Consider the following 70,705-nt stretch of genomic DNA (forward strand, 5'->3'; position numbering starts at 1 on the left):
AACATTTCAAGAGGTGGTGGTGTACTTGAGAGTGGAAAATGTTTTAAAGAATTTTCTTGCTCTCCATCTATTATGGTCCATCTGTGATGGAATTTTAAAGCCAGATCCATCTTAAGATGGCATATTATAGCAGGATCAAATAATTGATTCTTCTAAACTCAATAGAGTTTTTACCTTGTCTCTATCCAAGTAATGATATTTTTTTCTGCTGTCCATGTGATCTTGTTTCAACACTTGAGTTGTTCTCAGGTTCTGCTGACCGTACCGTAAACTTTTGGGATTTGGAAACATTTGAATTGATTGGATCGACCCGACGTGAGGTATCTATGCCATCTTCTTTCAACTTTTTACTCTTTTAAAAAAATGTACACCATGTGCAAGCAAAGAGCTTGTGAGGCGTTCTTAGTTTGGCAGTTAGTTGTTAGGATTATATCCAGATATTTGTATACATTGGTGTAATAACTCTGACTGCTCATACTTAAAGTTCCCCCTTGAAGTTGCCGCCTTTTCTGTTATGTGCTTATACCGAAAGTGCTTGTAACTAAATAAGATATTCTTTTAATTTGCTGTTTAAAAATGTCTTAGAAGTTACAATTTAGTAAGTTGGCTATACTACATGAAATGATTGAAGCGAAGCATTTATTTTGTCAACATAACTATGAGGTTCTTTCTTTGATAAGCAATATAAGATCGAAATGGTTATCTCATGTGAGTTTCTTTTCCTATCTTTCAGAGGATGATAGGAAGAGATTCCGTAGGAGACATATGACTTGGGATCTGTTAAGAATATTTGGTGCCGTCTTTCTGCCCCTTATGTGTCAGTTTACTCTTGGATGCTTTAGAAGGATATGTGAGATAAAACCATTAGGCTAGCTCCTCAAGATATTTTCTGCCGTCTTTGTGCCCCTTGTGTCTAAGTTTACTCTTGGATGCATTAGAAGGATATGTGAGATAAAACCATTAGACTTGCTCCTCAAGATATTTTCTGCCGTCTTTGTGCCCCTTACGTCTCAGTTTACTCTTGGATGCATTAGAAGGATAGGTGGGCTAGAAGCATAGAACCATTAGACTTGCTTTTCACTCCAAACACTTTGCTGGTCCAATGAATGTGGTGTTCTTTTCAGGGATAGAACTAAGAATAACTGGCAATGTGAATAAATTTATCTTGCTTGTATAATTTTCTTTTCTGGGCAATATTGATACTGGTGCTTATTTTTCTGTGATTTGAAAACAGGATATGATACTTCCAGTATATTTGTTTTGATTAGATTTTTATGTTAAAATTTAATCTACTCGGATACAATTATGTTTGGAAAGTTTTGACGTGTTTTTCTAGGCTGCAGGAGTACGATCAATCACCTTTCACCCCGAGGGAAGGACTCTGTTTTGTGGACTGGATGATAGCTTGAAGGTTAAGCTCTTGGCATACTGCATTTTTGTAATTTTATTGTTGAAATAAGCAATTCTCATGTTTGTTGACCACCTTTGACCTGAAGGTTTATTCATGGGAGCCTCTAAAGTGTCACGACTCTGTTGAAATGGGATGGTCGACTTTAAGTGATCTCTGCATACATGATGGGAAGCTTGTAGGTGGTGCTTATTACCAAAACTATGTTGGAGTATGGGTTGCAGATGTTTCGGTACTTAGCTTGATCACTGAAGCTTAAGTCAAACTTGTGCATGGTTTTAGTTTTTATCTTTACATTTGACCCATTTGTTTAAAAATCAATTTTTCGATTTGTTTTATTTGTGGTTTTTTCTGCCAGCTTATTGATCCCCATGGAGCTGGTTTAACTCCAGATAGACAAAGTAACTTGGAGCAGAAACAGGACCACGTGGAGAGTCGTTTAGAAAGAATAGGAAGCAACAGAAGTTCTAATTCGAATCTTCGCTGCTCATCACCTGATATTGATTCCAAGGAAATAAAGAATATATATGTGGACAGTAAGTTGTTTTTGCATCCTACTCTAAAAATCTGACCATGGAAACCAAAAAAAAATTAGCAACTTGGCATTAAGAAACTCTAATATTGACATCTTGTTCAATTATAGCCATACACTTGGGGTGGAATATAATGGCCTGGTGTAATTCTTTACCTGATACGGTGATAACTGGTCATCTGGGTAAACCAACTTGTTCCGTATTTTTAGGTTTAGTAGTTCCGACATGCCAATGTTGGGTAATTAGAAGATTTCACCTTGCCACCGACATATCCTTCATGAAAGGATTTGATGAATTTCATCATAGTTATTCAATACTAGGTCATCAAAAAAAAAATCATAGTTAAGGAGGAGGAGTAGGAGCTATCTTTAGGGGCGGAATCGAATGATTACGAGATAAACAATGAGACAAAGGAGAGCACTTAGACGAGTCAGCCAAAAAGAAAAACCACCAAGATAGGCATAGCAATTCGATCTCTTGATCACCTATTTTTGGAATACCATTTTTGGGGGTATTCATTACTAGTTGAAATGCAACTTTTTATTGAATAATCTTTCTACTTCATTTAGTATCACAATTTTCAGTTTACACATCCACATCTAATTGCAGTTCTAATTCCCATGCACTTAAAAATTTCTTTTTGCAGGTGAAAATCCTGTCACCATGAAGAAAGTTACTTCTCCTTCTCCAAAAGTAGTTCCTCCTTTAGATTCTAAGGAAAACAAGAAACAGTTGAGTCAGAAGCTTAATTCTGTCGTTGGTTTACCTGCAAAAACTAATGGATTGCCAGTAGGTAAATCATTTGTTGTCCCCAGTGTGATACCTCGTGATATTCCAGAGGAGAAGAACTTGGATACTTGTAGAAGGGAATCTATTTCTGCAACCAGAGTAAGTAGTGGTATATCACAAAAGCCGTCTCACATAAAGTGCCCATCCAGCAATAACTATGATATGGAGAAGATTTCTGTGGCTCTTCAGTCTGAATTTGCAGACAACTTGCTGCGTACAGTAGATTGTAAGAAGGAATCAGATATTGATAGCAGGCTTATGGCAGATAATAATTCCAGAGAACGTTCCGAGGCAAAAGATTCAGCTGTCAAGCATGGTGGAGAAAAGCTAGAGAAAACTTCATTGCAACCACTGCTGAATAGTCGGGAGAACCGTTAGTTCTAAAATACTCTTTATTTGAATTGACTTTTGAGCTCTCTATGGTTCGTTCCCGTGTTGTACAGTTTTCTGCATTCTTCCTCAGTTATTCTTTTCCAGGTTTACTGCTAATTTTGGGTTGGTGATCTCTATTTTAGTCACAGGTTTTCTTCATCTTGAGGGATCTGCTCATTAAAACTTGCCTTAAAATAAAAAATTAAACTACAAGATATTTCTAGTTTGTATTTGACTAGTGTTCATAATTTTATGGCACAGTATCGTAAGAATGTTCAACTTTTTTTTTTTCTACCTGATCAGTGCTATGATGTGCAATGTTTTTGAAAAGTCAAAATTAGCTTGCGAAATCATGCTGGCCGAAATAATCATTTTCTGCTTTTGCTTGATACTGTGTAAGATGCTGGTATGCACTTCCTGGTTTGTTGACATTTTAGTTCTTCAGTTAGGTTTATAGTTTTGTACTTGGCCTTTTCTTTGCATATATAGATGCACAAGTTAGAAGCATGAAAACAAATATTAATTTAATCTTCATTATGTTTCAGGTAATGTGGCTTCAGAAGGCAGGAAAGAGTTGCATCCAGTTAGATTTGTAAATGGAGGTTAGCGTCTGATAAAACTATGCTGTAACAAAAGGAAAAGAATATTTCAAACAATTCTTTTTTTTGTATGAGTAAAAAATCAAATACATTCTAATTAGTGTTTTGTTGAAAATGGCAGTGGCGGTAGTGCGAGGAAGGACGCGCAGTTTGGTTGAGAGGTTTGAGAAAAGAGAAGGGTTGAACATGGATGATGTCCATAAGCTGGATGCAGTGTCTCATTCTAAAACTGAGGAAAGAGATGTATCCCCTTTGCCACCTTCTTGTTGTAAAGACGAGGAAGAAGAAACCTTTTCCAAATATTTTGATGAGGAACCAGAAACATCACCTTTGACAGCTTCTCGTTTTAAAACAGAGGAAGCAATGCGCCCCTTGCCTTCAGCTCATTCGAAAGTTGAGGAAGCAAATTCATATTCTTTGCCAGCTTCTCAATATGAAGTTGAGGAATTAGAAGCATCCCATAAGCCAGCTTCTAAGTTAAAATCTGAGGAAGTAAGAAAAGCCCATTTACCAGCTTCTCATTCTGAAGCTGAGAAATTAGAGGCATCCCCTATGCCAGCTTCTCAGTTTAAATCTGAGCAAGTTAGAGAATCCCATTTACCAGCTTCTTGTTCTAAAGCTGAGGAATTTGAAACATCCCCTATGCCAGCTTCTCAGTTTAAATCTGAGGAAGTTAGAGAATCCCATTTACCAACTTCTTGTTCTAAAGCTGAGGAATTTGAAATATCCCCTATGCTAGCTTCACAGGTTAAATCTGAGGATGTAAGGAAGTCTCGTTTGCCAACTTCTCGTTCTAAAGCTGGGGAATTAGAAGCATCCTCTATACCAGCTTCACAGCTTAAACCTGAGAATGTAAGAAGATCCCGTTTATCAGCTTCTCGTTCTAAAGCTGAGGAACTGGAAGCATCCCCTGTGCTTGTTTCTAAGTTTAGAAGTGGAGCAAGAACATCCCGTTTGTCAGCTTTTCGTTCAAAAGCTGAGGAAGCTAAAACATCACGATTATTAGCTTCTCGTTCTAAAGCTGAGGAGGCACAAACATTGCGCCTGTTGTCTTCTGGTTCTTATGCTGAGCAACCACAAATTGCCCCTTTGCCGGTATTGATCTTGTGCCACCTATAATTGATTGTTTCTTCTTTGGTTGTGTTCAGTTGATATGTTGAGATTGCCTGGTCATATCTGATATACCTTTACATTCTGTCTAAGCAATGCCGCGAATGCTGAAATGCATGTCCTCCACTGTGCTATGTAAATTATGTGAGCCTAAAAAAATCTCTAATAGCTAGTGCACTTGTTAGGAATCAGTTGTTCCGTATCTAATTTATCTACTAGGAGTGTGGTTTAACCTTTTAAAACAGGTGATGAGAGAATTTTGTGCTCTCTGGTTTTGTGAACAGAAGAAATTCTCCTAGAAATACATGTTCCAGGCTTTATTTTTTTCTTCCGTCTTGTAAGTTGACATAGGGAAATGGCTGTGGAGTTGGGGTTGCAACTGTTTTCACTTGTAACATTGATTTTATTGCAGCCTTCTCTTACAATATTTCAATCTTATTTGGTAAATACTTTCTCAACTTTGGCATAACTCTCCACATGTTACTGCCTACATGCAGAATACTGATCAGCAGACTATTGCACGGTGTGAGCCAGTGCAGAATGATGATATAATTATTGAAGATCTTATGCAATGCCATGATGTACTGCTAAGTACGTTTAGATCTCGTTTGACAAAGCTGCAGGTAACCTTTAGCTTATGATTTTATGTAGTTTGAGCTTATGTTTACACGTGTCACACAGATACTGGTTTCTGCATTCCTAGTTTTATCTTAATAGGATTTAACTCTTTAGAAATGCCAGTCTAATGTTGACAGCGTGGCAGGGAATTCTTGTAGGAATTTGGAAGATCTTTTTGATTGATACTTATTATATACGAAAAACTGTGTGGTCCTGTAATGCTTGAAGCCTCTTACAAGTATAGTCTTTTAAACTTACAGGTAGTTCGTCACTACTGGGAACGGAATGACATCAGGGGTGCTTTTGAGGGTTTGAGGAAGTTGTCAGATCATTCTGTGAGAATTTATTGAAACTTCTGTCATAGTGGTCTCTTCCCAAATATTATATTTGATAAATTCTCTAATGTATTTCTTAAATTTATTTCCTCTTGCAGGTGCAAGCTGATGTTGTGAGTGTCCTCGTAGATAAAATGGAGATTATCACTTTGGATTTGTTTTCCTTCTTGTTGCCTGTACTGTTGGCCTTGCTTGATACTAAGATAGAAAGGTAAGTAGTGATACAACTCACTGCTTGTTGCCTTTACTGTTTCCAGTTTGACATCCTTCAAATATGATCTAATAATACTGCTTTAATGATTACTGCGGTATACGTGGTGATTATTTATTCTTTGATTATATATCATTACCAATCAAAGCTAGGGTGACTCTGGTTTCGAATTTCTGGAAAAATAACTATATTGGTTTTCCTTCTCCATCCTGTCAAACTAGAAGTTTTTGCAAACATGGTAATATATATAATCGAAAGGTTAGAACAGAAAAGAAGGAACAATACATATCTTGGCAAACCATGACATTTTATTTAATCAGTTTTTAACATGGTGGTGAATTTTACTTGGTTCAATTGAAGCATAAGAGATAAAAGGGACTACCTCAGATGGTTTATTAGCTTTAAACAATTTATGGTTTTGTCTGTGTGGATGTGAGGGTTGCATTGCACACATTGATTTCATTGAATTCTGCTGTTAATTTTTATTTTATATTCTGATTGCACTGTTAAATTTTATAGTTATATTTTTTAAATTTCTTCTTCACATGTTGATTGCTTCTGTCTTTTTTTCTCTTCTACAGGCATGCAAATGTTTCCCTGGAGCTGTTGTTGAAACTTGTTGCAGTCTTTGGACCAGTAGTTCGCTCAGCCGTTTCAGCACATCCATCTGTAGGGGTTGATCTTCATGCAGAAGCGAGGTAATGATGCTTATGTGGCTAAGCAGTTCACCTTTCGTTTATATGCTTGGATGCTGGTAAATACAAAACACTTACCTGTCTTTGATTTTGTACACTGTAAAACAGAATTAAGTGCTGCAGGCAGTGCTTTGCCTACCTCCAAGATATACAGAAAACACTTCCTGCACTTATAAGGTAACTAAGAATCTACTTTTTACTTATCATAATTATGATTGTTGTCATGATTTTATTTTATGGGTGGTCCAACTCATCCTCTCTTTATCTGGGATAGAGTTACTAGATTCCCAATAGAGCTTCAAAGTCAGAAAAATGGCAAGTATAGTGCCTCATTATGTTTGAGCCATCGATTAAGGTGTTGTAAGCATGCTTCACAGTCAGTGATGCACAACAAACTTCAAACCTATTAAGAAAATGAGAATCTTTTGGTTTTTACTTTCATTGGACAATTGTTATGATCAAAGAATGGTGGATTTGCTATGATTGTGATCTATCGTAAGTTTTGTATATTGAAATACGTTTAATCCTATCATGGTAGCTTAGTAACTGGTGAATCAAATTGTTCTGATACTTCATGATTAATGCTATCTGAATATGTTTGGTTTGTGGGTAGGACGTTCAAGGCTTGATATCTAATCAATAGGTCCATATTGAACTTTCGAAATTTTTAAAGTAGATGGATGCAACTTGTTGTCGAGTAGGACTTCCCTTTGATATCTGTACCATTCTTTTGTTACATATCTAATGCAAGCTAAAAAGTCAAAACTCCTTGTGTCTTGATTTTGCTTGCTATCTAAATTTCGCTTACGTTCTGTTGTAGGAGAGGGGGTCTGCCGGCAAAAGGTGCAGTACAATTAAATCTCCTACTTCAAGAATCATAGTCCAGTTTATCAGATATGCTTTTCCTAATGGCTAAAGCAAGACAACGGAATGGGAAGTTAGCTAATATACCATGTTCTCAAACTTATGTCTCTTTATGGACACCCACAATTTTGCTCCTCGGGTTTCCATCCTTGCTACCATTTTCACCAACCTTGTAACAGCGGAAAACTAGCAAGATGGAAATGCAGTGTCTGTCCTCCGCCACTGCAACTGGTTTGAGAGGCAAAGGTAAAAACTCTCGATATAATATGACCTTTTGTTGGAGAGTAGCATGGCTATCTTCATTCAGATATGCGGCTTGAACATATTCAAAGTTCCTGGCTGTATGTATCCATCCATATGTAAGTTGTGTACATGTATCTGCAATAGTAAAAAAATGGATGAGATGTGTACATCATTTGATCAATGAAACAGATATTCATACATACCCCCCTTCTATTGCTATCAAAACTCAAAATATTGAATTTTCTTCTCAAGTCACTATAGGCCTACAATGATAAGCTTAATATTTAATCGTGACTTAGATGAATGCCATTATACAATAAGACACCTTTTATGGAGTACATAGATCGTTTTCAAATGCATACGACACAAGATAAGTTGCTTATTGATATTCAAAATGGCAAAAAGACTTGCATTTATAGTAAGAAAAATGAAACTTACCACCATTTTTCCAACATAATAAGAATGTACTATATAAAGCTATAACTAAAGTAGAAATGATGTTCACAAACTCTAATTACAAATGACGCCATGGGAAACATTTTTCCTTTCATTTTCTTGCGCTTGATACGTAAGCAAAAATTATGGAATACCACATGTGAACATATTTTTTTTACTTTTACTAGAGAAGTCATTTTCATCATTTCTAAAGAATTTGTTTTTCTGGAGATATTTTTGAAAACAAAATTCCTCTCAACCGAACACACCCTAATGTAGAAATTACGTTCACGTTGTATGTTTCCTTCATCTGCTTTGTTCAATTCATTGGTTACACAAATGCTTGTCTTATGAGATTAAATCACGCAATTCCCTTCCTTTTTCATCTTTTTTTCTGGAATTACTTGAAGTTAGAAGGTAGAAAGGAATAAAAATTGATCAGTTTAAGCTATTAAAGTAAGTATTTAATTAAAATTAGAGAAAGGCACAATCATATGTCTGAATCAGTTAAAAAGTCAAAAATAGAAGGCACTTTATGTGAAAGGTATTTTAATCTTTTATATTGACCCTAAAACGACCTAGTCCAACTATATCACTCTCACAGATTCTACTATGTTGGTTATTTTTTATTCTTCATGGAAGTTTGTTTATCATTGTTTATCGACTGATATCGTTGCTAGTAGCTATGACATGATTTAATTGAGCACATGAGACACTTTCGGCTCAAATATAATTGTAATAATTTTTTTGCGCATGTTCTCAAGTGCTCATTATATAAATAAGTTAATCACTTAAAATATGTTGCTTCTCTTATTTATACGCATTATTCTTAATAATAAGTCGAAAAATCTCAGGCCTATTCCATTTGAGGCTAACGTGTATAACAAAAGTAGGCTATATATTTTATGTGGTTAAACTAGTAAAATTACCCGCGCTTCGCACGGGAATTTAATATCACGAAATGTATAAAATAATACTTAAAACCTATCAGACATTAAAACTAAAACACTATATTATCTTGCATACAAGATTACATAGAAACATACATTAATAATGTAAAGGAAAATGAAAATTATTACATCTTATCATTTAACTTTAATAACATAAGCATAAATTATAAATTAATTATTGTAAAAATACATACCAGGACATAAACAATAGTGTCAGTGAGCCACTTAAAATGAGCAAAGTATACAAATATTTAATTGTGAAGAAGAAGAAGAAGAGGAGGAGGAGGAGGAGGAGGTTCATAATTTCCGTTATGTTAAAATGAGAGGAAATCCTTCTATTTATAGACAACAAATGATACTGTGAACAAATATTTATTGTGCCTTATCAGAAATGTTACAACTATTTGAGAAAGTTGCAATCCTTTGGAAATGTCACAACCTTTCATAAAAGTCATAACTCTTCATAAAAGTCGCAACTCTTCATTAAAATCGCAACTCTTCATTAAAGTCGCAACTTTTCATAAAAGTCACAACTTTTCATAAAAGTCAGAACTTTTCATAAAAGTAACAACTCTTCATTAAAGTCGCAACTTTTTTTTAAAGTCGCAACTTTTCATTAAAGTTACAACTTTTCAGAAAAGGAAAGGGCTAATTTTATAAATAAATAAATTAAAAGGAAACTCTTGTTTGTGATGGCGCCACATAGACGTGTCTAAGGTTTTCTTTTATATATTTGATATATGATATATGATGATTATCAACATGATTAGCCATTAAGAATACATACAAAAGTTTTTTCCAAAATCTAAATAAAAAAAATATATAATAAAAATATTTTATCATATATTAAAATATTTAACTTGAACAAGTCATAATTCAAGTCATCGACCATTAATTTATTATAGTCAATCTTATTAATTGATGGTCATTCCAAGTCAGTCAACGTGTAAGACGACTACGGTCCATTCTGCATGTCAATTTCTTAAAATTAAGGGTCATTTTATATAATTAAAAATAACATTTTTAACCCCCCAAAATTAAGAAAAATGGCTTTTCACTGTTGGTTCATCCGCAGAGAGGGTGAGAGATATTTTCAGGTAACCAAAATTCTCGATAATCAAAACACGAAATCTCCAATTCCCAAAATTACAGAAAAACAGTTATCATTGTTTTCTCCATTTTTTTCTCTTCCAGTCACCATTCTTCATCAATCATTTCTCCCCTAAATTCCCATTTCTTCAACTTTCTCACAAATCCGTCAACCCCTTTTCTCTCCTTTTTTTTTTTCTTCCCTAACAAAAAAATTAACAACCCAGAAAAAATCAACAAAACAAAATAATCTGAATTTTCCGTTTAGAAAACCATTTTTCCGGTGATGTTTCGGGGTAGTTGCTAACGTGCGCCGTTACGGGACTTTTTTTAAAATTATCTGAGCCGTCCACGTGGAGGTTCTGGATTGTTCGAGACCGTTTAGGATGGAGACGGAAACAATGGGGAAGATGAATTGGGGTACGTGGGAAGAGCTAATACTTGGTAGCGCTGTTCGCCGGCATGGGACCAGAGATTGGAACGTCGTCGCATCGGAGCTCCGTGCCCGGACTTTATATCCTCACTGTTTTACCCCTGAGGTATATACTTATTTACAATTACGTGCCACTGTTTTATTTTTTTTATGATAGAGACAACACTACTTTTTGTTTTATTTTTTGGTCTGTTCGCAATCTCCGTATTTTTCTTCCGTTATAAAAGAATTACTATTATTGTTCTTTGTCGGATAGTTATTTATTTACTATTTGTTTATTCATTTATGCTTCTGCTTCGATTTCCTTATCAAACTGATTTTGTGGGGGCCATCTCACAAGATAAATAACTAAATAATCGAGTTAAAATTAAACAAATAAATTAAAATAACTTTATTTTAAAGCTGTGATTTTTTTTGAGACCGATGAAAAAAAAAAGAATATTGTATTAATTGGACGGATGGAGTATTAAACAAAGACCCTTTCTTTTTGTTTTTGGATAAATAGTGAATTATTTGGTTGTCACTGTCTGTCCCTGGTACTAAAATTGAGTAGATAGAATTACAAATAGTTGAGTGTTGAGGTGGAGCGGTGGCCAGTTAATTGTGTGGCAGGAGGAGCTTGGTTGGTAGCTGTCAAAGTGGACCAGAATCTGAAGCTTTTGGTGTATTGGGGCCAGCCAAAACTTTTGTCCTTATTGATGAAAGAACATGTGGATGCCATGTAGAGTGGTGAACCAATGAAAAATGGGATCTTTTTTGTAGTGGTTTAATGCATTTTATATGTCTGGTTCCTTTATGTTTTTGCCTTTGATTATGTGGTGATCTTGTGGTGGATGAATATTTGATAAGACAACTCTTGATGATAAAGTATATCTGTACTATGTTTTCTGAATAAAGTTGTTAGCTTTATAGCTGTCTTGATCGGACCCTCTACGAATGTTGTTGTACTTGAGTCTAATATGAGCTTTATTTTTAAAGATTCCTAGTAACTTAGCATTATAGAAACTTGATATTGATATATAAGGTCTTGACTAGTATTGGTTGTTAGGCTTTTCTTCTCCCCTAGTATGCGAAATTATTGCCTTTCTTTTTCCCTTTACACTTGATCAGTTGATATTAGAGTAGAATTGTTCTGCAAGAGATGTGATTGATTGAGACATGAAAGGCTCTTTGACCGTCTTGACAAAATTCTTTGTGGAGTAATGGAGTTGTAAAATCAAAATATTAATACGAGAAAAGCTGATCACAAATCTCTGATCGTTGCTTGTAATGCTTTATCACTTTCTAATGATAGAGATGGACAAATAATGACTGCAAGATTTCTCTGATGCGAAGGAGTAGATTGTAGCATTTACTTAGAATATTTGATATTGAGGACCATAGACATCATAAGATCATTGGTTCTCAGTCATAATTTTTTCACATGTTGTTGGTTTTTGGATGCAACTTGTTGTAAAATGAGATATGTTGTGTCTTGGCACTTTTGAGTAGTGTGAATAGCAAGAGTTTAGGATAATAAATATCTTGCTAACTATGTAAATGCACTAACCAGAGATAAGGGAACCATGAGGTATACTAAATTAATTCAGGATTGTAGTGCTCTGCTGACTTATGACTAGCCAATGCATTTTGTGTAGCAGATTAACTTCAATGCTTTTTCTTGACTACGTGTTTTCTATGCTTGAGTTTGCCTACCTTTAACCATACTCTACGATATGCTAATTTGACTCATAGACAAATGACTTCAATTGCAGGCCTGCAAAGCCAGGTATGAGGAGTTACGTAAGCGCTACTCTGGATGCACGTGAGTCAAGTTCTTCGATATCATGACCTTATTTGTTTATTAATGAGTAGTTAGTTACCATGGAAGTTATGGCTTCTGACATATGACACATGTATGATTTTTATATACATCTAGTGTATGGAGTACACAGTTCACTGCGCTATTTTATCTTGCCTTCAACTTTGGAATGAATTCATGGTTTCCATTAGTTACTGTGAATTGAGCATAATAGGATGTCATCCTTGCCCTAACCAGTGTCTTACTTATATAACCTTCTTTTGGCCAGTGCTTTGTTTGAAGAGTTGCGGAAGCGACGAGTGGAAGAATTGAAGAGGGAATTGGTGAGATCTGAGAGCTCCATTGGGTTAGTAAATATGTTTCTTCCTGTTTTAAGTTGATAAGCAAACACTAGCTAATAAATCATGTCATTAATGAATCTGATGTTTTGCCACTTTTTCATGCATCTGAATGGTATAAAAATCCTGTCTCATTACATTACTACTGCCTCAAGTCTCTGGTTCCCTTGGTTACCTGTTTCCTTAGATTAACTCTGTGATTCCATTGACAGGTCTCTTGAGTCAAAGATTGAAAGGCTACAGGCTGAGAGAGAGCGATCTGATCAGATAGACCACGGTTTGAGTCACACTGAATCTCCTGCTCCTCTGACAAAATCAGAAGATATTGAGTCTTCTGTGAAAGAAGAAGCAAAGGATGGGTTGTCTGCTGGCAGCTTCACGCTTGATATTAGAACAGACGGGACCCCTGAGTCTCAGGTTCCCACCATACCCTCAGCTACAGAGACAGTCGTGAAACTAGAACTTTCAGAGTCTTGGGGACGGGACAAAGCTCCAAGTACAAGCCAGGTTCCAGAGTCTGCCAATGGAAATGGTGGGGCTGTGAGGAAGAGAAGAGGTAAGAGGAGAAGAAAAGACACGGTTTGGGATGCCAAAGAAGGGAGCATTGAGGACAGTGACAATGTATGTTCAACGAGTCTCGCCTCCACTTCTCACTGTAAAGAAGTACTAACCAGTTGTGATCAGAGTATTAGGCGTTCTGCTGCAAGTGATCATATAGTAGGTATATCTAGGTTTAGGAACGATGACTTGATGAAGATTTTCAATTCTATTACACAGCATGAAGCTGCTATGGTCTTCAGGCATCGTCTTGATAGTCAGAAGAGAGCAAGATACAAGAAAATGATAAGGCGTCATATGGATATCGAAACAGCAAGATCAAGACTAGCCAACTGGTCCATCAAAACACCAGGTGAACTCTTCAGAGATTTCCTTTTACTAGCCAACAATGCCATGGTATTTTACTCGAAGAGAACGAGAGAATACAAAGCAGCAATGGTCCTAAGAGACATTGTCACTAGAGCCTATCGGGAACATTACAAAGGCTCTTACCACAAAGCTACATCATCACACCTTCCATTGCCAATAATTGGTAATCCACCTGGGAAGCCACGAAGTGTTCGCCCTCGTCCTTCTAAAGACAAACTTCAAGCCAAGTATGGCAACAACATCATTGCTGGAACACTAGGAAGACAGAATCATAGACCTGGTGATGCTGCTGACTCTAAGGTACCATTGCAAACTCCCTTATCAGCTAAGAAGGGCTTCAAGAGGCCCGGAAAAATCAAGTGTGGATCGACTACCGAGACTGTCAATCCACAAACTAAAGTACAAGCTAAGGAATCCTCACAACATAATATTAAGGTTAAAAAGGAGCATCGAGTTAAGGCTGTAACCAAAGAGAGGAAGAGGGCTCGGCAAAAGTGATTTGCTGATTCCATGATCCTTGGTGTTCACTTACTTTTTGGTATAGAAATTTTCTGTGTATCATATTTCAATTTTGTGTTGCCATTTTGCTCTAGGCTTCATCTTGATACAGGAGAAATGCAGGTGTAATATAATACTAATCAAGTTGTCGATAATTAACTCCAAAATTATAGAATTGTTCCTGAACCATCTCTTCATCAGGCCCAACTATATTATGGATAAAAAGGTCTTGTAAAATAAGAAGCCCAATGGTTGGACCCAATAATTGTGTTGTTATGGTTGTGCCTTATGTGACAGACTCGACTCAAAAGACATTGAGACGAGGATTGATCCTGTGTCATTCATGTGGATAACCACCCTCCAAGTTAACTAAGCCATCCCGAAGGACATTCTTTTGCAGTTTTGTCCATATTATATGTTGCTCTTTAATTTATGCTCCTCGTTACAAATAATTTTTTCACGGGCATACGTTTATATTTTCGTATCATAATGATCAACAAATTATGTCTGAATGCAACTTCAATTTCTAAGAACTTATGTCCTATTATGCATAAGTTCAATTGCAAAATGAGAAAAATAAAAAATCAGATCACTATCACCACATGATATTATTTCTTCCTCTAATTTAACCATATATTGTAGGTAGCCTAATCAATAAACAAGTCAAGATCAACTTACACATAGTTAATTAACTAATTGTTGATCAATAAAATAGATAAATAAAGAATTAAGCCAATAGGCAATGGACAAAACTCCTTATGCATAATGATTAACTGATTGGTGACAGAGAATAAGGAATAAGTTACTAATATTTTAAAAAAGGTTCCATTGGTTAACTAGTTCCACTTCTACATGTCAAGATCAACTTATAGTTTAGATCTTAAGATTATTTTTTAATGCAACATTGTGTCTCAAAAAGGGTTTGCACATATTTGGTAAAAACACTTACCTTCCCCAAATGCTTACATTTTTTTTTTAAACACTTACCTACCCCAAATGCTTACATTTTTTTAAATAAAAAATGCTTACATTAAATTAATAGACATGTAACATGTGTTTGCATGTAATTTTCTTTATCATGTATATAGTTTTGACTTATCAAATCACTTGACTATACCAAGCTCATGTTGTTTGATATAAATAATAAAAAAATATTTATATTCAATCGATGAAAATGGGATTTGAGAGGAGCTGAAAGTGTTTATATTAGATTATATTAATTTATCATCATTATTATTTAGGGATAAGGGTTTGAAAAATACCCCAACTTTGGTCGGATTTGCTGTTGCGATGCTAAACTTTCATGAGGATCTATTACCTCCCTAGACTATTTAAGACCGTATTTTAAATATATATATTTACCCACGTGGACATAAAAAATAATGCAAAATTATAAATAGTAATGTGTCCACGTGGGCACATATATACTTTTAAAATACACTATTAAATAGTTCATGGGTAAAAAATACGGTACTAAATAGTCTAGAGAGGTAATATGTCCTTATGAAAGTTTAGTATCACAACAACAAATCTGACAAAAGTTGAGATATTTTTCAGACCCTTATTCCTATTATTTATTATAGTGAAAATATGTGTTAGTAAATTGTGGTTTAGTATTAAGAGTATATATAAAAACCGGTCATCGGAAGCAAAGATCTTTCACCGAGTAAATTTTTTATATATTAATATAAATTTGGAGTAGTTTTTGTTGAAACCAAGTTAAGATAAAATAGGGATCATTTGAACAATGTAGAAAACAGCCACCTAAACAATTTGTTTTTCCATATGAATAATATTACTAATATAATTATTCTTCATAGGGTTAGTACTCTAATCTTTATCTAATCCTAGGAGAACACACTTTGCCTCTTCTTTTTTTCCACTCCCCTTGACCATAATTACTTCCCTTTCTTTATTTTGACTGTATCACATGGTTTAACATAAAATAGTCAATTTACACTAAAAAAAAAATCCAATTTAATCATCTTGTATTCAATATTTACTGATTTAATTAATTCGAATTTAAATTGAATAGGTTATTTTTTGTGATTCGAATTGGAACATCTTTGCAATTTATAACTATTTATTCTTTTACATGCGACTTCACTTAGGTGATCCAACAATTTCTTAGTGCTAATTGTTATAGGGGTGTCAACTACTTCATGAAATCATCAATTCACATTAATAAATAAATAAATAATTAGAGAAATAAACCTGCCACACGATACCATAGATAATTAATAATATTAGTAATAAAAAGCTTCCCTTAATTATATGGTACTTAGTTTAAATTATAAAGGAAAAAATATGTCAGAGATCAATCTAACTTTAGGTCTTCATTTATTTTTTTTAATGTAAGATATGGGACTTAAAGTCTGTTGCTACATAGGTGGAGAGATTATATATTAATTTATTGAGAAAAAAAATACTTGGATTTAAATATTGGGTGTATTTATTGGAGATGAATTGATTTTATTTTATTGACGACAAGGAGTTAATTCTCTCACTTTTTCCCATAATTTTTTTTTAAAAAAAACATTAAAAAAATTGAGGCACATATAACGGAAATATTATTAAACAAGCAAAAAATAATAATATAAAAGTACCCTCCAAACCTAGGATTTTGTTAGCTGTAAAAACAGGATGTTCTTTACTTGATCGACACTAAGGTGCGATTTCTACGTCGATTTTAATAAATAACTAAATAATATAAACTTTGTTTGCTGTAAAAAGGACGTTCTTGATTTTATTAAATAATACTTATGTGTGATCTTCAAAAACTAAGGTGGACTGTTATACTAAGTATTTGATAAAAAAAAATCCTATTATGTTCAATATTTACTTTGAAACTTGATTAATTCAAATTCATTTTAAAAAGTTTCATTTTGAAATAAAATGTTTCTTATCAAAGTACTTAAAGGTTAATTATGCTTATTTTGATATTACTTAAAACTAAAATTTATCCATAATTGAAGAATTAAAGTATTTATTGACCCATCTCCACCCCACACCCCCACCAAAAAAAGAAGATAAACCTAACCTAATAGTACCAAATATTAGGTAGCTAGTTCAAATAATAAATTTAAGAAACCAAAAAAAAAACAAAACAAGGGTGTTAGGTCTAATAATTGCAAAGGAAAAGAAAAACCAAATAAATCTTTGTTCCGACCAAAATCTCAAAAGCCTTGTTAATACACTTTTTCCTCACTTTTCTCATGTGAACCACCCACCCCACCCCCCCCCCCCCCCCCCCCCCCCCCCCCACCACTCACCCACACCTCCAAACAATGAAAAAAACAAGAAATTAAATAAGGAGAAAAAGAAAGAAAGAAAGAAAGAATAAAAATATTCAATCTCACAAATAGTATTGGTCTCATATTAAGTAGGCGTGGATATGTAATTTTATATCACGATATAAAATCATGAAATGAAATCAGCTTTTGGACATATGGTTTCATGCTAATTTTATCCCTAATTCTCTAAAAATCATGATTTGAGATTTTTCAAATACAAAAATTGATCCACAAGTTTATATTTTGAAAAAATAACCCACATTTATATCTATTAACCATTTATTTTATATGTAAAAAAAATTATAATTCATATCATTATTGTTTAAACCATTCATATCTCATATAATGATTATTCTCACTAACATAAAATTTATTAGTACTTCAAATCAATTTCTACTTTACCATTTATATTCATCAAATTCATTATTTTTTTATCAAATTTATTTATCAATCAAATTAACCAACAAATTCTTAAAGTACCAATGTTTGTTCGTCTTCTATGTCATGTGAACGAGAAATGCAAGCTTAACGTGAGATTATTGTATGTACCATGTGAGGGGATTATATTAAAGATTAGTACACCATAACTTATGTTTAATTTTATTTTTTATCGAATTAAAGTTTGATCAATAAATATTACAATTTTAAAAAATATCTTTGTGATTGTGTATTATGTAATTTTATACACTTTTGCTTATTTAGTAAGACTGTATAAAAAATTGAGATAATTTTAATAGTTTTACAACTTATGAGTTTTATGTTTATGAGAAAACATGTAACATAAAAAGTTCAAATCGTATATCTAAACAAAACTTCAACTTCATCTTATAATTTTAAATCATGATTTCATACCGCACGGTCAAACTGGCCTAAAAATAACAACAAAATAGCTAGCATCATGAAAAGTCACAAGTATTGTACATGCACCCACACGCCTTCAATTTCAATTCACATGATTTATGTATAGCTAGCTAGATTCTACTAATCTTTTTTATTCCTTTTCCTTAATTTCATATTTCACTTATATACTAGTCACGCCATTTTCACTTAATGCAAGGTTGAAATTGTAAAGTTATATTATTATTATTATTATTAGAACCATTTTTTGTGATAATAATAATACAATAACGTATCTGTATAAGTCAAAAAGTGACTTTATTATTAAAACGAAAATCCAATCGGATATTTACTAATTAAGATGAAGGAGAAAATATTATGTTGCTATAATCTTACAAAATACAATACATTATCAATTTTAGTGACAGACCTTTCACTATCTTTTTTTTTTTTTTTTAATCAATTCTTTAATCTTGACCAACACAAAATTAGAAAAAAAAAAAACTTTTTTTGTTTGTTTTTTGTTGCAATCATTTAAAGTTGAATGTTAATATAAATTAGGTGGAGAAATTACCAAATCCAAGACAATATAGTAGTTTTCTTCTGGACCCCAAAAAATTTAAAATGTTCCAAAAGAAGGCATATTTTGCCAAATTGTTGAAATTATTCACAAAAATAACTAAGAAGCCAAAAATGTTTTTCTTTTTTCAAGAGCTCTGTCTACCTAACTACTAAAATTCAAACTATAAGCAATCATCAATGTAAAGTTCCACTCACCTTATATGAAGATGATTTATTCGAAATCAATAATCATAAAAAATACTTTGAATGATTATTTTTTTCGCGAGTTCTATATTTAATTATCAATTATTCTCTTTTATTAAAACAAAAGGGAGCAACTAATTGTTAGTCTAATCAATTTTAAAGTGAAAAACTTGTCGAAGATAGTTCATATTTTTAACCATTAACTCTTTTAGAGATTTAATATATGGTATTCGAACTAAATAAATGTATTAAAAGCGCACTAATCAGCTGCCCTCATCGAACACACCGACACATACTAATGAGATTAACACAGTTCTTTAAAATATTATAAAAAAAATTATATAAAAAAAATATTTATATTAGGTAGAAGTTGGCAAACAAAAACAAAAACATATATATATATATATATATATAATATTAATTTTCAAAAAATGCACTTTTCAACCAAAAAATATTTATATTAGGTAGAAGTTGGCAAACAAAAACAAAAACGTACATATATATATATATATATATATATATATATAATTTTCAAAAAATGCACTTCTCAACGAAAAATATATTTCTTTTCCGAGTAAAATTTAACGGCAAGTTTGGTAAATTAATTGAACTTAACAAACTTCCAACTTAAGGATTCATTTAGAGAAAATACAGTTACGAAATTTTGCAAAAAGTTGTTAAAATAATATTCCAGAAATAAACGGTGGACATTTTTAGTTTAATTAAGTTAATCAAAACTTCTAAACTAATTTTCTTAGGGATTGTCATAATTCTTTTTCAATAAGTAAATCAAGAGGATAATCAACACTCATCAATAACGCTAAAATATTTTTAAGTTTTCCAATTTGCAAAAATATTAGGATTACATCCAAATAAGTTAGATATATAAACTATTTATAATGCTGATTTTAGGAAGATTTGTTATAAATTTAAATGAATACACTTTTTTTACCTCCTCCTTTATAATTTGAATTAAAAAAGATAAATATGTAAAAATAATAAAAAGATTAAAACTAAAAACTAAATTTTATAGAAAGATACAACACGTCAACACCAATTGACCTTATATTGATCGATCATATTATTTCTAATAATACAAATCTTTGCTCATGTCACATTTTTCTTCTTCGTTGATTATGTCATTGTGTTGACTTGATGTATTGCCATATTTGGACAGGGAGTGCGTGTTTTTATTCTATATATATACTATATAATATAATTTTCAACGAAACGTATTTGACTGTCACCTTTTACTGCATATGACTATATCATTGTGTGTAGAAAATAAATTGAAACAGCAGTAAATAACAATATTATATGGGTTATGCACCTCAAGTGGGCTTGGGCGAGGAGGCCAAAAAGCTCTTTTATGAGGATTTGGATGAGGCAGTTAGAGGTATACCGATCACCGAGAAAATTGTCATTGGTGGAGATTTTAATGGCCATATCGGGGCAACTTCTAATGGCTTTGATGATGTTCATGGAGGCTTTGGTTTTGGGGAGAGAAATGGGGGCGGTTCTTCGCTTCTGGATTTTGCTAAGGCTTTCGAGTTGGTGATTGCCAATTCATGCTTCCCGAAGAAGGAGAACCACTTGGTTACCTTTCGTAGCTCGGTAGCGAAGACTCAGATAGATTACCTACTCCTTAGGAAGGGTGATAGAGGCCTCGTTAAGGACTGCAAGGTTATCCCAAGTGAAAATTGTACTACCCAACACAAGCTTTTGGTGATGGATTTGGAAATTAAGAGGGATAGGAGGAAGAAGATTGTAGCTGATCGACCGAGGATTAAATGGGGTGGCTTGACCCCTGACCTTTCGCAGGAGATGGGTGAGAAGTTGAGTGGGATGGGGGCTTGGAGTGGTAGCGGGGATGCGGACACCATGTGGAATAAAGCAGCTAGTTGCATTAGGGAAGTTGCTTCAAAGGTGTTAGGGGTGTCAAGGGGTAAATTTGGAGGCCATAAAGGAGATTGGTGGTGGAATGGGGAAGTCCAAGGCAAAGTGGAAGCGAAGAAGGCTGCGTACACAAAGTTGGTGGAGTGCGTAGACGATGAAGAGAAGCGGACGCTTAAGAAAGTCTATAAGACGACAAAGACAGAAGCTAAGTTAGCAGTTACGAAGGCTAAGACGGCAGCTTTCGAACGCTTGTATGTCGAGCTGGGGGACAAAGGTGGGGATAAGAAATTGTACAGGCTCGCAAAAGCAAGAGAGAGGAAGGCTCGCGACTTGGATCAAGTGAAGTGTATCAAGGATGAGGAAGGCAAAGTATTGGTGGATGAGACCTCCATCAAGCAGAGATGGCGAAGATACTTTCATAAACTTTTAAATGAAGAAGGGGGCGGAGACATTGTGTTGGGTGAGTTGGCTCACTCGGAAAGACTTCGGGACTTTGGATACTGCAGGTGTTTTAGGACCGAGGAGGTTATACGTGCTATTAGTAGGATGAGCAGGGGAAGAGCGACTGGACCCGATGAGATTCCAGTGGAGTTTTGGAAGAGCACGGACAAGGCAGGTATAGAGTGGTTGACTGGGCTGTTTAATGTTATTTTTAAGACAGCAAAGATGCCTGATGAATGGAGGTGGAGTACGATGGTTCCGTTGTATAAAAACAAGGGTGATATCCAGAACTGTAACAATTACAGGGGTATCAAATTGCTAAGTCATACTATGAAGATTTGGGAGAGAGTAGTGGAGATGAGGGTGAGAAGAGGGGTGTCCATTTCTGAGAATCAGTTTGGATTCATGCCGGGACGGTCGACGACCGAAGCCATTCATCTTATGCGAAGACTGGTAGAAAAATATAGAGAGAGGAAGAGAGACCTACATATGGTGTTCATTGACCTTGAAAAGGCATATGACAAAGTACCAAGGAGTGTCCTCTGGAGGTGCTTGGAAGCTAAAGGGGTCCCGATGATATATATTAGGGCGATAAAGGACATGTACGGTGGAGCCAAGACTCGGGTTAGAACGGTTGGAGGTGACTCGGAACTTTTCCCAGTCGAGATGGGGTTGCACTAAGGATCTGTCCTTAGCCCTTTTCTATTTGCTTTGGTGATGGATGAGTTGACGCGGTCTATTCAGGAGAAGGTCCCGTGGTGTATGTTATTTGCGGACGACATAGTACTGATTGATGAGACGCGGGACAGAGTTAATGCGAGGTTGGAGGTGTGGAGACAAACGCTTGAGTCCAAAGGGTTCAAGTTGAGTAGGACCAAAACAGAATATTTGGGGTGCAAATTCAGTGATGCGTTGGAGGAGGCAGATGTGGAAGTGAGACTTGCCACACAGATCATCCCTAAGAAAGAAAGTTTTAAGTATCTCGGGTCTGTAATCCAAGGAAGTGGCGACATCGACGATGATGTCACACACCGCATTGGGGTTGCTTGGATGAAATGGAGGAATGCCTCTGGAGTCTTGTGTGATAAGAAAATTCCACCTAGACTTAAAGGTAAGTTCTACAGAGTGGTAGTTAGACCGGCCTTGTTGTACGGAGCGGAGTGTTGGCCAGTCAAGAACTCACATGTTCAGAAAATGCAGGTTGCGGAGATGAGGATGTTGAGATGGATGTGTGGGCACACTAGGAGTGATAAGATTAGGAATGAAGTTATCCGGGAGAAGGTGGGAGTGGCATCTGTGGTGGACAAGCTGAGGGAAGCGAGACTGAGATGGTTTGGACATGTGAAGAGACGGTGCGAAGACGCCCCAGTGAGGAGGTGTGAGGGGCTGGTCGTAGAGGGTACGCGGAGGGGTAGAGGTAGGCCTAAGAAGTATTGGGGAGAGGTGATTAGACAGGACTTGGCTCAGCTTCACATTACCGAAGACATGACTCTAGATAGGAAGGAGTGGAGGTCGCGTATTAAGGTTGAAGGTTAGTAGGGCTAGCGTGCTGTCCTTTCTCGCGAGGGTATGGGTTGCTAGCGTGTGTAGTGGTCGTAGCCTTTCACTTGCAGTTCTTGTCTGTGGTACCTATAGCCTTTTGTTGTTTACGGCGTTTCACTTCTCTCTTTGTTCTTTTGAGGCTACCGTCTCCTCTGTTGATTATTTACTATCTTTCTTATTGGATGGTATGTTTTATGCACTGCTCTCCTCGCCTTTAACTTGGTTTTGGTGTACTTGAGCTGAGGGTCTTTCGGAAACAGCCTCTCTACCTCCACGAGGTAGTGGCAAGGTCTGCGTACACTCTACCCTCCCCAGACCCCACTTAGTGGGATTTCACTGGGTATGTTGTTGTTGTTGTTGATCTTCGCATAAAAAATACTATATCATAATTTAGGATTTAACAGTATGAAGAATTTTTATATTACATTATACTAAATAACATACCTTATATTTTAAGTTACTAAGCTTTTTTTAATACAAACAAATTTATAATTGGTCTATACTCTATATATCAAATGACTCCTAACAATGAGAAGTAACACCACTCCCTTAAAACAAGGAAATTAAAACTCACTCCCAACAAGAAAAGTATGTCTTTTTCCCTACAAAATAATACTCTGACTCCGTTTATTTTTACTTATTTGTATATTAAAAATGAATTTTTATTTTCATTTACATTTACTCACTTTAATATATTGATTTTTTTTCTTCATCTTTAACACTCAATCTATAATTTTATACACTAATAATAATAACTTTTTTTTAAAAAAATTATTATTTAATTTTTCTTAAGAAATTTGAATAAATACCCTCGTCTCTTCCCAGATCCGCCCATGAATCTACACTTATATTACGTGCATATGTTAATTATTTCCGGGGACACCATACACACAAATCACTTTAGCAAACATCATACCACAACAAAATATTTTATTATTTCTCTAATTTAATAGTACTAATACACCATCAATTTTTGTGTATTTTAACTAAATAAGATTAAAGTATTAATATTGAATTAAAAAAAAAAACAAAAAATGGAGGTGATTACAGGTGCATTATTACAGTATATAGTGGATTAGAGAAAGCAAAGAGCCACCTTAAACCGAGGTACTTCCCAACAATTTCGTCTCTCTCAAAGACTCTTTCTTTTGCCTAACCCTCCTTCTTCTTTAACCCCACCCCCACCTATACCCCCTACCCCCACTGCTACCCTTGTCCACTTCTTTCAATATCTATACTGTATCTGTATGCTTACCTATACATATACATAGATTTGTCCCATTTTCTGTTCTGTTTTGCTGATAAAGACTTGAACTTGTTCTTCAAAGGTTCACTTTTTTTCCACTCTTCAAGATTCTGGAGCTGTTGGGTTGCTCTTTTGCTCCAAACCATTGTTGGGTTTTCAGTTCTTGAGGTATGTTTTCAACCTTTCTTGGTTCTTGATTCTTGGTTCTTGGTTCTTGTTTTTTGGTGCTGTTATGGAGGTTGTTGGGTAATGACAATTAAGCCCATGGTGGAGTTGGGTGTGAGTGTTCTTCAAAAAAGATCAAGTCTTTAATTAATGGAGGTGGCGTGAGCTGATCAGATTCATTGGCTTTTTAAAGTTTTATTAATGCTAGAGTGTTTGTGTAATTAATGGTTAGTTAAGTATGCATTGAATGGTTATTTGTTGTAATCTTGAAAACTGATTACTTCAAGTAACGTCTTCTCTTCATTTAATTTTCTCCTCCTTGTCTTTGAATTTCTCCTAGTTTTTGGATCCTATTGAACTCACTGGTTTCCTTCATCAATACTTTGAATTCGTTATAGGATTTGTTAAATTTGTAAGAATGAGCATGTTAGGAATTTCATCTGCTTGCCTGTGAGTTTTTTATTTGGAATAAACTCTGAATCACTATTTTCTTTTTGTAGGGAGGAGGATAGATTTTTGTTAATCACTATTGTTATTTTCCACATTCATTTATCTAGTTTTACATGGTTCTTGGTTCAACACAGATAAATATACAACCATATGAATTTGTTAGTTTAAAACATAGAATGTGGGTTGAACATTTTTTTGGGAGTCTTGATGCCGTGTGAATTGCAAATGTTGTTCCGAGAAAAATTCTGGCATACATGAAAATCAAACAAGGTGACAACTATTAGTGGAATTCGTCACCTTTGTCAACGCTTGTGCGTCACTTTATTGTCTTATCTGTCTCTACATTCAAATTAGACATCTTATCATTGACAACACTACCTCTTCCATTTTTTCGGTCGGTTTGTGGGTGGGGGTGGGGGGTTGGAAGGAGGAAAAGAATGAGTTGTCTTGGAATAGCTGGCTGAACTTGCAACTACTTTCCTTTTGTTTATAAGGGTGGTCTACAACGAATTTGCACACACCTCAGCTATAACACTTGCTATCTTTCACTAGGTAAATTTGTCTACCAATGCCTTTTCCCATGGAAAGAGGTCACTTAACGTTTTTATCCTTTCCAATCTCCCATAGTTTTAATCCATTTCATTCACCTAACTACTAGTCCCAAAGTTTTCACACAGTTCATAACCTCTAGGGCACATCCAGTGTACCAGTAGCAACCCTGAATTAAAAATGACCTGTCATTTCACAGCATATATTCTATAATTGTCTCCCAAAGTTTTCACACACTTGATTACCTCCAGGGCACATCTAGTCAACCAGTAGTGACCACGAATGCAAAATGACCTGTCATTTCACAGCATATATTGTGGCCTGACTGTGTAGTTGTGTGGGTAACTCGTCATTTTGTACCTAATCAGATTATAGAATATTGGTCGCTAGAGCCTTTTTGGTTTTTGTCCATAAAAATTAAAAGGTGTCAAAAGAAATTGCTTACTGGTATTCATGTGTGTTGATAACCTGTTAAATCGGCTGTGTGAGAGAGTTACTAGGCAATCTTATGCACATTTAAGTTTCATTCCATTTTTGTCAAACTGATAGCTAGCACAACATTCTTTTCCTTGTATGCGTTGTTTGCTAGATTCAGAATTCCGTTGGAGATCCGATACTAGAAATAATGTTTATCAGTTAATGAATTGCAGAAAATAGATAAATGTATTACGTCTTTAAAATCTATTTCGCTAGATTCTTTGTTAAGACTAGTTGTTGATATGTGTGCATTTATTGCAGTGTTCGATGAGAACTTTTTCTGTTTCATATTCGCCTGCAACAGGCAATTAAATTATGGCGGTGTTTCTGCTGAAGAAAAGGAGTGTTCTCCTTGATGGGGTATGTAAATGCTTTCTGGTTAGGAATTACTAATGACCTGATTATCTAGCTAACAATCCGTAGATTTATTAAACATTAACTTGTGAAATTGAATTGCAGGGAACATGTGGATTAAAGATGAGACAGCTACCATTTATGTGGATCATCTGTATAGTTATGTTGTTTATTGTATATAGGACCACCAATTATCAGTATCAACAGACAGAGGTATGATTGCATTGTACTGCCATTGATTTGCTAACATTTGCTACTTTTAATTTTGGCATCTAGACGGTTGCGTGTGAAACGATAGAGAGAACTTTCCCTTTATCAAACCGAGAGATGCCAGATGATACATTTGGTGGCATATAAGTTTATATATTGACCTTCTAATTGTGTTTTACCTGATTACCCTGATACAATGTTGCTAAAAACATTTTCCTTTCCCTGTTTACCTTTTCAGATGGAGTCAAGGTTGGATCCATTTTATTCTTCAAAGGTAGTTATGCTCCTTGTTTTCTCTCTCAAAATATTTCTTGCCTTTGTACCTCGCACAGCATAAGGTAGTACCAACAGGATTGATTTTTTGAAATTCAAGAAGTTCTATAATTCATCATTGATATTTCTTGTTATCTAAAGAAAGGTGTGCATAACATAAATAAGCAACGGAATACTATAAGTGGTGGAGTGGCCTCCGCTTAAATTCAACACCTAAAAGAATTTATGTTTTTTGGGTGAACTAATTTACCCCTAAAAAATCCTTATACCAATGGTGATGCTTTTTATTCGTTCAACCAGGACTCTAGTATGGATATGAGAAGCTTGCACAGTTTACCGCGTGGTATTATCCAAGCAAGATCAGATCTGGAGTTAAAGCCTCTTTGGTCAACAACTAGTTCAAAGTCAAAGGCAAAGGTCTTACTCTCTATACTCCTGAACTGTGAAAAAATAGAGCGACCTCCTTTGGATACTGATATTTTATTTGTTACCACACTTTTCCCATCGCTGGGCTGTCTCACTCTGTCATGCATCTAATTTGTGGCAATGTTGTGTCTCTATTTCAGGCTAGCAATTCTAGCTCTCATAATTTGTTGGCAGTTCCAGTTGGCATTAAACAGAAGAGCAATGTTGATGCTCTCGTCCAAAAGGTATAACATCTAATTTATGCTTGTTATGGACAGCACTTATGTTGTACTTTCTGATTTTACTATCTTGTATATACCTGTGACCTAATCTTGTGATATTCAGTTTCTTTCAGCAAATTTTACTGTCATTCTATTCCACTACGATGGTAATGTTGATGGGTGGGAAGACCTCCAATGGAGTAAAGATGCCATTCACATTGTTGCTCACAATCAGACAAAATGGTAAGAAACACACACTATAGGGGATTAAATTGACACGAGCAGATTCAAGGACAATAAAGGGAACACTTTAGCCACCTTGACTAGCAATATTTCCGTGATTTAGAAGTGCTGTTCAACTGACCTGCAGTGTGATTTTAGTGAAAACGGAGTAATCCTTAGGCCACAAGTTACTTGAAATTAATCTGTGCTTTTCATTAATTCTAAAAGTTTTTGTCTACTGATCCAATACAAAGTTGCTGGAAATTAGTCTGCTTCATAATAACCATCCCAGATACCCTGCAATCCTTTGCTGAACAAATGATGACATCTTGTTCTTCATTAATCTTTTGACTTAATGAACTCCTAATATCTCCTAAGTTGGTCTCATCTTTTGGCTGTATGCAAAGTGTTATTTAACTTCTTTAAGGTCCTAGTGTTCATCTTATGCAAAGTTATCTTCCTTGTGGATGCATCTAGCTTGTATGATTTATGCTAAATGATATCTCACCATTGTTGTGAATTTATCTGATGCAGGTGGTTTGCCAAGAGATTTTTACATCCTGCAGTTGTTTCAATCTATGATTACATTTTCCTTTGGGATGAAGATTTGGGTGTGGAGAATTTCCATCCTGGAAGGTAGGATGATTGCACGAGGTTGACGCTGGCTTTCTGTTTATCTTATATTTTTAATCCACCAATAGATACATTTGATACAAGTCATTCACTCCTGGTGAGTATTGTGAATATATTTTCTATTTGCTCGTTTTGTAGAAATAAAACAGATCTAATCATTTGATATCTCCTGGTGGATTATTGTGAACAATGATCCTATGAACTCCTTTCGTAGAAAAAGGCAGATGTTATCATTTTAAATATAAATCAGTATGAGTTTGTTTCTATGATCCTGGATATTTTTCCTCTCCTATTTTATTTCTCAAGCATTTGGTGTCAAAAGTCCTGACATGTTTCCTTGGGCATTCCGAGCTTTGAGGAGATAAACAGTAGTTGCTTCATTTAGTATCTACAGTTTATTGTATTTACATTACCATGTCAATGGATGATTTCTATTACTTACTCTGTTAACCAGGCTTCCTTTTTTATGGGGCTTCCTGCTCTAGAAGGATGGTTGTTAATTTTATGAAAGCAACAAGTCTTACATGCCTCTTTGCTAATTATAATTTTCTTTCAATTGCATCCTTTTGTTATTAGGTACCTTGAAATAGTTAAATCTGAAGGACTGGAAATTTCTCAGCCAGCTTTAGACCCGAATTCAACTGGTATCCATCATAGAATCACAATACGAAGCAGAACAAATAGGTTCCACAGGTAAGTCCGCCTGGCTATTTAACCACCCAAATTCAACCTCCTTTGGGTGAATACTGATGCACAATTCATTTTTGCAGAAGGGTCTACGATATTAGAGGTAGTACAAAGTGTTCAGCCGAAAGCGAAGGTCCCCCATGCAGCGGGTAAGTGTAACACAATTACTGGATCAGACTGTAATGAGCCTTTGGGCATTGGTTGGTCAGGATAAGTTTTTGCATCAGTTCCTGATGTTCAAAATGACCCTGTTGTATACTCTCTTCCTACAATTTTGTTCTACAAAAAAAGATTTTGAGAATATTTAACTTCTCGAGTGCCTTGAGGTAGATGCAAGTTCTTCCGGATTTTCTTTACCATGCATTAGCAGAATGGTTGATTCACTCTCCTTTTACAGATTTGTGGAAGGAATGGCTCCTGTCTTTTCCAGATCTGCGTGGCTTTGTGCCTGGCATCTTATACAGGTAGAACTTGGTTTCTCTCTTAGCTGAGATAGGACATTTTCAGGCCTTTATTAAGAACCCTATGCATACACTTAATGATGACATAATCAAGAATATACATGTAAGTTTTGAGGAGGGTGTTGGATTTTGATATTTTGATTTTCGATTTGAAAGAGGCAGGCAAAAGTATTCTAGAAGTGTGTTTCGATTGAGTGCCTGAGTTTTTGTCACTTTGTTTAGTTGATCATCCCAATGAGTGGTACGTTTTGAAGAATTCTGGCAGCTTAAAATTAAGAATTCTACTGTGTGTGCCTGTGCTCTAAGTTACATTCTTCTTAGTGGAGTGGGGAGCAGTGTTCTCTAAGAGATGATGACTATGTCTGGTTTGTGTCAGAACTTAAACAGTTCCGTATAAATTGTTGCATTTGCTCATCTTATAATCACGTTTGTTTTCATTTTGGATTGAAATGCTCGTATACTGTTAATGTGCTCTAAGTTAAATTAGCAAAGCTCAGCGATGTTCTTGGATTACTTTTCCACTTGCACTTTTGACATGTCGTGTGGACGCACTATCCACTTTCATTTTCCGCTCTCGTATTGATTCATCATCCTGTTTAGATGAGCTGCTAATGGTTGCTCTGTGCCTCTTTCTTGTCAGAATGATCTTGTTCATGGATGGGGAATGGACATGAAACTTGGTTATTGTGCACAGGTGAACTTTCTTTTCGACTTGTTAATTTACAAGATGAACCCCTCATCCCTTCCTGTGGATGTTTTTATGCCCGTTGTCTCTGGAGTGTAAAACAGAATTTCTGGAATGTAAATTGCTATACATTTCTCTTTACTCTTTAAAACTGTATGTTCTGAAACAGCCCTAAACCTGTTTGAATTTTATTATTGTAGGGAGATCGATCCAAAAAGGTGGGAGTAGTTGATAGTGAATATGTAGTGCACCAGAGCATCCAAACTTTGGGCGGACAATCTTTGAAAAAGGTAACTCTCTATATCAATTATCGAAGACTTTCGATTCGTTTTTGCAACTATCCTCATTAATCATCCCAAATATGTTAGATAAGGTGTTCTTTAAGTCTACAGATAGAGGCTATATTATAATAATTGTGCTGTTTGCTTCTTTGTACCTCCATCGACCATGCTTTTTTCTATGTGCAGGATTCAAATCCTGAAGAGTCTGTGAAGGTATACATCCAATTCTACTTTGTGCTTGGACAGTTTGATTTTTCCAACATATATCTTGTTCTGCTGATGTTTTAACTGATTCTTGTCCTTGATTTTCATTTTCTTTTCCTTGACCTACAGAAACACGTTGTTGACGTGCGATCTGAGGTGAGTGTCTGCTTATACGACAACATATTTATTTCATTCAACTTTCTTCTTTCATGGCATTGTTCATGTTGTGTGCATTACTACCGTCTATCTGCCCTTCCATTTAGCTTATTTTCAGCTGCCTTCCCATTTGCAGATTCGGAGACAATCAACTTACGAGCTGCAAATATTCAAGGATCGATGGGAACGAGCTGTGAAGCTGGACAAGAACTGGGCGGATCCATTTAAAGCTAGCCAGAGACGTAGACAGCTGTATAAACAAAGGCAAAAATCAAAGGTTAAGAAGCTCAGTTAAGGTTCATAGGTTTATCTCAAATCCAGTCAATGGGGAAAAACAAAAGCTTCATAGGGTTCATGTCTTGTAATTTGTTCTTTTTAGGCCCCATGAATCTCATGATTAGTTCATTACATATATAGGTTTAGTTTCTCCTAATTTTTATACTGAATGTATTTAATAATTTTCTTCTTTTTAACTTGATTTTCTCCACCTTTCTTCACTTCTCTTTTATGTACATAATTTTTTTTTTTTGTAACTAGCCTTGGGTTAACACAATGTTTCTTTTGATTTTAACTTCCTTTTTTTCTGGTCTGTGGATTTTTTTTCAGTAAAGACCAAAAAATAAAATCTATGAAGTGTTGAGTTAATTAGCACTAATGTTAAATGGGGTCTATATATTGAAGGATTGAAGTTTGGAATCTAAATCCCCAGTTGAATTGAATTTTGATCAATAATGTTTAAGTTAGAGGACCCCAATTTTCGAACGCTAATGAGGCTCTTATAATTTCTCTCACTCACCTTTCTCCCTCTCTTGCCTTCTCCTATGAATTGTGTGGTATATTTAAACCCTAGGTTGAGAAATGGAAAACCTTTATTTGATCTACCACAACAATGCCACAAGTGAAGTTTGTAGCCAGGAATTTCATGGACATGGTGGCTTCATTCCTTGTGATGAAACTAGATGATGATCATTTTTCTGCCTCTTGCAAGTGTGTATCTATGCTCGATACACTTGATATATCAATGCATATTTGATATTGGCTTATTTGATGGATGTATTAGTGCATATATAAATGCAAGATACATGTATCTACTCAAAGATAAAACTAAATACATTGCAGATACACTATCCAAGTTTGTCTTCGGATGCATTGTATCCAATATTGAATACACTAGATACTTGATATCGGATACATTATATGAAATTGGTATTGGATACACCAGATGAAATTGATGCCAGACACAAATACTTAGAAAAATTGATAGAAGCTTGTATATATATATACACACAGATACATTGTGAAACACATATACATGGAATGAAAGGAACGAGAGAAGGATAGATGCGAGCGAAATAGAAGAAAGGTGAACCAGGGTATCCCAAATACATGTGAATTACTCTTCATATACAATGTAGGGAAAATTGTATATAATAACAAATTATTAATTCAAATTAAATGCTATAAATATAGTTTGATTTAATTGTACGTCATAGCAAACTGTTGCTATTTCACCTCTCTCCTGGTGAATCTCGCTCGCCACTCTCGTTCTCTCCCTCGCCTCTCTCGTTTTTTATACAAACGCAAGTGTATAAAGTGCGTTTGTGTTTGTATAAAGCGAGAGAAAATTGTATATATACATATATTTTTGTTCCCCTCTCTCCCCTCTCCCAGATCTCGCTCGCCACTCTCCCAGATCTCGCTCTCTCACTTTATACAATAAACGCAAATTGTATAAAATGCGTTTGTGTTTGTATAATGTAAGAGAAAATTGTATATATACATATATTTTCGTTCCCCTCTCTCCCCTCTCCCAGATCTCGCTCGCCACTCTCCCAGATCTCACTCTCTCACTCGCCTCTCTCACTTTATACAAAAACGCAAATGTATAAAATGTGTGAAAATTGTATATATATACATATATTTTTATTTCCCTCTCCCAGATCTCGCTCGCTCACTCGCCTCTCTCACTTTATACAATTGATCTTTTTGTATATGTATACCAAAACAGATTATACAACTGCTTTCTTTTGTATATATATAGCGAAATATACATATTTATGTTTGCTATGGAGAGCAATTATGCAAACTTTGCTATAACATACAAATATGAATTTTGTGTTTGCTATATGTGAAAGTTGCTCTACAATGTATTCAGACCAAAACTCGGAAAATTATGTAATTTTCGAAACTAAATAAGCCCACCCAAATCGGCCCAACTAAATCCAAGAAAATAACCCGGCCCACCATCTCCTTCGTCCACATATTACTCCGTCACCTTAATTTCTCTTCCTAGGGTTTAACATAAACCCCTTCTCTCTCTCTCTCTCTCTCTCTCATCGCTGCGTAAAGCTATGAGTTTAATTGCCGGTTCATACGAGAGATTCATTTGGGGATTCAAGTTGAGATCCACCAAAAACGATCAAAATTACGGACTAACCCCTCTCTTCTCCTTCCCTTCACATCTCTCACCAATTAAATGCACCGCCGTCGCCGGTTCTGCTGCTGTATCCGGCGGCGCCGATGACACAATCAAAATCTATGACCTTTCTACTTGCTCAGAAATTGGGTCACTACACCACTCTGCCACCGTTACTTCACTTTCGTTTTTTACCCCTTCTTCATTCTCCTTCCCTCGTAACCTTATTGCCGCTTCTGAAGATGGTTCCGTTTCCATATATGATGCTGATCCTTTTGTTCATCTCAAATCGGTGAAAGTGCATCGTAAGGCAGTGAATTCTATTTGTATTCATCCGTCGGGGAGGTTGGCATTGACTGTTGGAAGAGATGAATGCATGGCTATGGTTAATTTGGTTAGAGGAAGGCGAAGTTTTTATTGCAGGTTGGGAAAAGAGGCTTCTTTAGTTAATTTTAGTGATGGTGGTGAAAAGTTTTTTATGGTTATGGATGATAAGATTTCTGTACATGAATCTGAAGATGCCAAAACTATTCTAGAGCTTGATAGTAAGAAGAGGGTGCTTTGTGCCACTTCTGGAATGGTGAGTTTTCTGGACTATTACTAGATTGAACTCTCCTTAATTTTTGTACTGTTTATTTGATTGACATATTTTGATCACCTACTTACTGTATTGATTATCACTTTCTAGAAGTTGGTTTTACAGGACCATTGCCAAAAAAAATTCAATATGTATCCATTATGAACGCATGCTTATGTATTCACCTCTTGTGGTTGTGTGCCTCATTACTTTGTGCAAGATCCTTAGACCATTATACTTTGTTAAGAGTGTTTATGAGGTTCAACCAGTAGCAAGTAGAATAGCCATCTGTTCCTCTGTCACTGGATTTTGGTTGCAAATTAGTTGATTTTTCCGTCTGTAATGGGATCATGTTGGTGGGGATATACACTTTTATTTCTTCTTAACCCAAATAACCAGTAGAGAAGCTTATCTAGCTAATCAAAGTCCTCAACTGAAGTTTTCAGAATGCAGTTTAACTATATCTGTTTCTAGCAAATCCTCTCTCTTAGTGTTCTTGTTTGCTCAGTGATAAAACACACTTTTAACCTGTTCATTAAGTTTCCATGTGGCATATATGGGCTAATTGAGATGGCCTGGACTATACTAGAATTTGAAGCATGAGAATGTAGATGGCGTACTGTCAAAAAATATAATCCGGATATATAAGATGGAGTCGGGAAGCTTTCTAGTTAGCTTATTTTCTTAGGTGTCATAGACTGTTTTGTTGGTGGTTAAATAGATATTTGCTATACTTAAAAGGGCTACAGTTTTCTTAAATATATTAATTTCATATATATATATATATATATATATATATGTTACTTATTTCTAAAAATGAGTCTCTTGTGTGTTCGCTTTCCCTTTCTTGTTTAATTTTCAATCCATCATTTTTTTTTGTATAATGGTTTTGTTTGGGTCAGCTTGCAATACTTCCATTAATCCACATGTTACCTGCTATTTTCCACCAGTGCAGGTGGTAGTTAACTCTACCCAATAGAAATCACCTAGCATTTTGTTTGTATATTCCAGATTCATTGACACCAAAAACCACACCTTGGGTGCTTTCTATCCCATCTTTTTCCCTGCATGTTGTACATTCTTTTACTTGTCTATCATCTTGCGCTTGGTGTCCTACCATCCCACTTTCAAAGCACCAGGAAAATATTCAGGATTATATACATCATGTAAAGTTTAGTTGTAGGCTCCAGTTTGTTTTTCCTTCCAATTCTTTAATTTACTTCTTGACGCTGAAAGTAATATTTTACAGCATGGTATTTTGTTTACTGGGGGAGAGGACCGGAGTATTAAAGCTTGGGACATTACTAGTGGAAAAATTGCATATAGCATTGAAGATGCACATTCTACCCGTGTGAAAGGCATTGTTGTGCTACACAAAAACAGTGATGGTGATGCTGAAGATCATCAACACATAGTAGCATCAGCATCATCAGATGGGGTCATACGTGTTTGGGATGTTCGCATGACTAACAAAGATAAGCCAAATCCACTGGCTGAGGTCAATACAAAATCCAGGCTGACTTGTCTGGCTGGATCATCCATCAAATGTGAGTCTTCCTTTGCTATTTGAATTTTCCCCTCTTACTGTTTACCTAATTTTAAATGATTCAGATAGTCACTGCCTTGACTGGTAACTTTTTGAACGAATTAACTTTGCCTTTTCTGTTATGTGGTGCCAAATCATTTCATTAAAGGTAAAATGAGAATTTAAAAGCTAAATATTTATAAATCTAAAAAAGTGACTTTCTTTTTGGGACAAACATAAAAGGAGAGGTTTCAGATCAATTGAGATAGGAGTATGAGTACAAAAAATTGCCAATCATTTCTCTTTTTGACAACTATAAAAGAATCTAGGGAAAAGGGTAAAAAATGCCCTTATACTATGTGAAAGGAACAAATATGCCCTCCGTTTATAGTTTGGCTCAAAAATGCCCTTACCGTCAATACTTTGGCTCAAAAATGCCCTTGCAGTCAATACTTTGGTCTAGAAATGCCCCTATAGTTAAAAAATGGGTCAAAAATGTCCTTTTCCGAATAGATATATTGTTTTTTTCTTTTTAAACACATTTTTCCTAATTAAAATATTATTAAAGAACACTATTCTTGTTTTCTTTCTTTTAAAATCACTTTAACAAATAAAAAATATAGAAAATATTTTTTTTCTTCTTAATCTCATTTTATCAATTAAAATAGAATAACTTCATGTACCCTTTCGACAAATAATATGTCATATATATACGACCATGGTATATCCATCATTAATTTATATTTATATAACGATAAAAAATAATGATAATAAAATAAGAAATATTTTCATTTTTTATTTTTTTCTATATTGAAGTAAGATAAACATTTGCTAATTTTTTAAAAAAACTTTCATTGAAAAAGAATGTGTCAAAAAGAAAATAATAATATATTTATTTGGAAAATGAGTCTTTTTGACCAATTAAAGGGCATTTTTGGACCAAAGTATTGACGACAAGGACATTTTTGGACCAAACTGCAAACGAAGGGCTTTTTTGTTCCTTTCGCATAGTTTAAGGGAATTTTTGAACCAAAGTATTGACGGTAAGGGCATTTTTGAGCCAAACTATAAACGGATTGTTCCTTTCACATAGTTTAAATGCATTTTTGCCCCTTTTCCCAATAATCTATAATCTTGTCATTGGCATTTTTAAAAAATTAACTATTAGCTCTCCATGTGAAAGAAGAGGGATGCTTTGAGTCTAATGCTAAAGATAAAGGACTATTTTGGGCCTTCTCTCGAGAAGTGTCCTTGAGAAACAGTTCACAGGAGCTAACCAGCATCTTATCAATTTAGATTAAAAAAGAGTCACAATTGTAAACATAGGAGGGACAGGTATAAATTGCATGAAATTTGCTACCTAAATGATGAAACACTTGACTGATCTTGTTGTCATTGGCATCTTTCAGCTATGAAAAGACCAGAGGTTGGAAATACTACAAATGGACAACAGCTCGATGCAGGTGAAGAATCCTAGTGCTGTTGTAATTTGCTAATGACAATCACATAGTGTATCTGCCATAGTTTTCCTTTAAATTTCCCCCCCTTGAAGTTGTTGGAATCATATCAATTTTGTTAAGGTAAAGGTGGATCACTCGATATATCAATTTTGTAACGCGTGTATGATTTTAATGAGCATGAAGAGTTATTTCTTGCAGTTAGTATTTATTTTGGTTCCCACACGGATGGGACTTCAATTTTAGTATATTGCTATGTATATGAATGTGCTGTCGTTTAACTCATCTCCAAATTTCCTACTACTAATTTGTATTCCAAACTACATTTCTGTAAATCATTGTGATCTTATATATACCCTATTTAGACATCTTAAGGTTTTTAAAAATCTATAATCTTTTCATTTACTCACATTTTTGTATTTCGTATACTCTTCTGATTCTTTCCTTTTAGTTTGTCTAGAAAATGTGACATTTTCAGATTCATAAATTTAGCTTTAAAAGGAATGGAGACTTTTCACTTTGAATCTTCTTTTGATTGGATGATGACACCGGCTACTTATCGCAATGATTCAGTTATCCAAACAAACATGGGTGGACAGATACATTGGTATCTGTGTTGTTGCAGGAGATAATCGCTTAGTCTGCATGAAATTAATTGAGGTGCGCATAAGATGATTTTCTTCTCATTTATCCAAACGAACATTGGTGGACAATGGACTTATATATTGATATCTGTGTGAAAATGGTGCTTAGTCGATATTGAATAAAATTTAAAACACCATTGATCTAAACTCAATTGGGGATTTAGACGCCAAATTTTGATGTAATTTCTGTGTTTGATACTCTTGATATGTTTTAAAAAATAAACTCACACTTTCTTTTATATAATATTTGGTTATTTACAATAGGGGTGTTTTTCGGGTTCAAGCCTTCGCAGGTACAAAGCCGCTTTTGTTAGAAGCACTTTACCTTTTAATGTGGATTTTTTTGCACGAATTTGGATATAATCAAGTTGCAATGCGGGTAATAGGGGTGTTTTTTCTGTTTTCTCTTTTTTTTGGATGTCAATGTCTGAAACTTCCTTTTGTTTTCTTTTTTTTTTTTTCATTCTTTTTCTAGTCAAAAGATATTGGGAAATGGAAACAGGAGAACAAAGACTCATCAGAACCAAAAAGCTGGTCAATTTCATACTCCAATTTTAAAAAAGAAACTAGTGAACAATTTTGTTTTTGCAAAAATGAGTTTAAGTACTTTTTAACTATGACTTTTCAAGATTAATATAACTTTTAGTTTCTTTTAACTATATTTATATTTATTATTAAGACTTTGTATGTAGCTTCCGCTAAAAAAAGTTAAAAAAATCGTTGCTAGAAGAGTTAATCCTCCTACCTCAAATATTAATATACTTTATTCAGAGTATTAATTAAGTTTTATTTTATCATACCGGGGACGAAACTAACATTTGAAAACATATGTGATTGCTTTATTGTATTTTCTTATGGGGTAATTTTTTTCCGATATCTCAATTATCGGAAAATTTATAAAAATAAGAGTGAGAAGAGTAAAAGAAAATCCTACGAATTAATCTATATCTATTTCATTAAGAAAGAGAAGAAATGATGCAAGTAAGTAAGCTAATCTATAACTATACCATTGCTACTCTTATTGATATCGATCAATGAGGACTAAGAACGTTGTCCAATAAAAGCAGGAATTTCATTCTATTTTTACCTATTATTGAATTTGAATTAATGACTTTCAGCGTATCAAACGATATTCTAGTCGTTGAATAAGTAGATTAAATTAAGTTAAATCAACACATAAAAGAAAGGATTTTACCTCTATATTTACAATAAAGTTATTATCTTAACAATATTTAAACCAAAATCTTAAAAAGGTTTTTATTATATTGAGAATGTAAAATCTTATATTGAGATCATGTTGTTTAGAAGTTCTTTATGAAATCAATGGATAATTTTACTCTTAGTTTTTAATTTTTTCTTATTATTAATTATAATTATTTTCCTAATACATTTTTCAAAACATTGTATTTCTTATATTCAAAGAGTAATATAATAAAATTACCCTTCTATTTATAGTTCCTTAAAAAGTGTGCAAAGTCAATAGTGGAAAAATATTATTGGACAGAGGAGGAGTGATAAGAAATATTGGATTGTCAAAAAATAGTTAGAAAAAAAAGAGAGTTATTGAGACATAATAGCAGTATATACTTGAACAAGAAATACAAGAAACTTGTCCTATTTTAGTTTATCTTTCTCTCTTTCTCACCCTTTTTGTGAATAAATAAATTTAACATATGAATAATGTTAACACCAACAATATTTTTTGATATGTTGGGATGATCCTTAATATATAAATATGATGGAAATGACTTTTGATGTATTTTAAAAGTAATTAATTTGATTCTAAGCGATAATAAATAAAGAGAATTACTATTTTTGTTATCAAAAATAAAAGTCCTCAAGATGTATTGTAAGTGAGCTAATAGTTATAAAATAAAAGATTTTCTTATATCGTTTAATTCAATTTTAAAATATATATCAAAATTCTTACATTCGAAAAATATATTCAATAGAGTAGGAAAGAAAGACTATACAATATTTTGATCACTTTTTAGAATACATTAAACACTAGTTAAGGACCAAATGAAACTAAAAGTCCTTACATTAATAAGTAATTAATTTTAAAGTAATTTGGTGCATACAAAGGATTAAAACTTTATTTAATTTATATGCTAGTACTAATTAATTAAAAATTAAAAACTGACCAAAACCACCCAATTTTATCTTTTCTTTGTTTTCTTCTTTTGTCTTTCTACCTCTCTAGAATTGTAGTGGAATTTTCTTTCTTCTTGTTTTCCTCATTCAAATTACAATAGTTTTCAAGACTCTGCCTTTTTTCCTTCTCTGCTAAGCTTTTTTCACCTATTTTTGCTATTTAGATCTCAACTTTTATACTTTGCTTTCCCTCTGTAAATTTCTTGTTTTGTAGCAAAATTCAGAGAGTGGGAAAGTTTTCTTGAAATGGCCGGCCGTTATGATCATAACCCTTTTGAAGAAGAAGAAGAAGTTAACCCTTTTGCTGTAAGTTCCTTCTTCTTCTTTTTATTTTTCGTTTTGTTTTGTGGTTTAATTCTGAAAGTTGCTATCTTTCTGTTCTGGGGTTTTCCTATTTTGCTGCTATGCAAGTGGAATGTTTGTTATTCTTCACTTGATCAAGTTTTGAGTGATCGTTAAGTGATTCTACTGGTCTGTTTTTGTGTGTGTGTTTGGGGGTTAACTCGTGCTATGCGGTTTAATTATGAAGTTATGCTCGTTTTGTTTTCTGCGTTTTTCTTTTGTTGATTGGTTTTGCAAATCAATATTTCAATTTCCTGTAATGGTTACTTGAAAAGGATATAGCTTTAATATGACTTAAGTTGAATTTGGGGTTTTGGGTTTTATATATTTTGGAGTTGATCGTTTTTATTGTGAAAGTGTAGTTGGAGCTTTTTAATCTTAAAAAAATAGAAGTGTAGCTGGTGCTTCCTATTTCTCATGCTTTGTTGGATTGATTGATTTGGGACCATCTTAAGTTGTGTGATTGATTTTTGTGTAGGTTGACGTTTTTTTTGCAAAATATTGAAATATATGATTATGGATTGTTATATACTATGACTAGCAAAAGTTGTTTAGTTTTGGTATACTGAGATATGAGGGAAAGCTCTTCCCTTTCATTGAGTCAAACTCTTAACTGTAATGGTGTCTGAACAGTTAAAAAGTTGGTGTCTAAAGGAAAATGGTTCCTAGTTTTCATTTCAAATGTGTTCCATTATGCAATTGGTAATAATGTTTCCGGTGGTGGTGAATAAGGGAATCCAGGATCATATGTGGATTCGTTCCTTGGCTTAACTTCATCAGATATGTGCAATCTAATATTGTGATTGGCATAAAGGTTGTTGTAGTAAAAGTGATAAGTTCTTTTGTCTGTAATACTGTAATTCTGGAGGAATTTTGGAGAAACAATTTCCGTCATATTTGAATATGAGAACCCTCTAATTCTTGATATGTTTTTAACTTAGGATGTTCTGTCCATAGTAATGTAAGTATAGTGAATGATGTCACAGAGTCATGTTAGATCACACATCTGACATCACAGGATTTTAGATATTTTTGCACTGATCTCCTCCTGTGCATGAACATTAATTATGGGATCTATGTGTGCAAGTGTTGGATAAATGGATGATGTAATTATTTTTTTGTATAACAGTCTTAAGTATCTTCTGAAAATTACTGCAGGATGGTGGAGGCAGAGGGAAATCTTCAGGGCAATCAAAATTTAGTGGAGGTGCATTTTATACAACAGTAAGTTGGACATACTTTTCTCTGTCCTATCTGTTTATCTCAGTTCGCTTACATCAGGATCGGGGTTAGGAAACCAATTTTCCTTAGTTTGGTAAATAGATCAGTATTTCTACTTTTACAAACTGCAATTGTATCTGAACTAGTATTTGCTTATGCTTAGTCGCTTTATCTTTGTAACCTCCCTCTTTTTGGGGCAGGGGAGGTGAAGTAGAAAGGAAGAACGTAGGGGTAAATTATTGGATTTGCTTCTTTTGTTGAGTGTTTGAAGTTGCTATGTGGATAACATCTTTTGCCATTCTCTTGATGTATTATCTTAATAATTTCCCTTTTATCAACTTTTCAGTCTGGGAGTGTGCCTCCAGCAACAAACTCCAGACTTTCACCCCTTCCGCCAGAACCAGCTGATTTCTATGACCGCAATGCGTCAATCGATATTCCTCTTGACAATGCTTCGGTAGTTGGAACTTTCTGAATCTCTGTGTTGATTTGTCATCTTTATCTTATTTGACATTAATATCTATGATGGTTTCTTAATCTAAGTTTGTTTGAATTATAGGACCTGAAAAAGAAAGAAAAAGAATTACAGTCTAAGGAGAATGAATTGCGGCGGAGAGAACAGGTATGGGATGATGAAAATTTGAACAAGTGTTTAATAGTCCCACCCTTTTTATAGTGTTACTGATCTATTTGAGCTGAAAATATCAGTTCCCTCTATTTGCACCTCAGCTCTTTGTTGCTGGTGTATCAAAGTCATTTTTCACTTATCTGACTTCTCTATGTTTTGCAGGATCTTAAAAGGAGAGAAGATGCTGCGGCAAGAGGTGCCTTTTTTGCTTTTGCTTTAATTCTTTTTTTGGTGTTTATCCTTCTGCTATCCTTCGTTTTAATCTTCAACGAATATTCAGTCTTGCAATTTTTGTAGAATTTAAACTACTAATATGAAGTGAGAACACCATATATAGTTTCTAATTACATCCGAAGGAAGAAAGATAATGGGACACTTCTTCTGCTATGTTCCAGATTGAGCCTTCTGATTTTTATCTAGGGCGATTTTTTTTTTTTTCGTCTTCTCATACAGTCTCCACCATTCTTTCCACATTTGAAGTAAAATTCTGATGTTCAAATGTAACTTTCAATTCTCTGATTTCCCTGAGTAACTCACAAGTTTTGTAGAATACTCTATTTCAGGTGGAACTTCAGTCCTGTGATTTATGCAGTATCTTACAAGTTTAGTTCATCTTTGAATTGCAGCCGGCATTGTTCTCGAGGAGAAAAATTGGCCTCCGTTCTTCCCTATCATCCATCATGATATTGCAAATGAAATACCAATTCATCTTCAAAAGCTACAATATGTTGCATTTACAACTTTCTTGGGTATGTTAACTACTGCTTACCATGTGTTTGGTTATTCTATTTTGGAATATGGGTTTGTGTTCTTATATGGTGTACCCTCCGTTCAAAAAATTGTGGGGTTCAGAGTGAGTGTGTCACACATCTAATTCTAAATCAATTCCTTAATTCGTTTAAATAAAAAATTTCACAGTTAAAAACTACATCGAAGTACTAAATGCAACTTCTTGTAGTAGAAAATATTTAGAGAAGTTCGGATAGAATTGTCAGAAAAATAGTTGGACTCTAATAGTAAAGTGTCAATCAAATTGGGACAAATGTAATAGTTCTTATGACTTAATTCATTGCATCCAACAGTAGTTTCTTAGATTTTAACCATTGCAATAACCAACCAACATGTGGCATGCTTTTCGTTTCTCACTTGGGACATAAAACCTTTGTTTTGTTACATTAGTTTCCCTTTTTTATTTATGTTCTTCCCCAAATGGTAAAATGCCTCATATTTCCTTATTTATTCATCATTGAAGTGTAATCCCCATTCGTCAAAAGAATATAAAAATAATGAGAAACGAGGACAAAAAAAGTCAGATCCTCATATAATGCCTTTTTGGAGGCCTTCAAGGAATTAGGTACAATATTGCAGAAACTAAAAAGACCCTAGTTTAGTCTGCATAGAAAGAAAAACAGAGATTTGAATTGATAATCCTTCTCTTTTTCGTCCCCCTTCCCATGTAACTTGGACTAAAAAAATGTGTGCATACCAGTAAGAGTGCAAGTGTCCGGTAGAGGTGGGGGAAATGTTTTTGCTAATTTCTAGCATTTTTCGAATGATCTTCCTGTAAGTGCCATTATCTCTATTTCGGTACACTTTACTGTACCAGCAGACAAGTGAGGGATCCATATGGTCTGGCTCACTTTCGATCAACATTGTTACTGAATCTTATCGTGAAAATTGCAACTCAAACAAGCATTTGCTTGTGAATTGTTCTGGTTGTTGAATAAAAATTCTTTGCACGTTATAACTTGATAGATCTGTCTGTCTGGAATAAATTTTTTTTAGTATGAATTGTCATCTTGTACTGTATGTGAGTTTCTTGTTTTTCTCTTGCTAATGAGATATATGCTGATTGTGAGCAGGACTTATTGCATGCCTATTATGGAACATTGTAGCTACCACTACAGCGTGGATTAAAGAAGGAGGTACATCGAATCGGCATGTTCCCCTGCCTCTACATGCCATTACTTATCCGATGAAGTCAGAGTACTTACTTTAGTTTTTGTCTGTAGATGTAAAGATCTGGTTCCTTTCTATCATTTACTTCATATTGGGTGTTCCTGGAGCCTACTTCATGTGGTATCGTCCTCTGTATCGTGCTTTTAGGTAAACTTATCTGTCTTTCAGAGAATTGAGCTGATTTACTTCAGAAATTATCAAACAGTTTTTAAATGCGAGAACTGATCTTTTTGTTGGTTGTTATGGCTGAAGTATTAAATTCGAAAATTTTGTCAGTGTTGCAGAGAACTGATTCTTTAAAATTTTGCATACGCCTCTAATGAGTTTATCCCCTTGTTTGTCTCTTTTTTTGCCTTGTTTTCCCCTTCCCCAACTAATCGAGGTATTTGGTCACAGAACTGAGGGTGCCATGAAGTTTGCGTGGTTTTTCTTGTTTTACGTGGTAAGTTCCTTATGCAATTGTTTTTGTCTATGTTATATAGTCTCTTTGTTGTTTTGTCATATGCTCAACGCGAATGACATGGGAATGGGTACTTCATAAGGATCCTTCAACATACTCTAGAAACTTTCAAGTAGGTTAAGGTTACTCCCTACCGGGTACATACCTGTACCTGAGTCCATATTACAAAATACAAAGTCAAAGATTTCTTGGATATCTGACTCAAATGTTCAGCTGTCATAGATTTTTCTCTGTTTGCAGGTTCACATTGTATTCTGCGTCTTTGCTGCTGTTGCTCCTCCAGTAGTCTTCAGAGGAAAATCCCTTACGTAAGTTTCCATATTGCATTTGACTTGTTAAAAAGAGTTGTAAAATTACATCAACACTGTCACCCTATTCCAAAAAAGAAATGACTCAAATAAATCCACTGTTTCTGGCATACTAGTAGTTACATAGTTCTCTTTCAACCAAAACACTGAATTCTGCCTTCGTAAAGCTTATTGCTTTTCAATTTTGTGTGGATGAAGTAGCTAACCGTTAAAATGATGTGATGTTCTGTTATTTGTTGGAACAGAGGCATCCTGCCTGCGGTGGATCTCATCGGCAAAAATGTACTTGTTGGGGTGAGTCAGGACTATTTTCATCACAATCCATAGTATCTCTATCGTACCTTTTACGCCTTTTTGTTAAGATGGACTGACCTTTGAAGAAGAAATATGGAAAGAAGAGAACCTACTCAAACTTGTTTCTAATGAAAGTTTTAACTCAAGCTATTTAAGTTGTGGTTATTAACATGAATCTGCTGTCCTTCCCTTATTAGATTTTCTACTTCATCGGTTTTGGGCTATTTTGTCTCGAGTCATTGCTGAGCATTTGGGTTATCCAGGTCAGACTCATTATCTGTTTCTCCACTTTCCAAATTATCCGTTTTACTCTAGCCTGGAATCTGACCACCTCTCATAATGCAGCAAGTATACATGTATTTCCGAGGAAGTGGTAAAGCCGCACAGATGAAGCAAGAAGCTGCTAGAGGCGCCCTTAGAGCAGCAATATAATTGAAAGAAATGTTCTTGGGAGAAGGCTGCTATGAAGGGTGTGGGAGTTGGCTACCTCAGTTTGGGCTGATATTTCTTGTTTTCATATATGTAGTAGTTAGTTCAATTACACAAATATGCTGCTTGTTTTCATATGTTTTTAGTGATTATTTTTATGATATGATGTATGTTTTATTTGACTACTTAGACCAAAGTGCTATTAGAAAAAAAAGATAGAATCCCTTTGTGTTATTAGAGACACAATCTATATTATGTTTAAATTGATCTTTTGTCATACTTCTTATAATGTTTCATCTTAAATCACACATTTTTTTCAAATATAAATGAAACATACTTCTTTTAATGAATTGATTTGAAAGAATCTATAGTGAGTTGAGTTATAATTGAAACGGTCTTCTTACAGCATAATTCCCCGACTCGAAACTCATAAAGGACTTTTAAGGGAGACAGTAGGGACCAGGTCCCGGAGTGAATTAACTCAAATAGTACATACACAATATTGAAATATTATTTTTAGAATATGTTTAGCCTTCTTACCTACATTCTTCTCTTGGAAAAATGTATAATAATACAATTGAATGAATTAATATATATATATATATATATGTTAAATCTTTTCAATTTTTTGTTTACTCCTCTTTATGAAAATTATGACTTCGCTACTAATTTCATAAAAAAATTCTTCTTAATCCATCTATAGATATGATATAAGATAAGGTTACAACTTGCAATTAATAAGAAACTGGTACCATATTAATGAAGTATTAATCTGATAATCATATCCCCTCCACCTCTTCAAATTCTTAGTCAATGTTATTAAATGTAACCAACTAATTGAGTACACACATCTTTAATTCACCCAAATCTATCAATTTGTCCACAATTTAGAATTCATAGCTTTTTAAGTTCCCACACGAGCATTCTCAAAATGCATTAAACTGGTATATACTTCGAATAGTCGCAGAGCCAGAAAATTTTAGCAAGAAAATTCAGAAAACACTAAATTATTATACTTATAACATGTCAAGACGATTCAACAATATATATATATATAGAGTAACATCTCAATCCCAAACATGAACTTTTCATCATTAATTCTACTACTTATATCATAATAATGTAGAACTTAGCTAACATAATATATTGTTCCACATGACAAAACAAATACAACCAAACAACACATATTATAAGTAATATAAATATAATAACTTACTTAGCTATTATTATTTTTTTGCTTCAACAATAAGCAAGACATTTCTTCTTGCAATCCATAGTACATCCACCAGATCCACCACCAAAACCATAACCTTTTCCAGCACTTGAATATGCTTTATAACATTTTGCTGGACATATTAATTTCATACCCAAACATGGGCCGTTTTCTTTACACACAACACTGGAACTTACAGCTCCACTTTTTCCATATCCACCTTTTGGGCTTCCAAATCCACCACCAAATACTCCACCACCAAGCCCAGGAATATTAAACCCTCCACCAGGCCCAAAAATCCCACCAAAAGCCCCATCACCATTGTTTTTTCCATTATTATTTCTGACTTCGCCACTGCCTGTTTCACCTTTCTTTGTTTTTTCAACCCCGTGTTTTTTCGGGTGGATGTGTCTTGTAGCAATGGTAGAAGTGAATGTTATGATGACCAAAAGAGCTAAGAGAGTGAGGGTAGTAATGGAGATTTTCTTCATTTTTTGGTTTTTTAGGTGAAAGAGAGAGGAGAAGAGTGAGTAAAATTTATGGGAAAAGAGAGTTATAAGTAGATGGTAGTTGTCACACTTTTATGAAGACTTTATATAATTAGAATAGGGTGGGTGCAATTTATTACACTATAGTATACATGATTATATTAGATATATCTAGATATTTTCCTTTTTAATTAGTGATATTAATGCGTCAACATGTACAGTGATAGAGACAAATTTACATAAGAATCATTCAACATCTACATATTCAACAAAGCGGTTCAAACAAATCCTTTTTTGTTTTACCCCTAAACATGTGTACATATTTATATAAGTGTAAAGGACTTATCATTGAGAATGTGTGACAAGATAGTTAAGAATGAAGATATACTTTGACTAATGATTTTGAATTTTGAAAATAATTCACGTTTAATAAAATGTGTTAATTACCGCGTATGAGTTTACTCAACTTGAATTCAAATTAATCGAATAGTTTCAAATATTAGATAGTTAAACTCGAAAAAACATAAATGGACATAGTAGCGTGGACTATAATTCTATCAATTAGGCATGTAGGGATGGTAGATAGGTGCTGCCTTAATGAGCCCTAGGAAGCAGAGAATTAATTTTACATTAATAGATACAAATTAATAAAGGTGATGATACAAGTTAGGTGGTACAAATCAAATAGAGAAATCGTACCAAACTGAAAAGTCAAATAAATCGACAAAATAAATAAATTTTTTTTCTATACTTGAAAAAATAAAGTTTGAAATAGTATTTGTGTAACCAAAAAATCGATATAATTAATTTGGTTTGATTTTAATATAAATCGAACTAAACCACTTCATGTACACCCATAAGTACAGTGGATTAATTCTCTATATATCATAAGTCATAATTAGAGCCATCAAAATGGGCTTAGCCCATGGGGTCGGCCCAACCCAACTCGTTATATGGGTTAGGTTGAGATAAAAATTTTCAAGCCCATTTAAAACTAGGGCTTATAAGCCCGCTCCATATAAGCCCCTGGCCCTTGAGGCTTGATTGAGGCCTGGCCGGGATCGGCCCATGGGCCAAAACTTTTTAATTAAGGGTAACTTACCATAATCTCACTAGTATATAATCTAATTACTTTAATACACGTTGTAATATTATGAATCTTACCAGATTTTGGTACGTCCAGATATATGTATCTCGGAATATATGAACTCAAAATTAGGTTAATCTGTTCTAGATACACTCTATCCAAGTAGATTCACATGTATCTAGGATGCATAGACAAATTTCGCGCCCTCGCCTCCCTCCAATCTTACTTGTCACTCTTGTATCTCGCTTGTGTATCTGGTATGCGAGATACATGCTAACTACAGTAGACTTTTTGCTAGTGTTATTAAAACAACACCATCGTTTGTCATATTTGATTTGAAAATCTTCTCATTTTCTTGATATTATAGAATTATAAGTTTGAAAAGAAAAAAAAAAGAAGGGCTAGCCTACCCCAGCCCTCGGCCCTTCTAGGGGTGGGTTGGGTTGAAACATTTTCAGGCTCTTCTGAATGAAGGGCCAGCCTGCCCTAGCCCTTCAAATTCCTTGGTCCGCGAGGCTTGAACGGGGTGGGCTGGGCCCGGCCCTTTTGATAGCTCTAGTCATAACTTTCATGTCAACTATTCTTTACAATTTTGTCCCCCGATCTATTATTATTCAGATAGATAAAAGAAAAGTTGAAAACGCGTTAGACACCAGTGGTTTAGTTTGAAACTCGTATGAATTTATTGTGGCTAAAAAAGCCAGCTCACATGAAATTGTCCTTTGAACCCCATTTGAACATAGATTTTGATGTTAACATTTGAAAATTTAAGTTTTTGAAGTTGTGTTTAGACATCTATTTAACTGTTAAAAACATTACATTGCGAGTGGGAGTCCCAAAAACTGCTCTGAATGAAAACTTAAAAATATTTAAAAATTTAAATTTCAAAATTTAATCAAATAGAAATTTTAAGATAATTTTTAAACTATGATCTAAAATATGTAGTTAAACGCTTGGTACATTTAATAGTATCCGTACATGTCAATAGAATGGTTGTTTATTGCCATGTGCGTTTGTAAAAATTGATGGTTGAGATTCATTTGAGAGGTAAACAATTTTAACCAAAATAAAGAAAAGGAAATTAAAAACTAGAAAAGTTATTTTCCTCATTTTGAATGTATTTGTAATATTTTTTTAAAAAAATTTGATCAACCGAAAATGAAAAAAATTAAGGCAAACACAGACATTAAAAGAAAATTGGACCCATCCTATTGAATCTCACTCGCTTTTGCAGGCCACTCCTATTTTCCCTATGTCTACTTAGGTGATATGATATATCCAAATTCAATTAATGCATTCTTTTAATGAATTAAATTTCCACATGCTGATGCTAGACATTTTTTTTTCAATTTTGGCTCCCAGCATAGTGCAATAAATCAGTACCCTGTACTTGTCAGCGCCATAAATCCCGATTTAGTCGGACTCCAATGAGGGTACCAGACACCAGGTACGAAATTAAAAAAATAAAAAATCAGTACCCACAGTTGCAGTATAATGCCTAGTACTATCATTTATTCATATTTGCAACATAGATGGTCCTATGCACACCATATCACATTTTAGGCTGAAAATTTTGAGTAACATACAGTAGATTAAAGGCTAGAGGAGTTCCAGCTAGCATCTACAGCCCCGATGATCGTTTCGTGCAGTTTGGCTCCAGCGCAAGCAATTATACCGCGATCAAGTCCTTCCAAGTATTCGCCTTTTGAGAAGTCTAGTGGTTGCCCTCCTGCATCGGTCACCACTCCACCGGCTTCTTCAATGATAAGAACACCAGCTGCATGATCCCATATTTTCTCCTTGTAACCAGCCCTTGCAAATTTCATGTATATCTCAGCATCTCCTCGAGCTATGGCTGCATACTTTACCATGCTATATACACGTAATGGCTGGTTCCTGCAGTAGATATGTTGTCAGCCGAGCTTAAAAAGAATCTGATTGCATCAATATTTTACTAGAGATTGCAGAGTAATTTTCAGTATTTGTAGCTGTCAAGCATAACCGGAAATAGATTCTAAATGCTAAGACAACTAGTAAGCCATCGTAAATATAGCATCTTGAAAGTTACACACGTTATAGGAAGATCAGTTTTGGAATACGAGAGGGAATTGTGAGAGATATTTACCGAAGACCAACACTATGAGCCAGTCCTGCTGTGAATGAATGGCTTGAATTTGCCTTCTCAACTGGTTCACAAAAGGTAGCTAGTGCTGGGTTATCGATGGAGGATACTCTAATTTCCCTTGCAGAGTTCGGCCACACAAATTTATTTTCTCCGCGCAGTAATGGTTGCATCCAAGCCTTGCCACCACCTTTCCTTGCATAAAGTACAGAACCTCTATCCGAAGATTCAGATGTAGAGGAGGTCAACCTAGATAAGATTCTCCTATAACCATTTTGATAACTAAGCCATTCCTTCTTCATAGGATAATTTGGACACCCGAGAACCCCAAGCACAGGTTCTCCGTCTTTGATCAATGCCAAAGCAATAGCGTATTGATCTCCACGTACAAAACCCAACGTGCCATCAACAGGATCCAGTACCCAAAACTTGCTACCTCTGGCACCTGCCAAGCTGCAACGACTTATGGCCTCAAGAACAGCTTTAGCATCCAGATCAGTATCAGGACCTTTCAGTCCAAAACGAGGTGCATCGGCTAGACACTCATTCACAGTTCTTACTACTGCTTCTAACAGGCCCGTTGCGCTAGCCTTGGAAAGAGCTTCCACATCTTCCTCAGCAACAATAGAGACGTTACTGCCATAAGCCTCGGACAGTACCCAGCTTACAATTGCTTGGACGCTCCAATCTAACAAGATCAAGATTAGCTGATCTTAGCATTTTAAGAAGATACAGCAGTTTTTATGAAGAAAATGGCTGATGCACCATCATCTTGGAAATGCACTCTTGAAGTATTTCAAAATGTTATGACAAACCAGAGCATGACATCAAAAAGTGAAGCCTGATCCTTTCACGTTTGAAGATCAAGTCCAACTTAATACATTGGACCCCAATTGCACATAATGTTACATGGATCCATATTTATTTTCACATCAATTTTTATTGTAATTTAATTTGAAAACTCTGCACGAAGCACCTATACCCATGTCACACCCAACTTTGTGACATAAAGTAGACGTACCCATAAATGATTCCATGTAACTAGATAGCAGCAGGAAAGAGACAGATACAATTTTAGAGACAGAGCAATTGTAGCTCAGACATAAAATCTTCTCCGAACTCAGTCTGGGAGATCTTATGGTTATGATTCTAGAATTCACTTATTAAGATAGTGCAACCTTGTTTTGTCAAATGCTCTTCTGTTGTCAGTATTCTGACATTGATGACATAATCTTCAGTCTATCATCACCAGCAAAGTTTCCTAATATAAATCATATGACGATGATGATATTTATGTTCAATTTTTCTTAGACCAGATAATTACTTCTTGGGAGACAAAAGGACTTATTTTTGGATTTGTTGAGTGGAAATGGATGAAAAGATTTTGTGTTGTACTCATAGATGATCATTTAGTTATTGAAGAGACAAAATCTTTTCTTTCCTCTTTGTCTCTTCATGTTACTTGTCTCAACACACATATTTGGACAAGGCAGCCACTCATTACAGAGAGAAAGGCATCAATGAACTTGTGACACAGAGTTACTATCTTTTGCTTGATGACTGTTAAATTATGCTTTATTAAAGTCTACAAGTTGTAAAACATAATAGTACCTAGTGCATTAGGTTTTCTTTATACATTGCAAGCTTTAAACAAATACATTTGAAGATTCTAGATTAGGTTAGTATGCTTTAACTCCCACACAAATTCTATAGCACTACAGAAAACCAAAATAGTATGTTCCATTTCACAGGAGAAAACATGAGTTCGATAGAACTCCAAATAATAATAAATACAATTCCATAGTTACCTAATATCCTGAAATGAGTTAAAAACAGACAGAAATGTGTCTCTCACCATCAATTGAAACAAAATGATGTCAAGAATCCAGTTTTTTTTACCAAAATACATATGTAGGTAGAGTTTTCATTGAACAAACCATCAATCTTCAACAAGTTACATAATTTTACTGACAAATTGGAAGATTAGGTCCAGTGTGGGCACCCCGGACCGAGTTGTGAATATACTTCTGGTCCTTGAATGTCACACATCTTATCCTGGATAAAAGAATGTCTGGATTATCACATGTAAAGATATAGCATGTGACGTAACTCAACCCTAGCTCGCGAAGGGAGGATTGTTTAAGTCCATATAAGCAGACCACCAATCCATTTCCCAACCAAACCAAATGTGGGACTCTTATCCACTCTAAACATCACACATAACATTCATTTTCGACTATCTAATCAACAATATCCAAAATGATTACTAAAAAAGACACAATCTTTTTCCCTCCCCCAATTCACCTACAAAAACCCAACTCTCAAGCAAAATCCTAGAATTCCCAAACACGAAAACACAACAATACAATCTAGAACAATAAGCAACATACCAGCAATTGTCACAGGAGAGTCATCCTCCTTAGAATGAACATGTTCAGAGCTTTCTGATAACAAATTTTCTTGAACCCTCTGGCAGAGCAAGCAAGCCATATGAACAGCTCTTACAGCAATTTCCACTTCTTTAGAATACCCATCTGATATATAAGCCGAGTTAACTTCCAATTTACAATCTTCATCCATTGCAGACACAAAATCTGTTTGACTACTAGTTTGGGCAGTGAAACCCAAGTAAGAATCTTTCTTGGTCCAAGAAAGAGTTCCTAATATTTGTTTTTTTGGGAAAATATCATTCTTCCTAAAAGTATGTGGGACTTTGGTTGAAAAGCTACTAGTACAAGAAGACATAATAGAGATTAGTTTTTTTTATAGATGAAGAAATTTACACGCAGCTAAAGAAACAGGGGATGAATTTTTTGTTTTTTTGGTTTCAATGATTGGCTTGAAAAAAACAATGAGTTTTCGTGTGGACTCAATTTGTTTATATAGAAACACACAGTCACAGACTTCTCAAGGCCAAGAAGCCGCGGAGGTCGGAGGTGTACGGTAGATTACAAAACAATAGCTAGTTTTATTTTTTAGTCTGTTTCAAAACGAATGAATATTTTTCCTTTTTTTGCCACACTTTACTTTTTTTAAAAAAAAAAAACAGAGGCAGTATTATATTTGATAACTTAAAAAATTCAGTGTCCTACTTGATATAAATTACAAAATTTAAAAAATATTTACATATACAAATTTTTACCAACTCCAACTTGACCCTAACATCGACCGATGAGAGGGAGTTGCTCGGATGGTAAACACCCCTCACTTTCAACTCGAAGGTTGCGAGTTCGAGTCACCAAGGGAACAAAAGGGGTGGGAACTCCTAGGGAGGGTAAAAATAATAATAATAATAATAATTAAAAAAAAAAAAAACCTAACATCGACCCAGATACAACTTTGCACCCTGATCCTGAGCTCGACCCCGACTCAGACTATGGTTACTCAACTAGACCTTATTCTAACCTTAATCCAAAACACTGATTCGATCAAACTCTTAATTAGTAATTTTATATATATAATATATAGCAACGAAGTTGATGTCTTTTTAATATCCAAACATTTTGCCATTGGAATTATAAGATCGTGACGTTTTTTTTTCATTATTAAGCATATATCTTTGCACTTTCCAAAAAAACGCAAAGAAATGGAAAAAACGGAGGCAAATTTCGATCGAGTCGTGAAATATAAGTTGTTATCATTATCAAAATGAAGCAAATGATCTTCAACCAAAGCTATGATGAAGAAAACGAGGAGACAAACTGAGAAATGGAAAATAAAAGAAAAGAAAAAAGTTTTTTTCTTTTTGAAACAAATTAGGTCAGGTGAATTTAATATTTAAATTAATTTAATTTAACTAAAATGTGAGCATCGCACACATCTTACCTGGTAAAAAAATAAGTCGAAATGGTATATTTACAAAGATATTTAATACTTTTGTGGGATAATAGGACGCCTATAAAGTTGAGATACCTTTTTTAAAATTCAAGACAATTTTAATGATGACTTTATGTCTTTTTTCATATATATTTTTTGTATCAATATACAAATTACTTGCTTTTGCTTAATAGACACATCAATTTTCATGGTGAAATATTAGCCCTATTCAGGATAACAATGAAGAAGTAACAGATATCTTTATCCTAACTAATTCGTTTTAACATAACCCCACATGAATATTAAATGTATATATTGAGAGTGTAAATCATGACTTATTGTTGATGTCAAAATGACATATTGCTCCTTAAAGTTGATTATACTTAGATTTTTAATGTATGTATATAGGATATATATATATATATATATATATATATATATATATATATATATATATATATTATAAACCAACTTATTGCTGATTTCAAAATGACATGTTCCGATTTGAATCTATGATTTCCAATGTGAAATAAATCTTGTTACACTTAGCTAAATATAATCCTTAGTCCTAAATAGGTGTAATAATTCACAAAACTTTACATAAAACTAATCTACGGGAGCCGCGGAGGCCGGAGGTGTCCCGTAGATAACATAACTATATAACTATTTTCATTTTTAGTCGATTTCAAAAGAAATGAATATTTTTACTTTTTTAGCAACACTTTACTTTTTTTTTAAAAATGGAGGCAGTATTATATTTTATAACTTTTAAAATCCAGTATCCTACTTGATATAGATCACAAAATTTAAAAAATATTTACTCGATATACAAAATTTTACCTAGGAAATATTTTCTTTTAGAACACTTGGATATAATCTGCACAAATGTTATTCCTGTCCCAACTCCGACTTGACCCAAACATCGACCCCGGATACAGCTTTGCACCTTGATCCTGATCTCGACCCTGACTCAGACTATAGTTGCTCAACTAGGCTTTATTCTAACCTTAATCTAAAATATCGATTCGGCCAGACTCGAAGTTAATGTCTTTTTAATATCCAATTATAAGATCATTGCCTATTTTTTCATTATGAAGCACGTATCGAAGTGACCTAAAAACTTGAATGAAAGTGTGAAGAGAGGGGATATGAATATGATGGAATGCTTTATACACACGGACAAGCAATATAAAGATGCTTTACACTTCAATTGTAATATAAAAGCTATTTGGCTAATAATAATTAAGAGAGTTGGAGTTTGACAAATTAATTTTCAAAACTTTTTAATTATGTAATTATATTTATTTTATAGTAGAAAGACTCAAAGTTAAATGGATTAGTCATGATTCTAGTGAGTTGTTTGGATGTAAATCTTAGCGTGATCATGTTGTTATGTCATAAAATATACTATAATTCATATATAAGTATATATGTTTATAGTTATTAATTACAATGAAGAATTTACAGATATCTTTATCCTAGCTAATTCGTTTTAACATAACCCAACATGAATATTTAATGTATATATTGAGAGTGTAAATCATGACTTATTGTTGATGTCAAAATGACACATTGCTCTTTAAAGTTGAAGTAATATCATCAGTTTATAATATGGTTTTTAATGTGTGTATATGGGATATTATATGACTTATTGCTGATTCCAAAATGACATATTCCGATTTGAATATATAATTTCCAAGGTGGAATAAATCTTGTTACACTTACCTAAATATCCTTGGTCCAAAATAGGTTTAATAATTTACGAAACTTTACATAAAATTAATTTTGGCTAAAAGTTTTTCAGAACTTTACATTCATGTAGTCACATATATATATAATAGAAAATTTCTAAATTTGACATTATATCAACTTTGTTTATGCACATATATAAATTTTATTAATCATAGGGCCTTTATATATGTGCATAAAAAACATAACACAAAGATATATTTATCCTAAATAGGTTTAACATAACCCCACATTGACAATAACATGAATTTTTTGTGTATATAGGAAATGACTTATTGCTGATTTCAAAATGACATATTAATCGTGTTTATTAGATAGTAGTTTTTAAGAATTGATCAGCAGAATTAAAAAGGGTGAGCTAACAAATAATTGTCTAACTTTAGTTTTATATTTTTGAAGTTACAGTTATTTTGGGATAATTTTTTTTGAGCTTAAACGACAATTAAAATGGAACGGAAGTATATACATATATGGAATGACTTATTGCTGATTTCAAAATGACACATTATTGCTGCTCAAAGTTGAAATAATGCATGATCAGTTTATAATCTGGTTTATCACTGTATTATCGATCTAAGTTGAATTCCAAAGTAAATCCAAAAATTAATCATATCCTTAATTTTCTGATATGAGACGAATGAAATAATATGATTAGCACTTATCCAATAACCTTTCCGTTTTTTGAACATTTACTATTTTAATTTTGTCTTGGAGCAGTAATATAGATTTGCTTAATTTACTAATCTCATCAATATAATAGTCCAAAGTTAAGTAAGTTACTCTAAAGTCTAATCATATGAGATAGTAACTGATATTAATGCCAAATGATGCATTGCTTTGTTCAACACATCGTCATTCAACTTTATATTTCATCTTAATCACTCATAATTATATTCATTTTAACTTAGCACAAAGTCAATATAACAAGTCGTACAGCAAAAAATTATATACAATAATTATATATTTTTTAGTTGGCTGTATCAAAAATACTTACTGATTATATTTATCGAAAGAATGTATAACGAAAATATATCTCTTCCTTGTTAATGCAATAACTAAACTTCATATTACAGTAGGACAAATGTTAGTTTTTCTGAGTATAATTTAATTTACTCTTCTTAAGACAAATAAATAAGTCCAATATCAACCATTCAAACAAGAGGAAAAAAAAGGGAATTTGGTTAAGTTGGTCAATATAAGCCGGCTTAGACCAATCTAAGTAATTAAGATTTTATCTAACATTATTCGTTTTGTTGAATCATATAATTACTTTACTAATATATAGAGAAAGGAATATGACACGATGATGTGCTCAAATGTTAAGGGGTCGATTAATTTGCGGACCAAGTTATTACAAGATTATAATTTTGGAATGACTAATTTATCTTACCTTCCAAGTTCGCTAAAATAACATCAAGATGAGGAATTTCAGCAGTTCGGTTGGTTAACTATATGAACTTTTACTTTGTTGATAAGAGTTAAATTCTCAATCGTGTAATCCCCNCCCCCCCCCCCCCCCCCCCCCCCCCCCCTTTTTATATATATATATACCAAATTTGATGGGATAAGATAGGATATCCTAAGACTAAGAGTCCGTTTGGATTGACTTAAAAAATTAATTTTTAAGTCAAAAATAAAAGGTCAAACTTAAATGACTTTTAAGTCAAAAAAATTAAAGTTGGGGAGACCTACTTTTGGCTTTTAAGTTACTTTTAACATTGTCAAACACTTCCTAACTTATTTTAAGTCATTTTTTGACTTATTTTAAGTTTTTTTTATATTTGCCAAACATTTCTAAAAGTAAAAAACTGACTTAAAAGTAGATTTGATCAACTTTTAAGTTAATCCAAATACCCTCTAAATTTATACTTTATTTAGTTGAAGATATAAATTTATGTTGGGATTAATTATTCCTTCGATCAAATAAAGTATAAATTTGATCTCAAAGTTAATCCAAATTAAAGGTTCAACTAAAATCTAAATTTCAAATCAATTTGATTTGAAATCATGACCTAAACGGACCCAGACCCTTAGTTTCAAAAGTTGATCAATGGAGGATACAAATTACAAGTTGCTCTCATCGTTCACTTTTACTTCTCCACTTTGAATTTTGTATGCCTCTTAAGAAATAATGATTAATATAAATATTTTTATCATAATACCTATTAGGAATGTACATGGTCGGGTTGGTTTGGATTTTTTGAATATCAAATCAAATCATTTGTGTCGAATTTTTAAATTTATAAATCAAACCAAACCAATAAAATTTAGATTTCTCAACCTCGGCTATTTTCAGATTTTTTTTCGGGTTTTTCAGATTTTTGGGGTTTTCCGTTAAAGTATTCATACAAACATATAATTTACTTGTACTTCAAATATTTCTTTAGTCCTACCAAAATACAACTATCTAAGGAGTTTCTTAAGAAAATAACACAAAATATGATATGATTAATGACACTAAAATTTCCGACAAAAATAATAATAATGAAATCGTGTAAAACAAATATTGCAAATTAATAAGTCATAATGAAATGATCATAATTTAAAAGCACAAAATCATGCTAAAATAAGTTTAATAAGTATTAGTTACATGACTAAATATTAAAGGAAATTAAAATTAGATTATGTATTTTAATCATCTAAATCAATGTAAAACTAAAGAACAAATATTCAATATTATCGTCATTCTTAGTGCTGAATTGATTTTCTTTTTGCATTAGTATTAATTTGATTTTGATTTAAGCTTTATTATAATTACCAACATCTATGAACTATAATCTTTATTGGACCATTCAGAATTCTAAGTTTCATACTTGAAGTAATATATTAAAAGATAAAAACTATGAAAAAGTATAAGAAATATTTAAAAATTATATCAAAGTAAATATTTTTATGTATAAAATTATCTATATAATGTCGGGTTGGTTTTTTTAGTTAAAACCAAACCAACCCAAATATAGTCGGGATTTTTTTTTCAATACCAAACCAAGTCAAACCACACTACTAATCTGGTTTTTTTTCGGTTTGACTCGATTTACGATTTGGTTCGATTTTGTACACCCCTATATCCATAGTATTGTAGCTGTGCAGGCCAAACGTAAATTGGGCTGGCCCAAGTTTGAGTAGAATTTGGGCAGGAAAAGCCCGTTAAGTCTGTAGAATATGATAGTCCATGGACAATTCCAGTAAGACAAAAGTTTCAAACGGTAGTGAATAATTCAACTATTTCGATCAGATTATTATGCCTATATACCCATTTATTATGTAGTAACGTATCTGTCAGTAACCACGAAAGGATATGGTACAGTGGATGGGTCAGATGTTTTGAATTTTAGTTTTGAGTATGAAAAAATTCTTGACCGGAAGGGCTAACCCCAAAATAGGCCTTACCCAACACAAATCCGAAATAGTCTAACTCCAATATCAATATCGGACACTAGATAGAAAAACTAATAATAATAACTTGTCTGTTAGTATGATATATACTTCGACATAATAATAAGCTGATCTGAAATCAAGAATCAGAAACAAAGAAATTAAACAAGTTAAAATTAACAATCCTTTAATTTGTATGCCACTAATGATAATTTTGTCCACTAAATTTGGACAAAGGAACAATAAAGTACTTAGATCACAATCTAATTCCACTAAGCTATGGATCCAAAAAAGCAATAAATAAATAAATAAATAAAAAGAACAGTCTTATTCATAGAAGCTTCATCAACTAGTACAAAATTACATTTTCCTTTTATATATATATATATATATATATATATATATAAAACAGAAAAAAAGAATAATTGCAAGAAAGTCTTAATTCATTGTACTTCCTAAAATGATGCAGGATGGAATCTTGTCTGCTATTCTTAGTAACTTATTTTAGTCAAAATTTGGTCTATTTATTAGGTTAATTAAATAACCCATTGTAGTATTAAAGGACATCTAAAAAAAAAGTTGGTAGATATCAAATTTAGTTTGTCTGCTATATGATAATTTTGATACTAAAAGAAAAATGTTAAATTATACTACTAACTGTACTTTTCTTCATTTGAAACAGGACATGTTAATTGGAATATTCTGACTAAGAAATGGATCTTTCTCTAGTCATATTTGTCTCCTTGAAAATTTTATTTTATTTATATAGAAAAAAGACACTTCTTTTAATGAGTATTTGACACTGGACAAACCATTTTAAATGGAAATAAAAATGTGAAACCTACCAAGTCAAGATCTAGTCAAGCTAATGTTCCAATTTTTTGTTGTTTAATAATTACTTATTCAGTACATATGAATAATTGTTTTGTACGTTTATGATTTTGTTCTGTTTTCTTAGTTAGTAACAAAAAAAATAATAATGGTGGGATGATTGAGATTTCTCCACTTTTAATAAGAGTTCTCTTGTTCAAACTCTTAAAAATAAAAAATAAAAAATCTTATTATAAGTGTCACCTCAAAAAATAAGTCTTGCAGTGCGTGACTCCATACTGAAATTTCCAAAAAAGAAAAATCACTATATAATTATTATTAATGATTTAACTACGTACCGTAAATGATAGAAAATGGACTAATACATAGAGATAATATTACATCCTTGAGAAGAAAGTGAGAATGTTTATCATTCAAGTAACTTTCTCAAACGTGGAGATGTCAACATCTTTCATTTTTTAGTTCTTGTGTTTATATTTTATGAGAACAAACGCTGACGAAGGTCAAGTTTGAAATTGAAAAAGTTGATGGTAAGTGGAAAACGCTAACATTAAAAAAAGTAGATGTATAAGTGTGGATGCATCTTTTTTTCATATTTCAAGGGGAACATATATACGTGTGAAAACCCTACCAAGACTACAAATTTACCCTGTCAAAACTACAAATTTAATAATTTCTAGAAGTAGTTAATTATGTGCAATCGTATCTAATCAAACTTATTTAAAAAATCATGCAGACATTTGAATAATAAATTATTATCCTCAAATTTTAGAAAATCTTTTGTGCATGTTTTCTCGTTTTTAGTACGTAAATATATTAATTACATAAAAAAATATCACATCCTTTAGTAATTATACATCAACCTAATTAGTTGTAACAAACTTGAAGTTTTATGTGAAAACTTGAACCAGAACTAGTGTCTAGTGAAAATATTTTATAATAAGTTCAAGAATTTACAATTGAAATAAGTCATAACTTGAGTATGTAAATAAAATTTACTGTCAAATTTAAGTGTTTGTCAATGTATTCAACCAAGTTTAAAGCTTATTAATTTTTCACTAGAAATATAACAATATACTAATATGTGAGAACCATAAACTAAAATATATATTGCAAAAATAAATATAAGTTAAACTTTGAAAAAGACAATAACGATCTCTTATGAAAATCTTAGTAGCTAATCAATCAATGAACTATTTGAATATTACATCTTATTGATAAGAATTCGATTGATGCAAGGCTTGTCAACAAATCATGTCAATATATGAATGGAGATAATTAAAAGTAAAGGTCTGAATGCAATGCACGAGGCCATAATTTGGATCGTGAAATAAGAAAATGACATAAAGCCATCGGGTCCCAATTATATTTTTTAATGATACACTTTTAATTATTAGTTTTGCTTTGCTAAATGGAATTTGGTACCAATAATATTAATTCCCACGTGTTGTGGATGCAACATGACTACTAAAATAATGCTTTCACATAACTTTATTGGGATTTTATATTTTACTCTTGCTTTTGCTTCCACCAGACATATCTTATACGCTTAACTGGCATTGTACCCACCACTTAATCAACTTACCATTAAAAATAATAGTATTTTGAACATGTAATTTATTCTTATTCTCTTTCATTTTTTTTCTTAACAAATTGGAGAAAAAGACAAAGAATGGAAAAGTAATAAAGAATCACCTACAGATGAGGTGTAGCAAATAGAATTTTTTGAATTTGAGTCTTGAATATAAAAAAATATTGATAGAGAAACCTTTCAGATTCTATGCTATGCGATGTGAATATGAATTAAACGAAAAAAAAAAAGTGAATGGATCAAATTGTGTGTCACACTTACTAGGAGTAATTATTTATCATTTCAAGTAACGTGTCCGAAAATTGAAGCCTATAATGTCACCATTTGTTTAAGCATATTCTTGACATGTAAGAATTCCACTAAACAAACCAAATATTTTCTTATTATTATGGTTTTTAGAAGAGAAAAAAAAATTATATCAAGGTAAAAGGGCAATGTGAATAGAAAAAGGACACAACTTAAAATATTATAAAAAAAAATTTAAAAAAAAAAACACATAAAATTCTCCTCTAGAATATATTCCTTCCATTCAAGAATAATGAAAAATCTAAAAAATTTATAATTGAAAATTTTTCCAGCATATAATGTAATTAGCCCTTAAATGTATGAGATTTTCGTATAAAAATACATTAAGGGCCTGTTTGGAAGGACACCCTGGTAATTGGATTTGATATAATTGGTGTAATTACATTGTCTTGTCCTGTTTGGAAGGACATGAATTTACTTGGTCAGCAGATAATTAGTGTAATTGGCAGGGGGTAATTACACTCTACAATTCACAGGCAGATGCTGTGAATTGCTAGTAATTACATGGTGTAATTACCACCTGATTACTTTTTAATTTTTTTTTCTATTTTTATTTTTTTGTTTTAATTTTTTTTTTCTTCTATTATTTTAAGTTCTTTTTTTATTCTAAAAATTTGTAAAAATTTATTTTTTATTTTATATTATTATTTTTCATTTTTTTCTTGTTTTCAACCTTACTTTACGTGATTCTATGTAATTTTCTAGTATTATCTATTTCTTTATGTCATGCTTATTTTCTCATTAGCATAATTTTATTAGTATTCTAATTTTTAAATTAAACTATAATTTATTGTTAAGGCTATAGACTTACGTTTTCTTTATTAAGAAAAAATTAAAATAAATCATATTTATTGCTATGTTGAAATTTGTTATAAGAGTATTATGTTAAATTTTTTGTTTTGAATTTATAACTTATGTTATATTTTCAGTTTCATTTGTTTTAGTAATATTTAATTTATAACTTATGTTATATTTTCAGTTTAATTTGTTTTAGTAATATTGAATTTACATTGCACGTCATTTTTTAATTAGACTTGATAGATTATATTTTTGTCAAATATTTAATAATTTATGGCATTTTATTTATATATTATTCTTTTTATCAAACATGCATTTCACGATATTCGTAGAAACTTCAGACTTTTAGTTGTTGCGATCAATTCAATTGAAATATATTAATTTGAAAAAATATAAATCAATTATTTTTTCATAATATTAATGACAGAAAATATGTTTATTAATTAATATATTTTCAAAAAAGAATACATATCTTAAATATTTAATTTAATGTCATTTATAAAGTTTCTTATTTGTCTAGTATAAATTTTAAATAATTAATTTTTATTATTAAAATTTATTATAATTTTATCATTGCAATTGTGCATCCAAACAGAACATGTGTAATTACACTGTGGCATCCAAATAGAACATGTGTAATTACACTGTGATAACCAAACAAGTCAGTATAATTACTATCCTAGTAATTACACCAATTCTAATTACCAAATGGCTTTTCAAACGGACTCTTAAAAAAAAGTATCGTCAATGAAATGTCAATAGTATTTCCTACTTTATAATATCTCGAATAAATAATAGAGAAAAAAATAATAATGGGTTAATATGTAAATTTCTTCAAAATCAGGGTGATTATCAAATTAGTGAGCTATATATAGATAGGTAAGGTACCATTCGTTTCAGTGGATAAGCAAAGCAAACAAATCAGAGAAACGACAGATCTATCGCCGGAGTTGGGTACTAGTAATTAAATCACATCGGAGAATTTAAAAAATGGCCGGAGTAAGAAAAGAGATGATAAATGGAGGAAATATTTCAAGAAGAGAGGAATATGGGCGACCAATTCCAAAAAGAGGGCAAGTGAAGGTTACCATTGTTTTGGGTTTAGCTCACTCTTTGTCTTCCATTTTCTCCAATCGCCGGTAGAAATGGAGTACTGAAGTGAGAGAACATCCAATTTTGGTAAATTTAGAGAGTGTTGGAGGGTATTATTGTCCTTCCCTAGGCTAGGATTTTGAGCTCGGTGTGTTTTGTATTTTGTAGATAGCTGGTGATTTTAATAATTCCGGCGTCCATTGTATAGTGTTTTGGAACTTAATTTTCAATCTTCTTCTTCTTTCCCTAAACATTCTTACTTGTAATTTCAATCTACGACTAGTCATTTTGATCAATATCATAGTTTCATATTACTTTGCTTCTATAAATAAATTAATGTTTGTAATTATAAATTCTTAAATACACTATTTTATGAAAATTTATTAGTTAATAATAGTAATATCTAATTATTCTTTAATATAATCCTTTATATATGATAATTGGTTTGGGTAATTTCTTTCAGGTGAGTCCTTTTTTTTTTTTTTTTTTTATTATATAAGATTTGAAATAATGGGTCTTTTTTCCTTTTCATTTTTATTTTACAAAATATAAATTTATGCGTCAAGTTTCACATTTTTTTAAAAATGAAATCATGATTTGAAAATCCAAATTATGTTTTTCTTCTAAAAATTGAAATTATGATCTCAAATTGCATACTCAGACAATAATTTGAAATCAGGACTTCATATTACATATCTAAACGCAAACTTAAATTCTGCACTCCTTGCATATTTATTATGATACTTATATTAGTTATTATATAATTTTATTTTTCATAGATTTGAGAGTAGTTAACACTAAGAATATACTTCCTCTGTTCACTTGTTCATTATTGACTTTACACACTTCTTAAAAAACTAAAAAACAGAAGGGTAATTTTACTATATCACTATTTGAATATAATAAATACAATGTCTTGAGAAATGTAATAGCGAAATGACTATATATATTTAATGATAAGGATAAATTAAAACTAAGGATAAAATTATTTATTGATTTCATAAAGTGGACAAATATTGTTGGACATTCCAAAATAGTATGGTGCATAACTATTATTGGACAATAAAAAAATATATTTCTTACATATACTAAAATAGATAAATAAAAGTAAATAATTATTTATAGTATATATACAATCACAACAGTGAGTAATACTAGATGGTAAAATATCACCTAATGTGAAGGTGTGTCATGTGTCAAATTTGATAGTTTGACATCATAAATTAATCGGAAATCAATGAACCATAAAACAAGAAATAAAGTAATTAAAAGAACTAATTAACAATCTTTGCAGCCTCTTATGATAATTTGATCCACTAAATTTGGACAAAGAATAATAAAGTACTTAGATTACAATCTAATTCCACTAAGCTATAGATTCAAAAACAAATAAATAAAAAGGAAAAAAGTCCTTTTCATAGAAGCTTCATCCAATATAAAACTATTTTTTCCTTCTGAAAAAGGAAAATGATTTCAACCAAGTCTTAATTCATTGTATCTCCTAAATAACTAAAATGAGACGAGAGGGAGTTGCTTGAATGGTAAGCACCCCTCACTTTCAATTTGAAGGTTGCGAGTTCGAGTCATCAAGGAAGTAAAAGAGGTGAATGCTCCTAGGAGAGGGTAAAAAAAAAAAAACTAAAGTGAACATGATTGAATCTTGTCTGCCTTTCTTATAACTTATTTTAGTCAAGATTGATTTATTTTTTTATGTTAAAAAAAATATAAAGTTGTAATTAAATTGCAATAAAAATAGAAATTTGTAGATGTCAAGCCTTATTTGTCTTCTATATTTAAATTTTGACACGAAAAGAAAAAAAAAACATGATTGTTTTTAAATTTTTTTTCTTTGAAACAAAATATGTTTTTGGAATTTTCTGTGAAATGGAATATTCTCTGGTCAATTTGTCTCCTAAAGAATTGTATAGGAAAATAGAAGAAGAAAATAGTACTGACACTCAATAAATCTTTGTTATAGCTTATCAAATTTTAGATCGTAATTTATTTATTTTTTTTGTAAAAATATAGATGATTTAAAGTTCATCTTGACTTGCATATAATTATAAGTTTTCATAATTTTAATATTTTAATATATTACTTAAAAAATTTGAGACTTCAAACTTTCAATGATCAAATAAATGTTCTATTCCATAGATATCAGTAATTCTAATAAAATTCAACCAAAATCAAATCAATGCTAACAAAAAAAATAATAATAATTTAACACTAAGACCGACAATATTTCAATATTTGTTTTTAAATTTCACTGATTTAGACATTTAAAATACCTAACATAAATTTTTCTTTAATATTTAATTATGTAATTAATATTTATTAGTCTTATTTTAGCATAATTTAATACTTTTTGATTATGATCATTCTAATTATGACTTATTAATCTGTAATATTTATTTTATGCGATTTCATTATTATTTTTTATTGAATATTCTAGTGTAATCACTCATCTCATATTTTTGTGTTATTTTTTAAGAAACGCCTTAGGTAGTTATATTTTGATAGGACTAAAGATATATTTAGAGCACAAGTTAATTATATATTTATAGAAATATTTTACCGAACAAATCCAAAAAACTCAAAAAAATCCAAATTCTATTAATTTTGGATAATAAATTTAATAATTCTACACCAATAATTTGATTTGATATTTTAAAAACCCAAACTAATCCGTCCCGGCTATGGATTTTCCCCTAATAAGAATAAGAATTACAGATATGCAAAATTGATAGCAGGTGGAAACAAAACATTAAAAAACTATAAATAGCTTAGGTGTGAACGCATCTTTTTCGAATCCCAAGGAAAGCATATGTATACGTGTGGAACCCTATCAAGTCAAGATCTAGTCAAACCAAATTCATGCAAGCTGTTCACTAACCGCTCAAAATTACAACTCTAAATTCAAAATTTATTCACAACAAACCTAAACACGAAATCTCTTGTCAGCGAAAGAAAGGAATTTTGTCCTTCTGAATTGGGCTCGATGGACCAAGCTTATCTACTACGGATTATCTCTCATGTGTGATTTGCGAGATATTATATATAAATCAAGATTTTACCATGTGCACGCTCAAAAAATAGCAACTGCGAGTTTCCCTTGTCATAAAAAAAATCAAAGAGAATGTATAAATTCGAGTCAATTAGATCTATAAATTAATTACCATGTCATCTTCAATTCAATTATTTAATGACCAAAGGATAATAGAGAACCTAAAGGAACATTTTATTATTAAAAATTGATACTTCATTATTCGACAAAGCATATTAATTAATGGGGCTAATTAAACCAAAAAACAAGTCTTAATGCAATGCACGAGTCCATAGTTTTCAATTCGATATGAGAGAAAGCCACCGGACCCAAAATTTTCCTTTTTTTAATGATTTAGATTTTTAATTAGCTACTATCTCTGTTGTATATTACTTAAATCATATTGACTTAACATATCTTTTATTTAAAAAAAACAAAAATAATATATATTTTGAATTTGATTATTATGAGACTTTTCGACAGGAATCTGAATTTAATCCAACTTCAATATAAATATCGAAATGTCAGAAAAATAATAAAAAGTTAAATAAATGGATTTGGTGTCAATTATATATATATATAATTCCCACGTGTTTTTCATACAACTTGAGGACTAAAATATTGTTTTTAGATATCTTGCCTTTTGGTTTCACCAGACATATCTTATACGCTTAACTGGCACTGTGCCCACCACTTATGAATTTGCAATTTAAAATATTAAATTAGTTTGAATCATTATCGTTTTTGAAGACATAATTTAACCTAAATCTGTTGTATTTTGTTTTTTTACTTAAATTAAATTGGAGTAAACGACAAAGAAAAAAATGGACCAGAAATTAAAAAAAAGTGAATGGAACAAATAATATGTCACACTTAAAACATAAAAAGAACGCAATGGCATAGGTTGTAATTTTCACCAAAAGCAGGGGACTAATACCAACTGCTGGACTATATATATCACGGATCATTTCACTACACTCACACAACAAACAAAGCAAAAACAGAGTACATACCTACCACCGCTGCAACAACCAAACTCACCAGAGTAACCGCCGGCGAACAGATCCATCAACGGAGTTCATTTACAGTAATTAAAGCACACCGGAGAATTTTAAAGATGGCCGGAGTAAGAAAAGAGATGATAAATGGAGGAAACGTGTTACGAAGTGAGGAATATGGGCGACCAATTCCAAAAAGAGGGCAAGTGAAGGTTACCATAGTATTGGGATTAGCTCACTCTTTGTCTTCCATTTTCTCCAATCGCCGATAGAGATGGAGTAGTGAAGAGAGAGTACCCAGTTTTGGTAAATTTAGAGAGTGTTGGAGGGTATTATTGTCCTTCTTAGGATTTTGTGCTTGGTGTGTTTTGTATTTTGTAAATGGCTGGTGATTTTAGTAATTCCGGCGCCCATTGTATAGTGTTTTGGAACTTAATTTTCAATCTTCTTCTTCACCTAAAACATTCTACAGTATTTATTTCACCTAAAACATTCTACAGTATTTATTTCCTATTGAACTGAAGATGCCATTTCCAATAAAATATTATTCCTCTACGAAAAGGGGATAAAAAAGCTCTTAAATTTAAGTGAAACTGGACGAGTTAATAGTTTAAGAGCATTTTTGGATCAATTTAATGACATAGTTTTGGTGAATTTATGTGTGTTGCGTTTTTGTATATGCTTCAAACTAGTCTCTGGGGTTGAAGGAAACTGGAAAAAGAAACTTTACACAAAATCTGAGGTAAAAATGAACTTTTTTAAGAATAATCGCACCAACAATTAAATTAATTAATACTACTTCTTAGTAAGAAAACAAAAAAAAGAATTTTACGAATCTCATATTTTACTCTTAAATTCAATCAAAAATTATATCATACGAACAATACATAAAAAACAAAACATCCAGCTAAGTAATTGATAAAATTAAGTGTATCATGATATATGAATTACACATGACAAAAGTAGTACAAAATTTGGTCGCCCATCCATGGATCTGCAATCCAGTGTAAGAGGGCATAGGCAACTGATGAATGCTTGCGCTCGTTATCCAAAATTATTTGCTTGATCAACTTCAGTTTGGGTGACCAGACATACTTTATCTTTCTTTGCTAGGTAACATCTGCAACCACCACCTCATGTGAATGTATTTGACCAGCAGAATTTGTGCCTTGATGTAAATCATATGTCAGAAAGCAAGTCTTCTGTCCCAGTCAATTTTGCAAACTCATTCTCATCGATAGCTCCCTTTTTAAGCTTTTTCAATAAGCGGTACTCCCTTGTGATCTCATCTTCATCTTCAACTAACTGCGTAGCACGTCTTTGTTTGGCAGTTCTCTTTCTCGAGGCAGTTGCTGTAGAATTTGCTTCTTTTTTAAGTCTCTGTGTCTTCTGTTCTTGTTGTTGTGCCATTGCAGCTTTTTTCACTTGTAAATTCTTCTTTCTTTGCTTCTCCCTGGATTTGTCCCTGAATGGAAAAGGTAACAGCTAAGTATCAAAGGCCAACACTCCACAACAGATCTAACATTTATTGACCAGTACATAATAAAGTCACATATCGGAACTGCTCCGCGAAAAATAGAATGATAATGACAAGACGCACTGAAACTGCCTAATCTGTGTGATTCCAAACGTGATTGTTTGCAGGCTGAATAATGAATAAACTTACTTAAACTTGATCTCGTCCAGGTTGATATCTTCAACAGCAGTGAATCCCTTTGTAGAAAGAGAATGATGCTTCACATCAGGCACAGAAGGAAGTTGCAAAAGACCATATCCCATGCCCAGCTTCCCAATCTCAAGCTCCTTCCACCTGTAAATAGAGGACTAAGCTGAAGACATGGAAATGTAACTACTATAATTTTTGTATTGCATCATGGCCTTAACTTACCTTAAAATGTAAGAGCAGCGGTGCTCTTTATATGCACGGATGTATGATACAAAGGCTCTGAGTCCTTTCTCCATTACATCACGATCTTTCTTTGCTGCTGACCGTATCTAGAAAAAAGGAACATCAGTAACAGACAGAATTCATTAGTCAACTGCAGCATCTTCAACCTTTTTGAACACCGAGGACAAGATTTTTTTTTTGAGTGGGGGTGGGGGGGACTACACAATTCTGGATCTCATTATGTTAAATCTAGTTACAATTCTTTAACTGATGAGGATCCTTGAAGGAACATATGAAGATCAAAGTCAGCACGGAAAATGACTAGTTTTGTGTCGCCAGTTACAAGAAAAGCATGCTTGACACAAGACAACCTTCAGAAAAGAGGTTCTCAGCTCTGTAACAGGTGCCATCTTTGTGGAAAGAATTCAGAAACCATCAACCATTTGTTTTTGTACTGTCCCATTGTTTCACAACTTTGGACTTATTTCTGAATATGCTGGGATTACAATGGACAATGCCTGAAGATACAATTGATTTGACGAGAAGCTAGTATAGAAGGGACTTGTCAAAAGAACAACACAAATGGCCGAAAACTATCCCAGCTACTATACAGGTGGACTCTTTGGAAAGAGAGAAATGCAAGATGCTTTGAAGATACAGCTAGTTCTATACAGAAGATAAAAACAAAGAACTGTATACTTTTGTTTCCTTTTTGGTGTAAAGAGGGTTTGATTAATGATGCAATCTATGTTACAGACACTTGAATCCATGCTGATATGATGTGAAGTTGGATCTTTTTGTAAATAGTCAAGCACAATTCGTGTTGCATTTATAATACTTACCCTTTTCTCAATTAAATGAAAAAAGGAACTAAACAAACTAGAGGAATGAAAGCATTTGCACTATGAAGCAAGGGGAAAGAGAAATATGGCATAATTTAATTCTTACTTCATCTATAATATCAGGAGCATCAGAGGCACATTCCCCCTCTTCTAAGAAAACGTCTTTTATACGCAAGAACTCCACATATGCTTCCTCCTAAAAAGACCAAGACATATCATAGTTAATAAGTAAGTTTGGAGTAACCCTGATAGAGACTATATCCAAACAGCCTCCAAAAAGTTTGATACACTAGAAGTGCAAGACCTGACCTTTGGTAATAGAAAAACAACAGCACTACCTTGTCGGCCCAG

At 33.1% G+C, this 70,705-nt stretch overlaps 9 protein-coding genes across 10 annotated transcripts in view; 6 read left to right on the top strand and 3 right to left on the bottom strand.

Moving 5' to 3' along the window:
- LOC125847525 (katanin p80 WD40 repeat-containing subunit B1 homolog KTN80.4) overlaps nt 1-7,977 on the top strand; it is a 12,722-nt gene extending 4,745 nt beyond the window's left edge. For both annotated transcript variants that reach the window (XM_049527128.1, XM_049527127.1), the window contains exons 6-18: nt 250-320; nt 1,337-1,411; nt 1,497-1,640; nt 1,767-1,944; nt 2,588-3,103; nt 3,648-3,704; nt 3,823-4,796; nt 5,309-5,434; nt 5,690-5,764; nt 5,863-5,975; nt 6,557-6,673; nt 6,779-6,847; nt 7,491-7,977. In XM_049527128.1, coding sequence (XP_049383085.1) covers nt 250-320; nt 1,337-1,411; nt 1,497-1,640; nt 1,767-1,944; nt 2,588-3,103; nt 3,648-3,704; nt 3,823-4,796; nt 5,309-5,434; nt 5,690-5,764; nt 5,863-5,975; nt 6,557-6,673; nt 6,779-6,847; nt 7,491-7,551 — 2,576 coding nt within the window. In that variant the 3' untranslated portion in view covers nt 7,552-7,977. The remainder of the gene's footprint in view (nt 1-249; nt 321-1,336; nt 1,412-1,496; nt 1,641-1,766; nt 1,945-2,587; nt 3,104-3,647; nt 3,705-3,822; nt 4,797-5,308; nt 5,435-5,689; nt 5,765-5,862; nt 5,976-6,556; nt 6,674-6,778; nt 6,848-7,490) is intronic.
- A 2,239-nt stretch (nt 7,978-10,216) lies between these two features.
- On the top strand, nt 10,217-14,505 carry LOC125848902 (uncharacterized). The gene is made up of 4 exons (XM_049528866.1): nt 10,217-10,790; nt 12,439-12,488; nt 12,754-12,831; nt 13,036-14,505. Exons 1-4 carry the CDS (start codon nt 10,638-10,640, stop codon nt 14,246-14,248), a joined length of 1,494 nt encoding a protein of 497 aa, XP_049384823.1. The 5' UTR covers nt 10,217-10,637; the 3' UTR covers nt 14,249-14,505.
- A 5,955-nt stretch (nt 14,506-20,460) lies between these two features.
- Nucleotides 20,461-20,918, top strand: LOC125847406 (uncharacterized). Its single transcript, XM_049527030.1, has 2 exons — nt 20,461-20,826; nt 20,898-20,918. The coding sequence occupies exons 1-2, from the start codon at nt 20,461-20,463 to the stop codon at nt 20,916-20,918; spliced, it is 387 nt and encodes a 128-aa protein (XP_049382987.1).
- A 3,216-nt stretch (nt 20,919-24,134) lies between these two features.
- Nucleotides 24,135-31,170, top strand: LOC125846523 (uncharacterized). Its single transcript, XM_049525983.1, has 16 exons — nt 24,135-24,436; nt 26,171-26,269; nt 26,369-26,476; nt 26,712-26,747; nt 27,047-27,163; nt 27,313-27,396; nt 27,497-27,615; nt 28,129-28,230; nt 28,804-28,920; nt 28,998-29,063; nt 29,312-29,378; nt 30,016-30,069; nt 30,261-30,350; nt 30,528-30,554; nt 30,675-30,701; nt 30,838-31,170. Exons 2-16 carry the CDS (start codon nt 26,225-26,227, stop codon nt 30,994-30,996), a joined length of 1,218 nt encoding a protein of 405 aa, XP_049381940.1. The 5' UTR covers nt 24,135-24,436; nt 26,171-26,224; the 3' UTR covers nt 30,997-31,170.
- A 1,825-nt stretch (nt 31,171-32,995) lies between these two features.
- Nucleotides 32,996-36,896, top strand: LOC125846524 (uncharacterized). Its single transcript, XM_049525984.1, has 3 exons — nt 32,996-33,697; nt 34,944-35,241; nt 36,629-36,896. The coding sequence occupies exons 1-3, from the start codon at nt 33,053-33,055 to the stop codon at nt 36,694-36,696; spliced, it is 1,011 nt and encodes a 336-aa protein (XP_049381941.1). The 5' UTR covers nt 32,996-33,052; the 3' UTR covers nt 36,697-36,896.
- A 2,603-nt stretch (nt 36,897-39,499) lies between these two features.
- Nucleotides 39,500-45,394, top strand: LOC125846526 (secretory carrier-associated membrane protein 3-like). The gene is made up of 13 exons (XM_049525985.1): nt 39,500-39,780; nt 40,975-41,040; nt 41,384-41,494; nt 41,597-41,659; nt 41,828-41,861; nt 42,292-42,414; nt 43,528-43,590; nt 43,678-43,771; nt 44,021-44,066; nt 44,325-44,392; nt 44,638-44,686; nt 44,884-44,949; nt 45,032-45,394. The coding sequence occupies exons 1-13, from the start codon at nt 39,721-39,723 to the stop codon at nt 45,116-45,118; spliced, it is 930 nt and encodes a 309-aa protein (XP_049381942.1). The 5' UTR covers nt 39,500-39,720; the 3' UTR covers nt 45,119-45,394.
- Nucleotides 45,395-46,182: 788 nt separating this feature from the next.
- On the bottom strand, nt 46,183-46,890 carry LOC125848103 (uncharacterized). The gene has a single exon (XM_049527907.1). The coding sequence runs from the start codon at nt 46,817-46,819 to the stop codon at nt 46,355-46,357; it is 465 nt and encodes a 154-aa protein (XP_049383864.1). The 5' UTR covers nt 46,820-46,890; the 3' UTR covers nt 46,183-46,354.
- A 2,297-nt stretch (nt 46,891-49,187) lies between these two features.
- Nucleotides 49,188-52,943, bottom strand: LOC125848770 (PAP-specific phosphatase HAL2-like). Its single transcript, XM_049528697.1, has 3 exons — nt 52,416-52,943; nt 50,029-50,713; nt 49,188-49,799 (listed from the first exon to the last, which is right to left on the bottom strand). The coding sequence occupies exons 1-3, from the start codon at nt 52,768-52,770 to the stop codon at nt 49,496-49,498; spliced, it is 1,344 nt and encodes a 447-aa protein (XP_049384654.1). The 5' UTR covers nt 52,771-52,943; the 3' UTR covers nt 49,188-49,495.
- A 15,523-nt stretch (nt 52,944-68,466) lies between these two features.
- LOC125848078 (DEAD-box ATP-dependent RNA helicase 18-like) overlaps nt 68,467-70,705 on the bottom strand; it is a 6,357-nt gene continuing 4,118 nt past the window's right edge. Inside the window, exons 7-11 of the mRNA XM_049527876.1 lie at nt 70,664-70,705; nt 70,461-70,550; nt 69,513-69,619; nt 69,291-69,434; nt 68,467-69,089 (exon numbers count right to left, since the gene is read on the bottom strand). The exon at nt 70,664-70,705 is cut by the window's right edge and continues 57 nt beyond it. Of these exons, the coding sequence (XP_049383833.1) occupies nt 68,804-69,089; nt 69,291-69,434; nt 69,513-69,619; nt 70,461-70,550; nt 70,664-70,705 (669 nt within the window). The 3' untranslated portion in view covers nt 68,467-68,803. The remainder of the gene's footprint in view (nt 69,090-69,290; nt 69,435-69,512; nt 69,620-70,460; nt 70,551-70,663) is intronic.

This window comes from Solanum stenotomum, chromosome 12 (assembly GCF_019186545.1).
Source record: "Solanum stenotomum isolate F172 chromosome 12, ASM1918654v1, whole genome shotgun sequence".
NCBI lineage: Eukaryota > Viridiplantae > Streptophyta > Magnoliopsida > Solanales > Solanaceae > Solanum > Solanum stenotomum.

Coding starts and splice junctions, on each gene's coding strand:
- LOC125848902 (XM_049528866.1), top strand. CDS start 10,638: ATGGAGACGGAAACAATGGGGAAGATGAATTGGGGTACGTGGGAAGAG. Junction 12,489..12,753: donor AAGCGCTACTCTGGATGCAC/GTGAGTCAAGTT, acceptor TCTTTTGGCCAG/TGCTTTGTTTGAAGAGTTGC. Junction 12,832..13,035: donor AGATCTGAGAGCTCCATTGG/GTTAGTAAATAT, acceptor TTCCATTGACAG/GTCTCTTGAGTCAAAGATTG.
- LOC125847406 (XM_049527030.1), top strand. CDS start 20,461: ATGGGTTATGCACCTCAAGTGGGCTTGGGCGAGGAGGCCAAAAAGCTC. Junction 20,827..20,897: donor GCCTCGTTAAGGACTGCAAG/GTTATCCCAAGT, acceptor TAAGAGGGATAG/GAGGAAGAAGATTGTAGCTG.
- LOC125846523 (XM_049525983.1), top strand. CDS start 26,225: ATGGCGGTGTTTCTGCTGAAGAAAAGGAGTGTTCTCCTTGATGGG. Junction 27,164..27,312: donor GTTCAAAGTCAAAGGCAAAG/GTCTTACTCTCT, acceptor TCTCTATTTCAG/GCTAGCAATTCTAGCTCTCA. Junction 27,616..28,128: donor GCTCACAATCAGACAAAATG/GTAAGAAACACA, acceptor TATCTGATGCAG/GTGGTTTGCCAAGAGATTTT.
- LOC125846524 (XM_049525984.1), top strand. CDS start 33,053: ATGAGTTTAATTGCCGGTTCATACGAGAGATTCATTTGGGGATTCAAG. Junction 33,698..34,943: donor TTTGTGCCACTTCTGGAATG/GTGAGTTTTCTG, acceptor AATATTTTACAG/CATGGTATTTTGTTTACTGG. Junction 35,242..36,628: donor GGCTGGATCATCCATCAAAT/GTGAGTCTTCCT, acceptor GGCATCTTTCAG/CTATGAAAAGACCAGAGGTT.
- LOC125846526 (XM_049525985.1), top strand. CDS start 39,721: ATGGCCGGCCGTTATGATCATAACCCTTTTGAAGAAGAAGAAGAAGTT. Junction 39,781..40,974: donor AAGAAGTTAACCCTTTTGCT/GTAAGTTCCTTC, acceptor AAATTACTGCAG/GATGGTGGAGGCAGAGGGAA. Junction 44,687..44,883: donor GCAAAAATGTACTTGTTGGG/GTGAGTCAGGAC, acceptor TTCCCTTATTAG/ATTTTCTACTTCATCGGTTT.
- LOC125848103 (XM_049527907.1), bottom strand. CDS start 46,819: ATGAAGAAAATCTCCATTACTACCCTCACTCTCTTAGCTCTTTTGGTC.
- LOC125848770 (XM_049528697.1), bottom strand. CDS start 52,770: ATGTCTTCTTGTACTAGTAGCTTTTCAACCAAAGTCCCACATACTTTT. Junction 50,714..52,415: donor CTCTCCTGTGACAATTGCTG/GTATGTTGCTTA, acceptor TGATCTTGTTAG/ATTGGAGCGTCCAAGCAATT. Junction 49,800..50,028: donor GCTCATAGTGTTGGTCTTCG/GTAAATATCTCT, acceptor TATCTACTGCAG/GAACCAGCCATTACGTGTAT.